Genomic DNA, 71857 nt, shown 5'->3' on the forward strand with positions numbered 1-71857 from the left:
TGGCACCCTTGAACAAAGAAGCCTGTGAAAATAAATCTGCACTGTTTATCATTTTGATCTTTTATTCAATAAATAAATAAATAAATCACAAAACACTAACCTTTCATTAAAGTAATTTTTCATTAAAGTATTTTTTTCTCTAATACACACTGGCAACAATTAATGGCACCCTTTTATTCAACACTTTTTGCATCATCCTTTTGCCAAGATAACAGCTCTGAGTTTTCTCCTGTAATGCCTGAAGAGTTTGGAGAAAACCTGACAAGAGATCAGAGACCATTCCTTCATCCAGATTCTCTTCAGACCCTTTAGATTCACAGCTCCATGATAAACTCTCTCCTCTTCAGTTTTCTGTAGGGTTCAGGTCAGAGGACTGGGATGGCCATGGCAGAGCCTTCGTTTTGTACCTTTCAGATCATTGTCGTGTTTGAAGATCCATCCACGGCCCTTTATAAGGCTTTCTGACCCCAAGACTCAACTGTTTTCTGCAGTTCTCCAGCTGTGATCCTTGGAGAGTGTTTGGTCACTCAAACTATCTTCCTCACGTTTCATTAAGACAATAGACACAGACAAAATACTGATGGCAACATTTGTAACATTTCCTGTTGATTGGAACTCATTAATTATTGTCCTAATGTTGGAAATGAAAATGCTCAATGATTTAGCTCTTTTCTTTTTACTTTCTTCTATGTTGGTGTCAGACGCAAATATTAGACATGTTTTTAAAAAATCTTCTATCTATGACTGGTTCTATCTCGCAGCTTCATAAAATTACGGTTGAACCGCTGAAGTCACATGGACTGTTTTAACGATATCCATACTGGGTTTCTGTGCCTTGATCGTGGCTGCTGTCTATGGAGGGTCAGAAAGCTCTCGGATCTCATCAAAAATATCTTAATTTGTGTTCTGAAGATGAACAAAGGTCTTATAGATTTGGAACGACATGAAGCTGAGTAATTAATGACTGAATTTTCATTTTTGGGAGAACTATCCCTTTAAGCATAATGTTATGACAATGAAATGCAGCCTAACTCTATTAATATAACACTATAAACTGTATTGTTATTAAAGATTATAAACAAACACACACATAAATACACAGAAAAACACTTCTGGAAGAGGGCTGGGAAAAGTGGGCGGATTTTACACAATAGTGAAAGTAAAACTAAACGCAGCATGATGGCAGGTGTTCACTGAGTTTTAGTTTATCTTTTTTTTTTCCTTTTTTTTTTCTCCAGCATCCAAAAGCAAACACCTTATACTATAATTCTCCCAAAGCCCAGTATATTAAGAAGTCTGAAGTAAACAGGTTATAAACTGTTATAAAGAAAGCAGGAACTGCATTGATCTCTCTATTTTAACTTTATAAAATACTTCTAATGATAATTGACATGAGCTGCCCAAATAAACATGCTTTATTGATATTTAAATGAAAACGATCTTTTTCCAATGCAATTTAAGTTTCATTTTGGCTGTAGAAGACCGTTTTCCTGTAAATGCCCCACCTAATCAGAAACTATTTATATAGCTATGACAGCAGATGTCTGAACAGCAAAGGTTAACGAACAATACAACTGCTCTGGTGCTCAGACAGATAAGATCAACACATGACTAAATGTATGCAGATCAAGTTATCCATTATTCAAGACTGACAGGGTAGGATGGAAACGGTTTGATATATAGCTTATGTTGGCTCGAATTTCTTTTGGAAACAAAAGATCCAAGCTTCAGTTTTGGAAAGGAGGTGGAGGAGAGGATCAGTGTGCAATATACATCAGTGTTTTCATTTACAGTCTAAAAAGCATAGACAAGTTTCATTTTATGTATTTCTTTAATAGAAAAAAACCTTCTGCTTGCTGACTGACTAAATCAGATATCAAAAGTTAATGCCATGTTCTCCTTAAATATTCCCTTTGTTTTATTTTGCTGGTTTATGATACATATTTATAGTCATTTATATTTATTAATTTATTAAATATAAAAATAATAGAAAACATAACTCAAAGATATGTCAGTGAAGTATGTTTAATTTATTCATGATTTATTTCATTGTATTACAATATGATGATCATTTCAAAGCACTTGAGTGGTTTATATTAAACAGCTGGTATAATTTCACACTTCATAGGAAAGCACACTTCAATAACGGCGGGCACTTTGAGCTCCTTGTGTTTTGGGGCATATTTCATCAATGACGGTGATTCGTTTTGGATCCCAGACACAGTCTTCTTCGAGGCCGCTTGGCACCATGCCACATCCTGGAGGGCACCAGGCAGTGTCGTACCCCTGATCATGCCAGGTTTTCTGCAGTGGATGATACTGACGGTCAATCTTCTTCACTTTCCCAACCTTGACCTTCACTCTCAGAACCACTCTCTGGTTCTCAGGTAGATCTAAAGGGTATCTGGAGGCCTTCTCTAGATCTCGGCTGAGGTAGACGCCACGTCCAAGCATGCCACCAGAAGACTGCTTGAAGCCAGAGACTTTGATTTGTTCAGCAGCCTCCCTGGTTGTGCCATGATACATTCTGTAGACTTGATCACATACTGGTTCTATGTAACTCTGAAGGCATGGAGGAGCACCTGGACCCAAGTCATCTTCAGCCCACATGTTTGCACCTGGATACATTTTTGAAAAATTTATAGAAACTTTAGAAGAATTTTACCCAATCACTAGCAAACTACTTACAACGAAAGACAATGAGAAACAAAATAGCATTAAAAGTCACTTATATTAGGATATATTAGGCTTTTTAAACACTATGACCAACAAACTATGACCCATTTGCACAAAAAGAAAGTGGTGTCTTACCTCTGATGTCGCTTCTAAAGCTGGTCACTTCCTCCTGAAAGCAGGTGTATAAATAGCAGATCTTTCAGGGTGTGTCCATGATGAAAGGCGTTCCATTGAGTTTTTATAATTTCGTTATAAACAAATTTCCAGCGTAATTTAAGTTTCATTAATAATTAAAAAGTACTTATGCAGCTATGACAGAAAAGTTACACATAAATAAAATAAGATAGATAGATAGATAGATAGATAGATAGATAGATAGCTGTCAGAGAAAACATCAATGTGACACAGCACTGATATCGTTATTATTATTATTTTATGTTATTAGTATAATTTGTGTATTTGGAGGCTTGAGGTATAAATATCACGTACGAGCATTACACAAGAAGACAGACGAAGCTCCCTCTTTTCTAAATTTATTTGCAATTTTCATGTAACTGAACCACAAAAACAGTAAGCAGGCTTTAGCATTTATAAAGTATGCTTGTGTGCTGCTTTTACCTTTCCAAGAACAAATGCAGACTGAACTGAAGTGAAAGGATTTTAATGTGACGTTTATCCTGAGGAAATTCCTAGTCCAGCCTGCTTTTGATTACAATGGAAATCAGTAGACCTTTAGCCATAAAACATTCAAATATAGTCTTAAAAAACTATAAGTTTTAAAAGTTAAAAATGACTAGCTGTGTTGGCTATATATCCATACACTGAATGATATGAGGGGACTAGGGGTGACCCCTAATATTCGACGATTCGATGCTTCGATTCAAGGAGCCCGATTTGACTCTCAATCTCACAGTCGAATATTCGCGGGGTGTTATGATCATGCCATTTTGGCTATATGGGGGTGCTCAAATGTCTGATTTCACATAAAACTACCGGTTTTCTCCCAATAAGTTAATATACAGCCTATTATGATAATGCTGTAAATAAGAATCTGAAATGAAAAAAAGCTTTAAATAAATATTTTAACGTGCGTGAATAAATCCAACCACCCCTAATTTAAGTTTCACTTTCCATAATCCGTGACCTACAGAGGAGCATCTTGGCGGCAAGGATTTAAAACATTAACAACACTCAAACTGACACAGGCAGAGTGAAAGACTGGATTTTTTTTCGATCAGGTAGGGTACAAGTGATTTCAAAACATTTCAACATTTCATTTATTTATATCGTGTATGTATCTCGTATAAGATGCATTTGGTTGAGTCGCAGCGGTAAAGCGCTTTATTGAACAGTGATTATCTCTTCAGTGCGCAGCGCCAGCAGGACAAACAACTATACAGAATATTAATAACTATGACTGGGACTGTCATATACACATAACATTATAATGAGAACACTATTATAATAAAACGCTGTGAATTTTTAGAGTTCAGTTCCCGTGTTTCTGCACGTTGTTGCGTCAAGAACGTGTCCACAAAAGGAGTTCAGAGCCGCGCAGACACGTTCATGCATCGGGCCGTTTTGTGCATATAGCCTATAAGTTGTTATATTAACATTATTATATAATTATGTTGTATAAATAATGAAGCGTATTTTATATGAGATAAATGAGTTAAATCCCATTGATTTAAAAACCTTCTATCAAATGCTTCATTCTACTTGTCATTCAGCGCGCGCAGCTCAAAACAGAAATGCAGAACATTAATAGCTGTCATATACATGTCATATACTTCGCTGCGCGTCGGGCAGTTCTTCGCCTCCACGTCGTGCATTCAAATCGTTTAATGCACAGCTAGCCGTTGATTATCCCATTTATGCCATGGTCATTTCCCAGCATTCACATATTAAAGATGTTAGCAATATTTGTGCTGCAATATTTGACCGGAACGATAAAAATGACGGTTATTTTCGTCTGTATTACTATTCAACTGTAACTATGTTACTATGGTTACCAATGTTTATAGGAAGCGCATTAATATAGGACGTGATTAAACTGACCTGGAACTACCTGTGCAGTTCAACGAATTTAATCAACACCTGCCAGCCAATCAGAATCCAGTATTCAGACAGACCATGGCATAAAACGTTATAATGAGAGCACTATTGTAAAAAATGTTGTGAATTCTGACGTTTAATGTTAACTATCTTTTAATCAAAACATAAAACATTATTCACTCCGTTTGTATCTGCGAGGCGTCCATTACACATTTTCCCTGTGTGTTAACGTCAGCATTTATGACTGTTGAATGTCTGACTTGACTCTTGGTAATGTATTTTGCCCCGCCCCCAAACATATGATTCGACTATCAGTCGACTATCGGCAAGATTCGAAAATTCCGATTCGACTATGAAAATCCTTAATCGGGGACACCCCTAGAGGGGACAAATGCTGGTACAAAAAATGGTAATATAAAACAATTTTTCAAACATATAAATTGAGCGATTTTATTCAAATCAAAATTATTGTTGCGTTTCACTGCAAAAATTATTTCTTACTCAGCATTTTTGACTTGTCCAATCATCTTAACATTCTTATTTTTGAAGAAAGAAAATTTGTTATATTAAGATTAAGATATTAAGTCTTGTGTTCAGAAACTTTGATCAAAATTAAATAAGTGTAAGACTTTAGCCAGCAATACTTCCTCCAACCACTAGGGGTCATACTTCTGCCATGATGAGCAGTATTGCTCCCAGCCACAAGGGGGCGCAGGATGTCTGTTGCCTGCAATCTTCCTCCCAGTTGCCAGGGGGCAACCATTAGCAAGAACTCTGTGCCTAGCAATTATTGTTGATGATACTCACCTGTGTAGGGCTCTATTTAAGTTGCCTTTAGCCATTGTTTTTTGTTCAATCTCGAGCCTACCTACCTATGTATCCTGTTGCAGACCGTGAGTCTTTGTAAGCAATTGTGCTTGTTTTGTTTTCCCTTTTTGTAACTATTGGAAGCTTTGCTTCTGGTTTTGTTTGTACTTTGTTTCTTGCCTTTTTTTGACCTTCTACAAGTAAAGCCACTTGAAGTTATACCTCTCGTCTCCCAATTGTGATTCCTCTGCACTTGGGTCTCAAAATCCTCAACTTAGGTTAGCTCCCTTAGGAAGAACACCAGCTCTGTGTCCAGAAGATATGGGTTCTAGTCCTGCTAAGGACAACCTTCAAGATTTCAGTTTATAGTCTGGCAGTTCCTGCTTCTGTATCATTACAGCAAGATTGAACCAAAAGATGGACCCAGCAGAGAGTCAAGGCCCTTCGTCAAATGTGGAGAGAATATTATCCGAGCTCACCAATCAAGCTACCGCTATTCAACATCATGAACAGATACTCACAGAAATACTTCAGCGTTTGAGCTCTCTGGCTTTACCCCAAAATCCTCCATCTCCGGAGGTTCTTGAGTTACCCACCTTTCCTCAACCTCAACCAATTCCAGCGGTTCCTCTTCTTGAGCCCAGGCTACCACCTCCTGAGAGATATGATGGAAATACCAGGGGCTGTCGAGGCTTTATCACCCAATGCTCTCTAGCCTTCCAACTTCAACCCAGTAGTTTTCCTACAGAGAGCAGTCGGGTGGCTTATATCATCACCTTATTGACTGGAAGAGCTTTGGAATGGGCTACGGCTCTCTTGGAACATTGTTCACCATTCACTTCTGGTTCTGAGCAATTCCTAGCAGAGATGAGGAGGGTCTTCCATCATCCAGGAGGAGGAGTAGGAAATGACCAACGATTACTTCAACTCACCCAAGGAGCACGCAGTGTAGCAGAAATGGCTATTGAGTTCCGTACTCTGGCAGCTGAGAGTGGCTGGAATGAACAGGCTCTTCAAGCAGCATTTCATCAGGCTCTTGCACCTGAGCTAAAAGATGAATTGGCTTTCCGAGATCCTGCGCCTAACTTGGATTCTCTTATTGATGTCGCCATTCGAGTGGATAACCGAATTAGGGATAGGAGGTCCGAGAAACAACAAGACCGACTCACAGCCCAAAGCTACATCAGTCCAGTTCAACCTGTTTTCCAGCCTCTTTCCACAGAAGAACCCATGCAGCTTGGGAAAAATCGCTTATCACAATCTGAACGGGACAAACGTATGCGGGAGCGGCGCTGTCTGTACTGTGGTGAAATAGGACATTTTCGAACTCATTGCCCTGAACTTGTGGGAAAAGAGATTTCGTCCAGAGAGAGGGGCTGAGACGAGAGAAATAACTGACCCCCGATCTTCAGCTGGATTTTCAACAGTGATGCATTTCTCCTGGGGCAGTGGTTGGCACAAGAGTTCTGCGTTTATTGACTCGGGCGCTGCTGGCAATTTCATGGACCATACTCTGGCCAAGAGCTGGAGGATACCACTAATAACTCTCCAGGATAAGTTCACTATAACATCTCTAGACAACAGACCTCTGGGGTCCGGCCAGGTAACACACCGTACCATTCCTATTTCAGTTGAAATAGACTCCCATCAAGAATCACTCTCTTTTCTCATTATAGACACCCGAGTTCCCAGTCATCCTCGGCTACCCTTGGCTTGTTTTTCACAATCCTCAAATTGACTGGCCAACTAGCCGTTTCACCAGATGGAGATGTGCATGTCCAATGGACGGAATTATTTCATCTCCTGAGTCTTTTTGGGGGCTTAAACGACAACTCTGGAACCAGCATGAGTCAAATACACCAAGAACTAAGGTACTAGCCGTTCCTCAAGTCAAACTAACACCTCCTGCTCTGATTGTTTCTTCTCCTGACCTATCTCGAGTCCCCCAGGAATATGTCGATCTCCAGGATGTGTTTAGTAAATCCCGGGCCGATACTCTTCCTCCTCACCGACCCTATGATTGCGCCATTGAGTTGCTGCCAGGAACTTGCCCTCCAAGAGGTAGACTGTTCTCGTTGTCTGCTCCAGAGAGGTCCGCAATGGACGATTACATTTGTAAGGCACTGGAGAATGGATTTATTCGGCCTTCCACTTCACCGGCAGGGGCGGGGTTTTTTTTCGTAGGTAAGAAGGACGGAGGTCTTCGCCCATGCATTGATTATCGTGGCCTAAATAACATCACAGTGAAGAATCGCTATCCACTACCACTTATGGCCACAGCCTTTGAACTTCTCCAGGCGCTACCATCTTCACTAAGTTAGACCTCCGGAATGCATACCACCTGGTGAGAATCCGGGAGGGGACGAATGGAAGACTGCTTTCAACACCTACAGGGCATTACGAGTATCAGGTGATGCCCTTCGGCTAGCTAATGCCCCGGCCGTCTTCCAAGCCCTTATCAATGATGTTCTAAGAGATGCTTAACAAATGTGTGTTTGTTTATCTCGATGATATTTTAATATTTTCCCAGAGTTACGAAGACCACGTTCAACATGTCCGCAGGTTCTCTCGTCTGCTCTTGAACAACCTCTTCGTCAAACTAGAGAAAAGTGAGTTCCACAGCACTACAGTTACTTTCTTGGGTTTCATCCTGTCATGTGGCAGTGTGCAGATGGATCCCAGCAAGGTTCGTGCAGTCCTGGAGTGGCCCCACCCTGATTCATTGAAACAAGTCCAACGCTTCCTGGGTTTCGCCAATTTTTATAGGAGGTTTATTCGAGGCTTCAGTTCCATTGCAGAACCTCTCACAGCTCTCACCAGGAGGTCTGGCACACCCTTCCAGTGGACGGAGAAGGCTAACCAAGCGTTCAAACGACTCAAACAGCTGTTTACTTCCACTCCCATACTGACACTACCAGATCCTGAGTTACCGTTTATTATCGAGGTGGACGCATCGGACGTGGGCGTGGGAGCAGTTTTGTCCCAGAGAGCGACTAAGGACAATAAACTCCATCCTTGTGCCTTTTCATGTTGACTGACAGCAGCAGAGAAGAACTATGATATTGGGAATCGGGAGTTGCTGGCCGTTAAGTTGGCATTGGAGGAATGGAGGCACTGGCTGGAGGGTGCTAAACACCCATTTGTGATCTGGACGGACCACAAGAACCTCACTTACATCCAGGGAGCCAAAAGGTTAAATCCTCGGCAAGCTCGGTGGGCCCTTTTCTTTAACCGTTTTGACTTTGTCCTCTCTTACAGACCTGGCTCCAAGAATATTAAGCCTGATGCTCTGTCAAGGCAGTTCGAGTCCCAGGAAGAGGAGGACAGGTCAGAGCCCATCATACCAAGGTACAGAGTGCTGGCAAGCATCCAGTGGGACTTGGAGACAGCAGTACGGAACGCCCAAATTCACCAACCTGACCCAGGTAATGGCCCATTGGGTCGCCTCTTTGTGCCTAACACCATCAGGTCTGAAGTACTGCAGTGGGGTCATGCCGCACCGTCATCTGGACATCCAGGGGTCCTAAGAACCCTGAGGCGGATCCAGTCTAAATTTTGGTGGCCCAACATGGGAACTGATGTCCGGAGAATGGTTGCTGCTTGTTCCACTTGCGCCCAAAATAAGGAACCTAGAGTCCTCCCTCAAGGTAAACTACATCCCTCCCTATCCCGAGGCGACCCTGGTCCCACATATCCATGGATTTTGTTAGTGGCCTACCCAACTCTCAAGGTAACACCGTGATACTTGTTGTAGTCGACAGATTTTCTAAGGCATGTCATCTCATTCCGCCCCTAAAATTCCTACAGCAGGCCAGGCGGCAGAACTTCTCATGCAACATGTCTTTAGGATTCATGGGTTTCCTCAGGATATGGTGTCTGATAGGGGTTCCCAGTTTACCTCAAGATTCTGGAAGGCTTTTGGACGTCTAATCGGTTCCACCATCAGTTTGTCCTCAGGGTTCCATCCCCAGTCCAATGGCCAGACAGAGAGAGTGAACCAGGAGATTGAAAAGACCCTCAGGTGTCTGGTCTCGAACAACCAGCGTATGTGGAGTTCCCAGCTGGTCTGGTCAGACTTTTGAACATGCGCAAAGTACGGGGAGGGGTCCAATATTTGGTTGACTGGCAAGGCTATGGTCCAGAAGAGCGCTCGTGGGTACCAGCCAGAGACATACTGGACCCAGAGCTCATCAGGGACTTCCAACGACAACAGTCAAACAGCACTAAAAGGAACGCCAGGAGCCGTTCATCAAGAGGGGCTCCTGTAAGACTTTAGCCAGCAATACTTCCTCCAACCACTAGGGGTCATACTTCTGCCATGATGAGCAGTATTGCTCCCAGCCACAAGGGGGCGCAGGATGTCTGTTGCCTGCAATCTTCCTCCCAGTTGCCAGGGGGCAACCATTAGCAAGAACTCTGTGCCTAGCAATTATTGTTGATGATACTCACCTGTGTAGGGCTCTATTTAAGTTGCCTTTAGCCATTGTTTTTTGTTCAATCTCGAGCCTACCTACCTATGTATCCTGTTGCAGACCGTGAGTCTTTGTAAGCCATTGTGCTTGTTTTGTTTTCCCTTTTTGTAACTATTGGAAGCTTTGCTTCTGGTTTTGTTTGTACTTTGTTTCTTGCCTTTTTTTGACCTTCTACAAGTAAAGCCACTTGAAGTTATACCTCTCGTCTCCCAATTGTGATTCCTCTGCACTTGGGTCTCAAAATCCTCAACTTAGGTTAGCTCGCTTAGGAAGAACACCAGCTCTGTGTCCAGAAGATATGGGTTCTAGTCCTGCTAAGGACAACCTTCAAGATTTCAGTTTATAGTCTGGCAGTTCCTGCTTCTGTATCATTACAAGAAGTTTATGCTTGAAGCAAGAAAATATCTACCAATGGGGTAAAAAAAAAATCGTATTTTTCCCTTTGAATTATTATTTATTTTTTTCCCTCACTGGCATATATATATATATATATATATATATATATTTTTTTTTTTTTTTTTTCTTGTTTTAAGCATAAATTCCCTTTGATCACATTTTCAGAAAACTAGACTTAAAATCTTAGGTCACTGTGCTTCTCATATATCTTGATTTAAAAATGTTAAGGTATTTGTATTGGAAATATAAAAAAAGTATATAAATAAAAATTGTGTTATTGAAAATTACTGATGCACAGTGTAGGATAATGACAATTACGGTAGTACAATAATGCATTTTTTTTTTTATCTGTAATGTAACTGAAAGATGACTGAAATATGTATATAATGTAACAAACATATTCATATCAATATTAATTAACATGTCTGTCATCAGAACATTACATAAAGCAACCATCATTTCACAGCACACTTTGTATTCAACAGCTTCTTGTGTACTTGGACAAAACAATCTACAAAACTGAAATAAAAGTTTATATATCAAATAATTATATTGGTTTAATCTATTCAACATTTTCAGATGATTCTACAAGAACTTTGCTCCTTTTTCATTGGAGAAATTAGATTATTTGATTGAATATATTTATGATCAAACACCATATACGTTTTAAAGTGGCTTGCCGCTGATGATGCTTGTAACACTGAATGCAGACCCTCTGAAAGCAAATTTATGAACTGTAAGGTAATTCAGTGTGTGTCTACAACAGAAATTATACTTTAGTAAAATAATGTTTCACTTTCCCGTTATCTTGATAAACTCTCATAGGAATGATTACATTTATATGTGGATTTTCTGCTATAAATTCTATAAGATTGTGTTGTTTCTTTGTATTCTTCAAAAGCAGAGACCCATATGATTATCCAAGCCCAATATATTGATTAGTCTGAAGTAAACAGGGTGTGATTTGTGTCATTGTTACAGGTTTAATTATTTTTTTATCAAACAGGAATCAAAACAAGCAGAAACTGCATTTATATGCTAATGTTTTTTTCTTTCTCTTTTATCATAATATTAAAATGTATAATATATTACATGTTTCATTCAAACTGTAAAAGACAAAATTATTAACTTTGTCTCCCAGTGTCACATTGTTGATGCCAGGGAAACGCGGAGACGTAGGAAATTCGGGACGAGAGACTTTATTTACAATAACCATCTTGACTTACACAATGACAACATATCAACATATGACGAAACAAGACAGAACACTGAGACTAGAAAACACAGGGCTTAAGAACACTGGAACGAGAACAGGAATTCCAAATAAGGTCACAAGAGGAGGGGAAACACAAGACGCTGAGACACAGGTCTGACACTACCCCCCCCTCCCAAAAGGCGCGTCCCGCACCGTACAACATCCGCTCTGGAGGCCTCAAGGGGCAGAGTACTAGGATTGACGGCCTCCATTGATCCGGGGACTCAAGAGGCCATGGTGGTTCAGGGGACTCAGGAGGCCATGGCGGGTCTGCCTCCGAGACCTCGGCCTCTATGGCAGGAGCTCTACCCCAAAAAAAAACATTTTCTTGGGGATTTTTGAGGTAGTTTTGGGCTGGCGATCAGGGGGAGGCGCCTTCGTGGCACAGGCACTGGGGAGCGCTCTGGAAGCGCAGACTCTTGGGGGCGCTCTGGAAGCGCTGAGATAGGGAGGCGCCTTCGTGGCGCAGGCACTGGGAGGCGCTCTGGAAGCGCGGACTCTTGGGGGCGCTCTGGAAGCGCGGAGCTGGACGGGACCAGCGGAGACGCAGGAGGGCTGGACGGGACCAGCGGAGACGCAGGAGGGCTGGACGGGACCAGCGGAGACGCAGGAGGGCTGGACGGGACCAGCGGAGACGCAGGAGGGCTGGACGGGACCAGCGGAGACACTGGGGGGCGCTTGCGAGGGGCAGGCACTGGCGGGCTTGCCATACTCTCTGGTGGCGGGCTTGCCATACTCTCTGACAACGGGCTTGGGCGGGCCGTGGACGGCGGCGTGCTTGCCATACTCACTGATGGCGGGCTTGACATTCTCTCTGTTAACAGGCTTGGGCGGGCCGCGGACGGCGTCGTGTGAGGGAGAGCCACGGGCGGCGGGCTTGCCATACTCACTGATGGCGGGCTTGCCATTCTCTCTGTCAACGGGTTTGGGTGGGCCGCGGACGGCGGCGTTTGAGGGAGAGCCGCGGGCGGCGTGCTGGTTCCGACTCGGGACCGGACACTTCCCAGACACCGGTAGACCCCTTCCCTCCAGCACAATCCTGTGGTGTCTGGGAGGTCCACGGCGCGGTGGTACGAGACCCCGAGCCGAAACAGGTGGAGGATGGCCGCGTTGTCCAACGCGACCCCCGCGGCCAATTTACAGAACTCCCCCTCGAACTCGTAAAAGGGGAGATCCAGGCGGGCAAGGGCAAGGATGGGAGCGGCGACTTCCATTTCGGTTTTGGTTCGGTCTTCTGTCATGAACTTCGGGACGAGAGACTTTAGTTACAATAACCATCTTGACTTACACAATGACAACATATGACGAAACAAGACCGAACATTGAGACTAGGAAACACAGGGCTTAAGAACACTGAAAAACGAGATAATTAATGACACAGGGCAGGGGACGAATTAACTAATGATGACATAACGAGAACAGGAATTCAAAATAAGGTCACAAGAGGAGGGGAAACACAAGACGCTGAGACACAGTCTGACACTCAGTTTATTCCATTTGAAGAAGAAAAAAAAAAAGTGTATCATTGGAAGTGTACCGTACAACAATTTTAAGTTTCAATTTTACTTTGCAGTTCTGTTTTCCTGTAAATGCTCCACCTAACTGGAAACTATTGACAGATGGAGTCTAAAGTGGTCACATTCATGCCCAAGTATTTGCATGACTGTGTGTTGAGTTAATCAGGCAAATACTAATCACTGTTTTAAAGACTATTTTCATCTTCATGCACACAGAGGAGGGCGATATTTCATAAGGAATCACAACTGACATAATTAAATACAAACAAACTCACAATAAATGATACTAAAAGTAACATTATCTATCTGATTTTGAATGTTTATTTTTACAGTCTAGTGATATGTAAGTGCCTAAAAGACTATTACATCAAACAAAAAAGAAAACATTAGTAAACTTGTACATGTATGTTTTTAACAGTGAATTAACAAATAGTGTCAGTATAAAAGGTATGTATATATAACACATAATTACAAGGCAACTAAAATGTGTTTACAGTAGGCCTGTTTTTAATTATTTTATTTCTCTAGCTTCAGCCTCAGAAATTGTTGCGAGACATCTGTTAATAAGTGAGTCATTGCGATTGAACCGAATCATTGGTTCAATCAAGGTTAGTTCATTCAACTTAAGCGCTGCAAGTCATGCAGACAGCGACAGACATGACAGGTTTTCTGGTAGAAACAAGTACTTTAAAGAAATACCTTCAGCTTATTACTGTTACTGTGGCAGCCAACAACAGCACAGTTTACCCCTTCGCGCATTTTTATATTTATTAATATTGAAAAAGTTTCAATCCAGTCTATCTTTTTTTACCCCGTTTTAACATGTGTTTCTATGAAGACCGGCCGAAGCTGTCGGACAAGCAGTGGCGGCGCATATCCGCGTTCTGATTGGTCAGATCGCCTGTCAATCAAGCTCTTGAACGGTCAATTGAAGCCGGAAGTGAGTCTGCTGACACGCGGATCGTAAAAAGGCCAATCAGCTGAGCGTGGGTTTGTTTGATAGAGCATGAGCTCATTGTGCTTCACATTCAGTTTTTCAAACTGATATTCTTATATTTGTCTTACCTGTCTGATTGAGGAAACCGTAGATAACGTAAGTAGGTTGTTTTGGCAACTGTTATCTATCTATGTTAACTGTAGATCTATCTATCTATCTATCGTATGTCAATCAATTAAAAATTACTAATGAATCACATATTTTTCTGAAATTAATCCCACCTAACATTAAAGTTTTTAAATATACTTTATAGATTTAATATTTGTTTAATGGCGTCTTTTTTATGACTGAAGGCGAGTATCACTGATACCAATGCTACTGATGTCTCTAGAAAATTGTTCTCATTTCCACTAAATTTTAACCATTGACTACAGAGCAGGGGTTACCAAACTTGGACACCGGCTCTCCAGGAATGCATTTGGTGTCCCTAGTCAATGCTCGTTTACCACCAGCAAAAAAATCCTGTCAATTTAAAAATAAACACCCTGTGCAGAAAAATTTCACATCACTGTATCCGTGCTAGGAGGCCAGAAATGAGATTCAAGAGATTCACATATATATAATGTATGTATATGTTTTAAATATGGAAATGTTGATATTTTGTTTTGTATACTACTTTGTTTGTTTGAATGTTATAACAATGTTCTGCAGGGGAAGACCATCATCTGTCCTTGCTCTTGTAGATGCACAGAATGGAGTCAGTGGTGAGAAAGATGATCTTTGCATTTTAAGTAGGCCGGCTCTTTCATAGATTTCTAACTTTTTTTTTTCTTACATTCAGAAGTGTGAAAGATGTCTGTGTGCTTGAAATGTAGTTTGCTTAATTGTGCTCCTTTATTATTTCTAATCAGAGCAACAAGGAAAACACTAAATCACACAAGAATCTTGTGAAAGTTCAAAAACCACCCTCTACTGTCTCTGCCATCCACAAACACAAACCTGGTATGTATAAGGGTCGTGTAGTACGGTCTAAAGTCGACTGTTTCAGAAAACCTAGGGCTGATGTGAAGACCACAGAAAAGAAAGTGATTTCAAAACCGGATGTGACCAGACCAAAACCTGAATGGCCTAAAGTTCGGTCCAAGTCTCTTTCTTCCCTGACAACATCCACTAAACCCAGAGTGTCATCTAGACCCAAATCTGTCTCTGATGTCCAGCTGAATGCCACTGAAAAACCAGTCCAGGTGTCCGTTTCCCATGAACGGATACCTCAGAACGTCCCATGCACTGTCACCCAAGCAGGTGCTTGTGCTGTACCCAGGTCAGCCCCTCTAGCTACAGGGCGCTCGGCCATCAGCAAACACCTCGCTCCAAAGAAGAAAGAGAAGACTGTGCAGGCGGAGAAACCCAAAACAGCCACCACTGAACAGAGAGTCTGCAGACCTGTCACTAGTATAGTCAGCCAGTACAGAGTGCAAATAAAGACCGCTGAAGAGAGAAGGTGAGTCGTATACATTACCATTGAATAGTTTGGGGTCAGTAAGATTATTTATATATTTTACTTATTTAATGCATGTTTTAATTTTTATTCAGCCAGGGTGGATTAAATTTATCAAAGACATTTACTATGTTCCAAAAAATGTGTCCAAGAAATATTTTCTTGAGCATCCATCCAGCATATTAGCATGATTTCTGAAGTCAAATCACGTGACACTGAAGATTGGAGTAATGCTGCTGAAAAATCAGCTTTGCAAACATGAGAATAAAGAGTACATTTTAAACTACATTAAAATAGAAAGGTTATTTTAAATTATTATGTGTCACAATATTACGGTTTTACTGTATTTTTGATCAAATAAATGCAGCCTTGTTGAGCATAAGACTTTTTTTTCCCAAAAACTTTAAAAATAAAAAAAATCTTATAGACCCCAAACTTTATAAATTTTTGTAATTTATAAACTTCAGCCAAGCATAATTTGATCAGTTTTAACTGGACAAGTGTGACAATCTGCTGAAAGAAGAGGATATATTGATGTGATTGCTCAGTGTTTTATTTATACTGTACTTTCAGAGCAAAGTTTGCCGAGTGGAAGGGAAAGACTCTGAAGAGGCCTCCAATCTTGGAAAAGTCTGCAACCTTTTCAAGAATTCCAAAACCAGCTCCGCGGCCTAAAACTGGACCCAAAGCAACAATTGGTGGCCAGTCTGAGCCTGTCGTCCAGTCTGAGGCTGTAAAACCAACCGCTGACAACCAAACTAATGATATTGAAGTCCCTGGCAATAAAACGGTGTGTTCTAGGAGATCAAGCAATATTATGAATATCACACTAGACTTGCTGGACCCCAGCGATGTGGATTTGCCAGTTGACCCAGAGATAAGGATGGAGTTGGTATGAAACATAAGAGTCTAATTTGTGAAACCGATAGACAGACAGACACATAAAAACTGATGTACACTAACAGTCAAAAGTTTTTGAACAATAAGATTTTTAATGTTTTTTTAAACGTCCCGCATGATCCTTCAGAAATCATTCTAATATGCTGATTTGCTGTTCAAGAAACTATTATTATTATTTGTATTATCATCATCATCATCATCAATATTTAAAAACGCTGAGTACATTTTTTTTCAGGATTCTTTGAATAGAAAGATACAAAGATCAGCATTTATCTGAAATAAGCTTTTGTAACATTATACACTATACTGTTCAAAAGCCTGGAGTCAGTATCATTTTTTTTTTTTTTTTTTTGGTTGGGGGACTTATATAGAAATTAATACTTTTGGTATGCTTTAAATTGATCATAAGTGATGATAAAGACAATGTTACAAATTATTTCTATTTCAGATAGAAACCTGAAAAAAAATTCTACTCTGCTGTTTTTAATAATTTGTATTTATTTATTTATTTTTGAGCGGCAAATCAGAATATTAGAATGATTTCTGAAGGATCATGTGACTGAAGTAATGATGCTGAATATTCAGCTTTGAAATAAATTGCATTTTAAAATATATTCAAATAGAAAACATCTTAAATAGTAAAAATATTTCTAAATTGTACTGTTTTTGCTGTACTTTGGATCAAAGAAATGCAGGCTTGGTGAGCAAAAGACTTTAATAAAAAAAAAAAAAAAAACATTACCAGTCAAAAGTTTTTGAACAGTAAGATTTTTTGTGTATATTGACTTTTTTTTATTGTAATTTCTGCTTCGCTTATATGCAATATGCAGTTGGTGTTGAACTTGTGTGATAAATTGGAGGCAATGGAGATGCCCTCATCATGTGAAGATGGTGAGTCTCATCCAGATTCTTCATGCAGGAATTGCAAATTAATACTAATATTACCAGAATAAACAAACTTATTCTCTTTTGGAGTCATGATATGATTTTTATAAATGGCTCATGTTTTTGGCCGTCCTCAACAGGTGTAAATGTTGACAAATCTGATGTGGTGGCAGATAAAAGAGTGGAAGTGCAAGCGGAGGAGCAGGGAACAGATGAAGTGTTTGAAATTCTTGAAGAAGAGGAACTGGGAGATGAGCAAGACTCAGAGAGCAACATTACAGAAGACACCGAGAAGGCTGTCATAAAGCATGATGATGATTATCAGGAACTGAAGGAGAAGCAGCCATCTGCGAGTGAAGATGATGACAGCGATGAGAAGATGAAGAGCACCACTCCAAAGATGGCAGGGGCATGCATTGTGAAATACAATGTGAAAACAACTCCATATTTGCAAAGGTGAGTTTCGGGTAATTTAACGGTATGCACAAATCACGTGTAAGAAGCTCAAGTATTCATTTGGTTTTCTCATCTTTTAGATTGAAAAAGATAATTGAATGTGAAACAGCACCAGACAGTGGCTCACGACGCAGAATCCTCATCAAAGACCTGAAGTTTCTGACACCTGTGCGACGATCGGCGCGAATCCAGCAGAAGTCCTCTAGTCTGCCTGGTATACTGAATGACCACGATACTTGCGTCTTCTCATTAGCTGAGTTGATGCAGAGGGAAGATGCAAATGCTAATGCTTACATCTACCGAAAAAATCCAGCACTACTGGAAGAAATGCCTGATCAGCCTGAAGACTCTGCACAAGTACACCGTTAAGCAGATGTTTATGTCGCTTTCAAATTGGACATTTATAGCAATTTTGTAACGCATACATTTTAAGTATTTTATGTGACACTATTAAAAAAAGAATTTATTTTAATATTTAAATGTTTGTTGCATTGGGCTGCTAAATGCAGTAATGTCTTAAGCTGTCAAGCCACGGCAGTTAAGGACAAATAAAGCTGCATGTGGTGAAGACGGGCCCAAGCCACGGCGCAGCCGCCACCCCGGCGGCATCAGGAAGAACAGAGCACAGCGGGCGCGTGCATTTACAGAAACCCTCTGGCAGTCTGGTTTTAAGGGTTACAGCAATTTAAAGGGTTAATCTGATAAATAACAGATTACAACAATAGAAGATTTGTCTCATTTTAAATGAATACTTAAAACAGATGAAAAATTCACTTTAGCCAGAAATGTACTTTTGCTATGGTAAAAGTAATGTTCAGCGACATCTTTAAGGGATTTTATTTTTGGCGCACTTCTCTATATGGTGTTGATAATAGATATGGCAACTAATAAATACCGTAAATTATGCTAGCATGTGGAAATATTTAAACCATGTGTGTTACAAGTAACTTTGCATTAGTTTGGGCCCCGCACACCCCTACTTATTGAAATTAAGAAGTTTCACCCGTGTTGAAATGACTATTTTACCTGCGAAATTTCACCAAACAACACGTCACTGCGCCTTTATACAGGACCGCGCAAAAACACAACCCACTTTATTTGTTTGTCACTTTATTAAAAATCTAATCACAAACATCAGTGTTAACATTGCTGAAATAGTTGGACAAAATACAGTTTGAGTTGCAGGAAACAGAGTTATGTGAACGTAACTTGAGTAAATATTCATCTGTATCGCACATTATCTATGGAACAGCTTCAGAAAACTTGAAATATAGTGCGCGAAAACTCTGTTTTATGTTTTTTTTGTGGCTTTCGTGGGGCTTAATAACAACAGTATACGCAGAATATCGGATTTGGATCATTCTCGTCTGACCGATAGCTGATACCGATACTGAATATCGGCTCAGCGCACCCCTGCAGGTAAACTTGGTGTGCTGTACAATTACAGAAAATAAAGTCTGAAAGGCATCAAAAATGCCATCGTGATTTTAGAGTATAAAAGATAAAATCAGTCTCAGAGGCTTAAGATCAGTGTTAATGGAGTTTTCATAAAAACTGCAGGTGAAGCCAAGCTCAAAAGACAGAAAGGGGGAAAAAAATTCATGAGAAACAGTAACATTATTATTTTAATTCAACAAAATCAAGATTTACATTCAGTAAAAAATTTTAATGTCCATCAGTCCATCTTTGATCTACAGAGTTGAGTGTGTCATGAGACGTTGGCGTTGGATTTAGAAACATTTGAGAGCTCCCGCTGTAAGCAAACACACAAATACATGAATTTGAAGTCATTACCATTAGACAGTCCACAACCCTTCGTTTATGCATCTTTTAGTTGTTTTAAAAGGATAGTTCACCCAAAAATTTAAATGCTGTCATCATTTACTCACCCTCAAGTTGTTCCAAACCCGTAAAGTTGCTTTCTTCAGTTGAAATATATTATTGAGACAAAATATTTTAAAGAATGTTTGTAACCAAACAGTTGCTGGTAGCCATTGACTTCCATAATACAGAAAAAAATACTATTCAAGTCAATGGCTACCAGAAACTGTTGAGTTACCAACAATCTTCAAAATATCTTGTGTGTGTTCAACAGAAAAAAGAAACTTAAATAGGTTTGGAGCAACTTGATTAAATGATGACAGAATTAAAATTGTGGGGTGAGCCATTCCTTTAAAACTACAAGGTTTATCTCTTCTGTTTAAATAGCTGAAGGAACATCAGTAATATTGTTTACAGCAGATAAATAATTCAACATTCTGCTCCGCAAATCTGGATCCAGGAAAGCAATACTGACAGAAAAGACTCATTTCATCTCATTAAAGACCCAATGAAATAATCGAACAGCTGTCAGATTGCCGTTTCACCATTTTTACTGTCACATCTCCAATTTTGATTTCATAGGGTCTTTAAAATCAGCAGATTGTATTTTAGTTGTGGTGTTGGTTTGTTCTCATTTCACTGTTAGAAGCTGAAAGCGCGTGCACACACACACACACCCTCCTCCGTTAGTCGGGTTAGACGAGAAGAGTGTTAGTGTGATGCACGGTGAATGTTTTTAGATGTACAGACCTGGACGCTGCAGTGGATTCAGAGTCCTATAACAGAAGGCAGAATAAGCACACAGAGGTCACTTGATTTCATCTGCTGCCCGTGTGTCTAGACGGCTAACTGCAGGATAATCAACTTACCGCAAATTCAGAGGAGGAGGAGGCCACGGATGTAATGGAGTGGTTTCTTTGAGGGCTGGCTCCGCTCAGATGGGAGGTATTCCCCTTATTTCTCTCCAGCCCACGAGGGCTTCGGCCACGGGCAGGTGTCCGCACACCCAACTAGCAGAGTAACAGTTTAACTGATTATACTACAAATAAATGCAAAATATCTAGTGCTTAAAGTATAAGTTCACTCAATTCTGTCTTAAACTACTCACCCTCATGCCGTTCCAAACCCGTAAGACCTTCGTTCTTCACAATAAAAATTCAGATATTTTTGATGGAATCATGCGCGCTTGTCTACTGATCATAAACAACGCTGATTATGTTCTGTGATATTCTCCAAAATGGCGGAAGATGGTAACTCAGGGAGTTACGGTTGAACCCCTGATGTCACATGGACTATTTTACCGATGGCCTTGCTATGTTTCTGTGCGTTGATCGTGTTAGTATCCTTGCTGTCTATGGAGGGTCAGAGAGCTCTCGGATTCCATCAAAAATATCTTAATTTGTGTTCTGAAGATGAACGATGGTACGGGTTTGGAACGACATGAGGGTGAGTAATTAATGAAAAAATAAATAAATTCATTTTTGGGTGAACTAACCCTTTAAAGCATAGCTCACCTTGCTGGAGGAAAGGGGCGGTCTCATAGAAGGGGAGGAGCTTGTGGAACGGAGTGTCGTGTTGTGGGTGGAGTTCAGCTTTAAAAAAAAACGTTTTTTTAATAATAAATATCAGCACATCTGATTGAGAGTTTGATCAATAGTTTTAGTTTTCCCGTTTTGTTTTAAATCTACTGACAATACATCATTTTCTGCTTTTAATAGTCATTATTAGTTAATTTTAATTTTTTTAATTAATATTTTTTTTAAAAATAAAAAAAATCATATTAGCCCTTATATTAAAATTGATATTTACATTTATAATGCATGTATAAAATTACATTGCATTAAATTATCCATTTAAAAAACATGTATATGCACATTTCGTAAACAAAATTTTTTTTTTTTTTAAAGTATACATACATATATATTTCTCTCTCTCAAGTGTTACAAAATGTGCATTATATTCAAGTAAAAAACTAACAAAGAATCTACATATGAAAACAATATTTGGAATGATTTTTTAATAGTATAAATATTCTATTTACTTAAGCAATTTTTGTGTATCATTATAAAATTATGCTGTAATATTAGATATTCATTTTATCTGTGATATCTGGTTTTAGCTTCCCTGGTATTAATATTGGCATCAGGGCATTGATAAATTCATATGGGCTGTTAATTAGTACACGTATGCGGTCGCTACCTTGCGTGTTTTTCCCGGCGTCGGGGTTCTGGCGAGTCTCCGCTTGGCTGGGGTTCTGATGATGGTGCCGTATAGTAGATCTTCCTCCGTCTGCTTCATTTTCTTCATTTGCTGCACAGTACAAACCTCATATCAGAAACTAATATTCCAAATAAAATGAATGTCAGAAGTAGTAATTTCAAGAAGAATGTGCTCGTACCCGTTCCTGTTTTTCTCTCTCTTTCTCCATGCGGTGTTGATTCCACTGGTCTTCCACATATTGCAGGAACGGCTGCCCGTTCACACGAAACTCTTTACAGTGCGCCGCTTCCCATTGGTCAATCTGAGCCTTCAGACTCTTCTCCAGCTGGCCAATCAGACAAAACAGACAAATTAGCATACAAGCCATTCCAGGCAATCAAACATCAGTTTTCCTGAAGAGCGGCTCTAACATTCGGCAAACTCTTCTGCAGGTCGACTCTCTGCTTCTCCTCCTTCAGCAGGTTTCCTCCTCTGTTGTTAAAGCGAGAGGGGTCTGTGGCTTTCTTCTGGAGAAAGTAGACCAACAGTAATTAGACTCAATTTCACAAACGCTTTAATGTTTCTTATGAAACTTTTCAGCTGATCTCCGATGATTTATCACCTCCAGTTCCTGATAGAGAGCCCAGTTGGTGCTCCAGGTGGAAACGGCGTCGTACAGCTCGCTGTGTTCGGCATAATCCTGCTTCAGTCGCTCCAACTCCAGTTTATGTTCACGCAACACCTTCTCATCCAGACCATCTAACAGCGCAAAATAACTAAATCAAACATCAACCAATCTCTGCATTTTTAAATACTATTGCTCAATCACAATTAACATAAAATCTTTAATCAATATGCCAGATTAAGATTAGGTCAGCATTACATCACTTGTTCATCAATGGATCCTCTTCAGTGAATGGGTGCCGTCAGAATGAGAATCCAAACAAATCCATCAAGACTCTGGAGCTTTTATCAGCTGTTTGGACTCTTATTCTGACGGCATCCATTCACTGCAGAGCATCCATTTGAATTTCTCTAAATGTGACCCTGGACCATGAAACCAGTCTTAAGTCGCTGGGGTATATTTGTAGTAATAGCCAAAAATACATTGTATGGGTCAAAATTATCCATTTTCCTTTTATGCCAAAAATCATTAGGATATTAAGTAAAGATCATGTTCCATGAAGATATTTTGTAAGTTTCCTACTGTAAATATACAAAACTTAATTTTTGATTATTAATATGCATTGCTAAGGCCTTCATGTGGACAACTTTAAAGGTGATTTTCTCAATATTTAGATATTTTTGCACCCTCAGATTCCAGATTTTCAAATAGTTGTATCTCAGCCAAATATTGTCCGATCCTAACAAAGCATACATCAATGGAAAGATCACGTATTGAATAAATCTCAGTTTAAGAAAATTGACCATTATGACTGGTTTTGTGCTCCAGGGTCACAAATATGTTCCGATGAAGAAAAACTCATCTACATCTTGGTTGGCCTGAGGGCGAGTAGATTTTTAGCAAATGTTAATTTTTGGGTGAACAATTCTTTTAATACCCTCAAAAACTATTTTTGTACTCTGAAGAATGCAAATTGGGATTTTGCCAAGAAGCTAGCTGTTGGCGTACGGCTGTGGTAGGGAGTGAAGGCTCGTCTCTGCTCCGCGCTGTAGTAACATTTCTCCCAAAACTTGACCATCTCTGATCGGATTGTGTGAATGACACACTCGATGTTTTTCTTTGTCAGTTCCTCCAATCGCTGAAGCTCGGCCTGCAGCTGTGACACGGTGAGAAAGACAGCATGAGGGACGGTATATAATTCCAGCAGAAGCTCAAGATGACCTGGTTTAGTGTACTTACTGCATTTAGTCTGCTCTTTGTGCTAGTGTGGGTGTTTCGCATGAGACGCTCTCTTTCTTCCTCAGGAACCGGTAAGATCTCCCACAGCTCCTCGATACGACCACGGATGGACACACACAGCGCTTCACTTTCAGCTTCACGGCTCTCCAGCTGAAATACAACATTAACCATTTCACCTACAGAAAGACAAAACGCTGACATCAAAAATGACTGTCGGTATGATGATACAGTTTTCAGCATCATTCCTCCAGTCTTCAGTGTCACATGATCCTTCAGAAATCAATATAATATACTGATTTGATGCTAAAGCAACATTTCTTCTTATCAATTTTTAAAACAATTGCGCTGCTTATTTTTGGAAATCATGATGCATTATTTTTAGTGCTGTCAAACAATTAATCGCATCCAAATAAAAGTTTTAGTTTACACAATATGTGTGTGTACTGTGTATATTATGTACATATAAATACACACACATGCATGCATATATTTAGGAAAAATGTTATATTTATATATTAAACATTTGTATATAAAATTTAAATATAAACATGTATTTAAATATTTCCAAAAATATATTCTGTATGTGTGTCTCTACATATGCATAATAAATATACAGGGTACACACACATATATTGTGTAAACAAAAACTTATTTTGGATGCGATTAATCTTTGACAGCACTAATAATTTTAGGATTGAACAAAAACAACAGCATTTATTTTAATTAGTTTTTTTGTAACATTAAAAATGGCTTTGTTACTTTTAATCAGTTGAATGCATCCTTGCTTAATAAATATGCAAGTAAATAAATCATACTTTGAAAGGGTTCATCATTTCCATTTAATGGCTTACGGCAGCCAAGAATCGCCTGCTTTGTTTCTCATTTTAGCTGACAGCGTTTGGGTTACACCCAGAAATAAAAAGGAACCGCTCAAAGGAACTGTGTGAAGTGTGTGTACCTGGTGCAGTAACACTTTGAGCGAGCTGAGGTTTTCCACGGAGAGACAGAAGGCGTCTTCATCGTCACACACAGCGTCTTTCTCAAAGGAGGTGTCAGGATGCTGTTCCAGATCCTCCATCAACGCTGTGATCCGACGCTTCATTTCCACCGACTCAGCATGACGGCGCTCCTGTAAACACACACTTCCTGTAACCATACTGATATACTTTCATATTCAGAGACGCAAACTACCTTACTATTCACTTAAGAATGCAGGATATCTTTCACAATTCCGGAATAATTAGGATTGTCTCACCCTCGGAAAGGCTGCATTTATTTGATCAAAACTACAGTAAAGTAGTAAAAATTGTGAAATATTATTACAATTTAAAAATAACTGTTTTATATTTTAATATATTGTAAACTGTAATTTATTTCTGTGATGCGCAGCTGAATTTTCAGCATCATTACTCCAGTCTTCAGTGTCACATGATCTTCAGAAATCATTCTAATAATCTGATTTGCTGCTCAATTATTGGTGCTCAGTTATAATTAACAGTTTTTAACTGTAAACTGATTTCTTTTTTTTTTGATGAATAGAAAGCTCAATAAACAGCATTTATTTGAAATTCTTCGTTAACATCATAAATGTCTATCGTCGGTCACTTTTGATGAATGTGCATCCTTGCTGAATTAAAGTATTTCTTCCTTTGATTTTTTTTTTTTTCCATCTTAATTTACCCAAACATTTGAATTGTAATGAATCAAGTTTTCTACAAAAATATTAAGTAGCACAACGCTTTTCAACATTGGGAATAATCATAAATGTTTCTTGAGCAGCAAATCAGTATATTAGAATGATTTCTGAAGGATCATGTGACACTGGACTTAAGTATTGACAAAATTACAACAGAAAACCGCTATTTTAAATTGTAATGATATTGCACCATTTTATATTACACACATACATATGTGATCCTGGACCACAAAACCAGTCTTAAGTGTAAATTTTTCAAAATTGAGATTTATACATCATCTGAAAGCTGTACAAATAAGCTTTCCATTGATGTATGGTTTGTTAGGATCGGACAATATTTGTCTGAGATACAACTATTTGAAAATCTGGAATCTGAGGGTGCAAAAAAAAAAAAAAATCAAAATATTGAGAAAATCACCTTTAAAGTTGTTCAAATGAAGTTCTTAGTAATGCATATTACTAATCAAAAATGAAGTTTTGATATATTTATGGTAAGAAATTTACAAAATATGTTCATGGAACATGATCTTTACTTAATATCCTAATGATTTTTGGTATAAAAGAAAAATGGATAATTTTGACCCATTCAATGTATTTTTGGCTATTGCTACAAATATACCCCAGCGACTGAAGACACACACACACACACACACACACACACACACACACACAGTGTGTTAGTGTGTGTTTTACCCTCTCCTGGTTGCGGGTGTTGATGTGTTCTCTGTAGTTCTGCAGCTGCTGGTGTGACGGCACGTGTTCAGGACGGATGGGGAAGAGGTCATCACGCAGGATGTCACACAGATCTTGATCCTGCTGAATCAGAGACTTCAGCTCACTCTGACGAGCACTTTTCTCTTTCAGCATCATCTTGACCTGTGTACGGAGATCCTTCTCCAGCTGCAGCATCGTAAGACCAGCCTCCTCCTGCCAAATGCACAAAATCTCCAATCCGATTGGCCGGCTTGACAAAACATCCAGAAGTAAGAGGGCACAGGTTGTTATTATGCCGTTATCCAAAAATCTTGGTATCAGAGCGACTCACCTGATACTCCTGCACCTGAAGCTCACTACACAGGCTGGTCACCTCCTTTCTGCACACTTTGATACTGCTCAGCAAGCGCTTCTTCAAGCTTACCTCCTCTCCGATCATCATATCGAGCAGATTCTGCAATCACAAAGATTTCACAGTGAATCGGTGTCGCAGTTCTCCAGTCAATGAGAACCGCAGATGACCTGAACTGACTTTGATGTGCGTGTACACGGCGTCCGTTCGCTGCAGCCTCTGGTCTTCTGGGATCCCGATCTCCTCCCAGATGTCCTTCAGCTCACCGAGAGCGTTGTTCAAACATGCTACAGACTGTGCAGCGTGGATTTCACTGAAACCACACACATTCAGATTTAATAAACATGCTGGTTGTCAGACTGTGTCATAAATTAAACATTATAGTAAAACGAGCTAATGTTTTTCAATACTTTTCTTATGAATTAATAATTTTGCATTAATTATAGCATTATTGACAAATATACTTAAAATATGCATTACAAATATATCAGCAAAACTGGAAAATGGTTTGTTAAAAATGGCTGTTTATATCAGTACTTACTTAAGTCAAGTCACCTTTATTTATATAGCGCTTTTAACAATACAGATTGTGTCAAAGCACTTAACAGTATCAAATTGAAAGATAGAGTGTCAGTAATGTATAATGATAAGATTAAACACTCAATTTTCAGTTAAAGGCATTTCATTATTGAATTCAGAGATGTCATTGTCTAGCTCGGTTTAGTTTAAATAGTATCTGTGCAATCAAATCGGCGATAATCGCTAGAAATTAAGTGCTAATGCTAAATTAAAAACAAATCACGAAAACATAGACCATTTTTAACCTAAACACCATTTTCACTACACAACCCAGACAGCAACATAGTGTCGGCCCAGATCCGAGGCCGAGGCCGACACTGCAAATATACACCTTAAACTCTCTCTTACCTCTTCCTCATCCTGTCCTTCCGCCGCAGGATGAGATTTAAGTGCGATTTTAACACTTACTTTATTGAATGCTTTATCTGAAAAACTTCAAACGCCGCGCCGAAACGCCTCTGCGCTCTTCTTGAACTTTTATTGGAGCTTGACCTCTGGTCTCTGATTGGCCGAGACGACGCGGGATTAAATTCCCGAATAAAACGCATAGGGGTGGTAACGTAACGCGCTCCTTTGGAGCAAAGTGTGGATGTGCTGTTCTTGCCATTCCACTCGTTTTGTTTATATTTTGCTTAGCCTATAATTTTAAATGACAGATGTCATATTTATTCATTTATTTTTCTCTGCAACACTTTTCCTAACGTTACTGCGTTAACAAAATGTTAAACGAATTTAGTATTTTGACAAGAGGAATAAAATAGCTAATAGGCTATTTTTGTATAACCTACTTTTTTTTTCTCTGCAACACTTTTTCTTATTGTGTTGTAAATGTTAAACGAATTGTATCCTGACAAGACGGATAAAAATAAGAAATATTTTTTGTACATGTTTATTTTTTCTGTGAAACTTTTTTTCCCTACTGTCTTGGCATCAAAATATTAAACGAATTTTGTGTCTTAAAACATTTTGCTCTCAATAAATTCAAGACTCTTAAGACGAATAAAATAACAAATACAATTTTGTGCAGACTACACTATTATTTGTTTATCTCTCTCTTTTTTAGTAGCGGACATTTAATGTGAGATTGTGGAAACCAGATCTAAATTTAGCGGGAACGGTCGGGTCGGGAAGAAATGGTTCTAAGCGGACAGCGGGTGAACAAAGAGTTAATATCGCGGAACAGTCCCGGTCAGACCTCTTGCTCCAACCCTGATCAAACACAACTGAAATTAATTAGACTAATTAGATCAGAGCACTTGATAATTACAGACAGGTGTGTTTGATCAGGGTTGGAACTGAACTCTGCGAGGCTGAAAAACAATAGACGAAGAGAAGTAGCATCTAATGTTTATAAACAAAATAGAAACAAGGATTATAATTTTGGATCAAGTGTTTTTTGCAGTGCGATCATACGGGCTAAAGAGGTATCGATTTAAAATGCATTACGCTGCTGTTTAAATTAGCTAGGTTGGCTGAGAATTCGTAATGAAGTCAGAAATAAATTCACTTTTAATTATTTGCATGTTATTTTGTGTAATTGTAATATTCTTAAGGCATAAATGTAACAACCGAAATGTAATCTCAATTGTTTTATTATATTGAAGCGTGTTCATCCGGCTGTGTTTGGACTGAGATCGGAATAAAGATTTAGTTTATAACAGCCAAATTAGATTAAAAGTGTTTATATGTGACTAAAGAAAACCGGTAGAAAAACAATGCGCTTGAAAGTGTTTTAGTCATATATGGTTAGTATGCAGTAATCTACCTGCATCATAAATCAGTGAAATGATTTCCTTTGTCTTGTTGAAAAAAAAAAACAATAGACACCATCACAAAATTGGTAATGGTTTTACTGGTTATAATGGGACTTGTATTGGTTTTAATGGTAACTGTAATGGACCCTGTTGGTCTCTAATTGGCTGCCTTGTATTGGTGGCTTGTTAAAACCAATAAATCCTAATGGAATAGGTCCCAAAACACACTACAGAGAACCCTTTTTTTTAACAGTTAAAATTTGGTTTGTAATGGAATTTCTAGTGGAAACCATTAGAATTTTCTGTGATGGTTCTATTATTTTTTTTATACACATACATGGGCCATATATATGTAATGTGTATATATTATTACTAAAAAATATTACAAATGCAATTTAACTGTAAAATATGAAATTAGTTTATGAATTTATTTTACAGTACAAATGTAAGATTACAATATTAATATTCATGGCTTAATTCTCAAACGTGAAACATCAAACTTTTGTTGCTTATGAACTTAAAGCATCTCTTGACTCCCAGGACATGCAAACTCAAATTGGCAGATTCTTTTTTTTTTCTTCTTTTTTCATACAATGATGTACTGTAGTATAAGATGTCATTGTCTCTCTGTAGTATCTCCAAGGGAAAACACAGCAACCTCCGTCGTTCCTCAGTTCAGATGACCCTGAATGCCATCTCTGAACTCGTTACGCCACACGTTCCAAACGACAGCTCTGAGAGAATGATGGAGAAACCTTCTCGCTGCACACGCCGCAAGCAAACCACTGCCCCGGCTGACACCAAACCTGTCAAGCGCAGCACCCGTAACAAAGGTGGCGCCAAAGCTAAGGAGGTGGAAGAAGTGTCTGAGAGCATTCCAGATGTGAATGAAGCCAATGAGGTGCAGGATCAGATCCTGGTGTCTGAAGCCGTGGTGAAAATTCCCTCCTCGGAGCGTCTGAGAGCAGATTCGCTGCTGAAGGCTGGTGTGTCTCCGGGCCGATCTGCTAATAAAATCCCTATTGCTGCATCTGGTTCGCAGACTAAACTTCAGGGCTCATCTCAGAAGTCAGCCCGGCGCTCGCTGGTGGTGCGTCGTTCCCTGGTGGGCCTCAGGCATAGCGTGACCCAGGAAGCTGTTCGCAGGGCATCCCGGCGCTCTTTCCTGAAGAAGAAAGCCAGACTAGGAAACTCGACCTGCGGCAGCTCTATCAGCGGTGAGACTTACACATGAACAGTCACAGCAACAAAACTAAACTCCGTTTAAAATCGTTTCGGGTCACCAACTCTAATTGTAACAATGGTTTGAGGTCGGTTCGAATGCCTTAGCACAAATGATAAAGTTATAAATCCTGTTGTTTAAAGTGATTAAGTTTCTTTGTTAACTTTGATGTCACTTATATCTTCATTGCTCTTTCCAGTCTTAAGTGTCAATTTTTCGAAATTGAGATTTATACATCACCTGAATAAATAAGCTTTCCATTGATGTATGGTTTGTTAGAATCGGACAATATTTGTCTGAGATACAACTATTTGAAAATCTGGAATCTGAGGGTGCAAAAAAATCTAAACATTGAGAAAATCACCTTTAAAGTTGTCCAAATGAAGTTCTTAGCAATGCATATCACTAATCAAAAAATAAGTTTTGATATTTACAGTAAGAAATTTAATAAATATCTTCATGGAACATGATCTTTACTTAATGTCCTAATGATTTTTGGCATAAAAGACAAATGGATAATTTTGACCCATATATATATATATATATGCACATGCATACATACCCCACACACACAATAATATAACTTGATTACTGAATTAACAGACAGTGTGTTAGTGTGTGTTTTACCCTCTCCTGGTTGCGGGTGTTGATGTGTTCTCTGTAGTTCTGCAGCTGCTGGTGTGACGGCACGTGTTCAGGACGGATGGGGAAGAGGTCATCACGCAGGATGTCACACAGATCTTGATCCTGCTGAATCAGAGACTTCAGCTCACTCTGACGAGCACTTTTCTCTTTCAGCATCATCTTGACCTGTGTACGGAGATCCTTCTCCAGCTGCAGCATCGTAAGACCAGCCTCCTCCTGCCAAACGCACAAAGTCTCCAATCAGATTGGCCGGCTTGACAAAACATCCAGAAGTAAGAGGGCACAGGTTGTTATTATGCCGTTATCCAAAAACCTTGGTATCAGAGCGACTCACCTGATACTCCTGCACCTGAAGCTCACTACACAGGCTGGTCACCTCCTTCCTGCACATTTTGATACTGCTCAGCAAGCGCTTCTTCAAGCTTACCTCCTCTCCGATCATCATATCGAGCAGATTCTGCGATCACAAAGATTTCACAGTGAATCGGTGTCGCCATTCTCCAGTCAATGAGAACCGCAGATGACCTGAACTGACTTTGATGTGCGTGTACACTGCGTCCGTTCGCTGCAGCTTCTGGTCTTCTGGGATCCCGATGTCCTTCAGCTCACCGAGAGCGTTGTTCAAACATGCTACAGACTGTGAGGCATGGATTTCACTGAAACGACACATTCAGATTTAATAAACATGCTGGTTGTCAGACTGTGTCATAAATTAAACATTATAGTAAAACGAGCTAATGTGTTTCAATACTTTTCTTATGAATTAATAATCCAGTAAACAGCATTATTGACAATTATACTTAAAATATGCATTGTTTTCCTGTGGCTCAGTGGTAGAGTATTGTGTTAACAGCGCAAAAGGTCGTGGGTTCAATTCCCAGGGAACACGCATACTGATTAAAAAAAAAATAAATGTATAGCCTGATTGCACTGTCAGGCTAAAAGCATCTGCTAAATGTAAATATATCAGCAAAACTGAAAAATGGTTTGTTAAAAATGGCCGTTCATATCAGTACTTAAGTTCTAATGCTAAATTTAAAACAAATCACGAAAACATCGACCATTTTTAACCTAAACACAATTTTTCACTACACAATACATGTGCTAATCTACACACAAACACAAACATACACTTTAAACTCTGTTTCTGTTACCTCTTCCTCATCCTGTCCTTCCGCCGCAGATCTCCGATCTTCCGATGAGATTTAAGGAATATTTTAACACTTACTTTATTGAATGCTTTATCTGAAAAACTTCAAACGCCGCACTGAAACGCCTCTGCGCTCTTCTTGAACTTTTATTGGCGCTTGACCTCTGGTCTCTGATTGGCCGAGACTATGCGGGATTAAATTCCCGAATAAAACGCGGTAGGGTTGGTAACGCACCCGTTTGGAGCAAAGTGTGGATGTGCTGTTCTTACCATTCCACTCGGTTTATCCTGACAAGACGGATAAAAATAAGAAATATAATATTTGTACAACATGTTTATTCTTTCTGTGAATTTTTTTTTTCCTACTGTGTTTGCAGCAAAATGTTAAATGAATTTTGTGTCTTAGACATTTTTCTGTCAATAAATTCAAGACTCTTACAAGACGAATAAAATAACAAATACAATTTTGTGTAGACTACACTATTATTTGTTAGCTTATATCTCTTTCTTTTAGTAGCGGAAATTTAAATATGAGATTGTGGAAACCAGATCTAAATTTAGCGGGAACGGTCGGGTCGGGAAGAAATGGTTCTAAGCGGACAGCGGGTGAACAAAGAGTTAATATCGCGGAAACAGTCCCGGTCAGACCTCTTGCTCCAACCCTGATCAAACACAACTGAAATTAATTAGACTAATTAGATCAGAGCACTTGATAATTACAGACAGGTGTGTTTGATCAGGGTTGAACTCTGCGAGGCTGAAAAACAATAGACGAAGAGAAGTAGCATCTAATGTTTATAAACAAAATAGAAACAAGGATTATAATTTTGGATCAAGTGTTTTTTGCAGTGCGATCATACGGGCTAAAGAGGTATCGATTTAAAATGCATTATGCTGCTGTTTAAATTAGCTAGGTTGGCTGAGAATTCGTAATGAAGTCAGAAATAAATTCACATGTTTTAATTATTTGCATGTTATTTTGTGTAATTGTAATATTCTTAAGGCATAAATGTAACAACCGAAATGTAATCTCAATTGGTTTATTATATTGAAGCGTGTTCATCCGCGGCTGTGTTTGGACTGAGATCGGAATAAAGATTTAGTTTATAACAGCCAAATTAGATTAAAAGTGTTTATATGTGACTATGTTTTAGTCATGGTTAGTATGCAGTAATCTACCTGCATCATAAATCAGTGAAATGATTTTCTTTGTTTTGCTGAAAAAAACAATAGACACCATCACAAAATTAGTAATGGTTTTACTGGTTATAACGGGACCTGTTAATTGTAATTGGTCACTTTCTATTGGTGGCTTGTTAAAACCAATAAATCCTGATGGAATAGGTCCCAAAATACACTACAGAAAACCATTTATTTTAATAGTTAAAATTTGGTTTGTAATGGTATTTCTAGTGGAAACCATTATAATTTTCTGTGACAGTTCTATTATTTTTTTATATACACACACATGGGCCCTATATATATATATATTATACATAGGCCCTATACAGTAGTCAACATTTGAAGTGGATCAAAACCTTTCATCAAAGTTGTCCTAAACCCTAAAACCAAAATGCATTCTTGTCCTTGGACAACTTTGAACTCTTTTGATTCACTTCAAATGTTGACTACTTGTATATGTTATTACTAAATAAAAATGCTAAACAAATATTACAAATGCAATTTAACTGTAAAATGAAAAATTAGTATAATTTATTTTACAGTACAAATGTAAGATTACAATATTAATATTCATGGCTTAATTCTCAAACGTGAAACATCAAACTTTTGTTTCTTATGAACTTAAAGCTTCTCTTTACAAAACTATTTAACTCTACAAATCTATCTAAATTTTCTTATTAGTCATGCAGCCATACGTTACTGTAGCTCAAACAGTAAAGCATAGTGCCAGCAACGCCAAGGTCATGGGTTTGACTCCCAGGACATGCAAACTCAAATTGGAAGATTCTTTCTTTTTTTTTTCTTCTTTTTTCATACAATGATGTACTGTAGTATAAGATGTCATTGTCTCTCTGTACTTTCTCCAAGGGAAAACACAGCAACCTCCGTCGTTCCTCAGTTCAGATGACCCTGAACGCCATCTCTGAACTCGTTACGCCACACGTTCCAAACGACAGCTCTGAGAGAATGATGGAGAAACCTTCTCGCTGCACACGCCGCAAGCAAACCACTGCCCCGGCTGACACCAAACCTGTCAAGCGCAGCACCCGTAACAAAGGTGGCGCCAAAGCTAAGGAGGTGGAAGAAGTGTCTGAGAGCATTCCAGATGTGAATGAAGCCAATGAGGTGCAGGATCAGATCCTGGTGTCTGAAGCCGTGGTGAAAATTCCCTCCTCGGAGCGTCTGAGTGCAGATTCGCTGCTGAAGGCTGGTGTGTCTCCGGGCCGATCCGCTAATAAAATCCCTATTGCTGCATCTGGTTCGCAGACTAAACTTCAGGGCTCATCTCAGAAGTCAGCCCGGCGCTCGCTGGTGGTGCGTCGTTCCCTGGTGGGCCTCAGGCATAGCGTGACCCAGGAAGCTGTTCGCAGGGCATCCCGGCGCTCTTTCCTGAAGAAGAAAGCCAGACTGGGAAACTCGACCTGCGGCAGCTCTATCAGCGGTGAGACTTACACATGAACAGTCACAGCAACAAAACTAAACTCCGTTTAAAATCGTTTCGGGTCACCAACTCTAATTGTAACAATGGTTTGAGGTCGGTTCGAATGCCTTAGCACAAATGATAAAGTTATAAATCCTGTTGTTTAAAGTGATTAAGTTTCTTTGTTAACTTTGATGTCACTTATATCTTCATTGCTCTTTCCAGTCTTAAGTGTCAATTTTTCGAAATTGAGATTTATACATCACCTGAATAAATAAGCTTTCCATTGATGTATGGTTTGTTAGAATCGGACAATATTTGTCTGAGATACAACTATTTGAAAATCTGGAATCTGAGGGTGCAACTCCGGGTCGCCAACTCTAATTGTAACATAATGGTTTGAGGTCGGTTCGAATGCCTTAATAGGATTTATAACTTTATCATTTGTGCTGTTTAAAGTGATTAAGTTTCTTTGTTAACTCTGATGTCACTTATATCTTTATTGCTCTTTCCAGATGACATCTTTATAGATGTTGAAACTGAGGAAGTGGAGAACAAAGAACACTGAGTGCTTTTACTTTCTATTTCAGTTTTTGAATGCACTGTAAAAAAAAATTACGTAAAATTTACGGTAAAAAACCGGCAGCTGTGGTTGCCGGAATTCTACTGTAAAAAATACGGTAACAACATTTTAGGTTTTACGGTTTTAACTTAAATTTACAGTTAAATGCCATAATTTCATTAACTGATATAATGATAATATACCAACCTATAAAAGTGCTGAAATCTGTTTTGTACCTTTTGAAATACACTGATAACCACCAAATGCAGGTGGTGATGAGTCACATGATGAACCAAAGCCCATCACAAGCAGATTTTAAATAATAACATATATAGAAGGTGCACAGTGTCATTCTCACAAACGCTAAACACCATCATGGTGAGACTCATTAAACTGAAATATGCAATAAACATTAATTTAACAACATTAGATGTAACATACAACCCTAATAAACATGATAAGAAAAAAGTTATTTCAAAGAAAAAACATAAAATTCAAACAAAATTTGAAGTGCAACGCAGGGAATTCTGGGAATGTCAGTTTACTTTTCTTTTCTTTTTTTGTTTCCCCCCTTATAAATTTTACAGGAACTTACCGTTAACCATTTAACAGGTTTTTACTGTAGCATTTTCAGTTTTTTTTACCGTTAAAAATCACAGTAATTTTTTACAGTGTGGTTTCTTCTGGGATTCAAACCCGCAACCTTTTCAATTATCAATTGAGCTCTTTTAAACACTGTTTCACGATTCTATTTTAGGGTTGATGCACCACAAATAGTCACTGAACCAGCTACCACCGAGAACCATCGCGTCACACGATCCATGGCCCGTACTTCAGAAAGCGGTGCATGTCTAACAGATCTGCTGATATTAAATACAGAGCATGTAATTAGGTTGACGAGTATTCTTTGAATAGAAAGTTTAAAAGAACAGCATTTATTTGAAATAGAAATGTTACTAGGTTTAAAAGTTTTACTGTCACTTTGGATCAATTTAGTGCGTGCATGCATAAAAGTGAAATTTAAAAAAAAATATTTGTACTAATCCCAAACTTGTATAATTTATTTAATTTTTTTGTAGCTAATTATAGTTAGCCATTTATATACTTGTCTTTTTCTTCAGGAGGAAGAGGAGCGGCGACACCAGGAGCTGCTGGCCAAACGTAAGGCTGACGAGGAGCGAGAGAAGGCCCACAAACTGGCCAAAGCCGCTCGCGCTCTGGAGCTGAAGAAGGAACAAGAGCTGAAGAAAGAGGAGCGCAAACAAGAGCGGGAGCGAGAAAGACAGGCTGCAGCTGAGAATTTGGTGTTCATTTTTTCATGCACTTGTTTCAAATGAATTCAGAGACACTAAATACACGTTTGTGTCTTTGCAGAGAAAGACTAGAGAAAGAGAAGGCTATTGCTCTTCAGAAGGAACTGGAGAGAGCAGCCAGAGAGAAAGAGAACATGAGGAAGATGGTAAGGATTTTGTTGTTTGTTGTCCTAATGACTCTTCTTTATTGTTTTGTCATAATCAGAATGCAACGAGATGTTTTGATGGTTGGATTTTCTATTTCTATCATGTGGAACACCACTAGTCCAAAATCAAGTTTTGCATAACATCTGATCCCCGCAGTTTCACACGGCTTGCGTGTTGTGTGTGTGGTAGTGATGGGAGAAACGAACCTTTTCGAAGCTTCGAATCAATTGAACCAATTGCTTTGCAAAATGATTCAGTGATTCGAAGTGCTCGAAACACCACACGCTGGTGACGCCTGCTGGTCAAAAGTGTGTAAATGCAACACAATCTCAGGCTAAAACATGTATAAAAACAGATTTTAAAACCCCATGGCAAATGTTTTATTGAATGTATAATACATTAAATGCCATAAAAATGATAAAATGCCAATAAATATGAAGCGCATGTATAATATTTGGCTTTTAAAATATTTTATATTAATTTGCAGGGCTTGTTTTGTTTTATGGAGAGCTTGTGTGTGTGTGTGTGTGTGTGTGTGTATATATAGGCAAGAAAGAGATATTAACTACTTCTCATCCTTTCATTTATAGAAATATCTTGTTAAAAATTGATGAAACTAATCCGAGATCAGGTAAAAACCATAGACGCTGGTTCAATGTTTCGCCAATGGGGGGGCGATCTCAATGAACTCGCATGATTCACTGGTTCACAGAGATGCCCCCAATGGAAAATCATTGAAATTTTAAACGTTTCAAAACAGTTATGACGTAATGAAGCCTCGTTTACTGAAATCACGTGACTTTGGCAGTTTGATACGTGTTCCGAGCTAATGTTTCGAAACAAATGATTCGCAAAAGTTTTGAAGCTTCGCAAAGCAGTGCTCCGAAAGCGCCCATCCAACGTGGATATCTGTCTGCATTTGTCAGACAGATGATTTATATCATGTCCTTATCAGAAAACCACATTATACTGCACTCTGCCTTTACTTTCATTCAGGGTTGTATGACTCTCTATTGCTAGTTTTATGTGATTTGAGTCGTCCACTCAACCATCATGCACTTTCTCTGAGTTAGAGCTCCTCTCGTTGAGGCATCGAGTGGCTTCACTCTTTAACTCCACTCTGCAGTTTTGATACATGGTTCGACCCACTTGGACCTTTCTGTCACACTGCCCTTATGGTTGAACCAGTGAATCACCCCTCTGTGGAGTGGACTTGACTACACTGCTTTCCCTGAGGTATGAGTGAGATGTGTTTCTGCAGAAACCCTTCTCAATGCATCGGCTTTAAAGAGCAGTATCTCTGTATGCGCATGAATGGTTTTTGGGTCCCACTGTCAAGATGGAGTATGCCACTCCCAGATTGAGCGTCTGAGTCCCCCTTCTGTTTTTGAAGTTGGGCCTCCGCTCTTTTGAGCTAACCCAAAGCGCCCTCTAGAGGATGCAGTTTGAAGTTCCCTCGGAAGGGAACATCTCAGGTTACGAATGTAACCATGGTTCCCTGAGAAGGGAACGAGACGCTGCGTCCTAGTTCCCTTGCCATGCTTCGGACGCAAGCTTCAGATGAAGAAGCGGATGACGTGTTTTCCCGGCGCCCTTTTGTACTTGGTCACGCCGGGTAATGACGTCATAGGCTGTCGCTGGCCAATGTTATTGTCGTGTTTAGATGTATGCTTCAGACACTGGTCACGCTGAAGGCGTTCCTCAAAGCAATCTCTAGAGGACGCAGTGTCCACAGGGAACAGTCTCGGGGAACCATGGTTACAAACGTAACCTGAGACGTTTTTTAGTATTATTTATTATATCCTCCTATAGTATTTAATCATTTTGAATTAGCTTTTACATATACATTAATTTATTTTATATTAATTTGTCCTTTTATTAGTTAAAATATACATGTGTAATGTTTATATCTTTATTTAACTTTTTTAATTTTAATTTAACTTATTTTAATGTAGTAATTTTACCACTTTAACTTAATTCAGTGAGTTGCTGACTCAACATTTCTCATTTTACTTTGTTATTCATCTAATACTTATATTTTGTTTATATTATAGCCAACAATATCAACACTGGCCTTGTAGGCAGCGTTTTGTGGAAAAATAAAACTAAAGTGTGTGTATATGTGTATACACACACATGCACACACACCCTCTCAATAAGGATGTCAAACATGTTTGTTTGTGTGTGTATATATTATGAATTGTTTTTGCGTTTTTTTTTGTTGTTTTTGTGGGGGTTAATTATTATTATTCATGAATGCGCTTTATTTATAATTTATATTTGGTACTTTCCAAATACATTTTAAAATGTGTTTTTGCAGCAAAGACCTGTTAATTTTACAAAAACAAGCAGCTAACATGCTCAACACCACTATAACTAAGAGTTCAGCTCTAAACAAGACTGTAGATCTTGCTTTATTTTTGTTCATTTTTGTTGTACTAAATGCTAAGCATTAAATAAATATACGTCTAATAAATATTAACTAAAGGTCTTATTCCCTCTCCACAGAGCTCTGTTTTAGATTCTCCAGTTGGGGAAGGAGCTGTGCACAATAAGACCATAGATCACGGACCTGGACTCAACGTGACTGTGGACATTGAGGTGAGGTCAAGGCAACGATTATGTGTCTTTTTCTCCTGCTGAAGGAGGGAATGTGTCAAATAACATTACTAAGCACAGAATAGTTCCCAGAGAAGCAAAGCGACAAAGACTTAAAGTGGAAGTGAAGCAGTCAGTCAAGTTTACATTTTAGTAAATTGATTTCCACTTTAATAAGTACCACTGCGTGTGACGTCACGGGGTTGGTTCGCTCTGCTGGCCAGTGAAGTAATATAAGCATTTCTTTACTTTTTGAACACGCACGTCATGTTTTAGTTTTCACCATAATTTGGATGAATATTCAACACATACAATATCTATATTAATATCACCTCATCACAAAGTTTTGATCATTTTATCCCAAACATGGTTTTCATAATGCGAGGCGCAACTTGATGTAAACAAACAACGCTTCATACAGTATCGTTCATGCGGCATCTTATGTCAGACCTTTCAGACATATTTGCATCACACTGGCTCGTTCACCAGTAGTGGTATGTAACACATTTTATGATAATCTGCGAATTTACTTGCTGTTAAGAGAATGCAGTTTAACTAAACACCTAATTGAATGATTGGGCAAGTGCTGCTTTATCATTCTCACATGCTTTACGCCTTCTCAGTCTAAACATTAAAGGGGTCATCGGATGCCCATTTTGCACAAGTTGATATGATTCTCTACGGTCTTAATTAAGTCTATAACATACTTTGGTTAAAATTTCTCAATGGTAGTGTAAAAAACACCTTTACCCTGTCAAAATCAGCTCTGTTTTCAGCAAGACATTTTTTAGTCCATGTTGCTTTAAATGCTAATGAGCTCTTCCGTGGGGTGATGAGCAGTACTGTTTACTTTAGCCGTGAAACTGGCTAACTAGTACATTATTAGGAAAGGCGATTTGCAAAGATTCATTAAAAAAAAAAAAAACCCTTATACTCACTTCTTCTGTAGATGAAGCTGGATCACGAATGATTCGCGCGAACAGACGCATTTAGGCAGATTGGGGATCGGTGCATTCCCTTCAAAGCGAAAGTAATGTTAATCCTCTGTGTCTTCAGCGGCTCAGATGTAGGGAGTAAATGACGACTGCTATGTTCATTAATACATCCAACAACAAAGCACCTCAATCACTTAATCGGAGACATTCTTGTCTTCCCTTGAACCGGAGTCGACACAATGGCAGACTGGTGACAGCTCACTCAGGGCGGGTCTAAGGTAAGACAGTCAATCAACTATTGTGGGAGGGGCCTGTACAGAACGACGTCATTCTGACAGGACTCTCAGAACAGCCTGATTTGAGAGAGGGGATTTTAAAGTAGGGTTTTAAAAAAAAATCACTAAGTGTTTTTTTTATAATTATAGGATGGATGTGTACACATACTTCCAACACACAATTATGTTCAAACAACTTGAAAAATGAATTTTGCATCCGATGACCCCTTTAAAGCGTTTTAAGCCATTCAAAAGCGCATCAGCACCAAAAAGATTTCAATGCGGTACTCGCGCCCTGACAGATTTTCTCCGCGTACACACATACACGCAAAAAGCGCTCAGCTCGGACTGCACGCGAGTACCAAATTGAGTCCTCTTTCTAGTCTGCTTGAGCAAATGCTCAGAATATTATGTTCAAGGCTATTTTGATGAGTATCAATGTAAACGTGATTTGTTTCCGACCCGCTCTTCACCCCAGACCAGAGCAGGTTCATGACTTCTTCCTCCTGTAACGGCAGTACTGCTCGGTCCCCACGCCGTATCGGCTCAAATGCATTATTAGCAATTGCACTTATTATGGGCTCAACAGTCCTTTCAAGTTCATCTTCCTCAATTTCAACAAGCATGTGTACATAATGTAAAGTTACACTTGTAGAGGTACTGGCCAACGGAGCTGTAAAGGATTAGCTCTTCATTTAAGCTTTTATTTTGAATTTTAGCTTTAGGAAATCGAATCGTAGAGATTCGATATTGATATGATTAATTGATATTAATCAAAGTATAATTTATACTTTACTAACGACTGGTCCAGCGAGCATTCAACCAGTATATCTTATGCCGAGTTCACACTGCACGATTTTCAAACTCGTCGGATCGCTGTTGTTTTCACACTGCGTGACTATCTGGGGTAGCATTCAGTCGCTGTTCTGTTCACACTGCACGATGGATCGGCGACAGGGGCTTTCACATTGCACGATTTCACAATAGGAAGAATCGCCGACAACTCTGTCTGATCTGCAAACTACGTTTCACAACAAAACACACGCGAGAAGTGATAAGGAAATAACGCGAGAATCCGCATGCGTCAGCCCGTTGTTCTCGAGCTAGACTGGAAGTATTTAAAAAAAATATAGCCTGCAAATTGTCTATGTGCTGATTTCCAGCTACAAAAAGAAAAACAGATTATGCAGGAGGGAGATGCAGGGATTGTGTTCTGCAAAGAGTGATAAATAATAATTTGCAGTAACTGTTATGCTGATGTCGCGGCTGGTCAAGCCTTTGTGCTCGTTTCTGTGTGATATAATTGTACATATTAAAATACTGATATGGTCTATAACTCCTCACCGAACTTCCCTCTGCTCTGTATCTTTGTCTCTCATTGGCTGAAGGTCATCGTGATGTAGTTTTCAGTCAGAAATCATTGCACACAGCGTGATTGTGAATCGCCGACAGCTCCAGATATTTAGCATGCCAAATATTTCACAGGCGTCAGCGACATGTCGGCGATTCCCTCAGATCGCATCTGTGATAATTCACACTGCGCGATTGTCACTCGCGTGAACGAGCTCCGATTTGCCTCCGATGTCGGGCATTTGTCGGCGATTTATCAAAACCTGTCGGCGAGTGAAAAATCGGGCTAAAATCGTGCAGTGTGAACTCGGCATTAGCAATTCTGTTTATTTCGTTTCCACGATAATACAGAATTGGTTGGGTAAATTGAGCAACAGGTAACACTATCTTTGGCAAATAGTTTCAAACTTAAATCACAGCACCAGACCATTCTTTATAAATGAAACAAGAGTTTATTTGCTATTCTACTAACCTAGGATACATGAACTAAACTAGATAACACAAGACAAAATACACACACACATTCGGGCAATGTTATTGCAATTTGAATGAAGTTTCCCAAAGTTCTAATGCTCGTTTCCAAGAATTCTGTAAATTCAGCCTGAGGAAGTCATAAGCAGAGAACTTTACTATCTTTACCTTTTAAAGATTAATTAAAATAAGCTCAGCAAGACATGGAGATTGTTTGTTTGTTTACTTGCTTTAAGTTGAGTTGAAGGCTGGCTTGTTCCCTGGATGGTTGCTTGAGGGAACCCCGAAGGCTAATTGGCTGCTGATGTGTCGTTGTCGTGTGACGTCACTGGGGAAGCCCGTCTGTAAGTGGTTGGCTTCCTGGCAATGCACGAGTGGCAATGCTTTGAAGTTCTTGCATGGCTTCAGGCTTTGAAAGTTTCTTTGGTCAGAAGTTTGACAGAGTGTTGAAGTCTTGGATGATCGACCTGATGTCAAGTCTGTAGGCGCTTCACAGTGGAAGCAAAGCCAAAGTTTTCAAGCAGCGAGCAGCAAGCAAAAGCCGGGCATTGAGTTTTAAGTGGGACTACTAAGTCCGCCCCTGGAGCGATTGTCCCAATTGGCTTGTTGCTGCAGGGCGGAGCCACGCCCCATATGGTTCCTTGTCCGTGCATACATTAGATGCCAGTAAATCTGTCACATGAAGAGAATATCCTAGCAGATTTCTATAATGTGTTGTAATCATGCATATGATGCTACAGGTTAACTTTTTATCCACACCAAATTCTTGCTTCCAAAATTAGCTTTCGTTCAACATCAGACATCGAGTATTTGGCATACAAAAAGGTACATATACTAATTTTATCTACTAAATGGGTTAAAGGCATAGATTAAAATATCCTAAATCCTAATAACCACAGCAAGCTTATAAAAGACATAAAATACAACATTATATATATATATATATTGTCTCTTGAGTATATTGCTTTAATAGCAGCAGTAAGTATTGATTGTCTTTGGCCGAGTCCATAAAAGTTTGTGTGTTCTTGGTCTGCACTTAGAAGAGACAAGACACGTTTCCTTTGGAATGCAGTAAAGAAATAGGAGATGTCCGAGGGGGTCAGGAGAGTGTCACGTTGTGTAGATCTGGTGATTTTCTTAGCTCAGACGGAGCTATAAGTCAATCGTTTGTGTTTATCAGATGCATAGTTTATGGTAAACGGGGTCGCAGTATCGCAAGCGATCTGTTTCTGGAACCTCTCCAAATAAGCAGTTCTTTGTTCTTAAATCTGTGCAGATGTAAGAACAAAGAATCTGTCACATTTTATATGCATTTGTCCTTTTATTAGTTAAAATATACATAATAATGTGGTTTGGGTTGAATTGATCACTGTGGCAAGTCTGGTCAAAACGCAACGAAGATGCTTCTGAGATCATCGTTGTTTATGAGTCTCCTGAGATAAGGAGAGCATGGAAGGAAGCTGGTCGGACACTTGGGCGTGGTGCTGATCATTTATTAATTTTACAACTTTCAGATGGTGGAGGGGGAAACTCCTCGGAATGTGCTTAGTTGAGATTATATTTGTGTGTCCTTTTCGACAAGGTTCTACAGAGCGAATCAACCCCGTGACGTCACACGCGGTGGGACTGCAAGATTTCCGCGCCCTTGCTCCAAAAGCTATAACAAAACATTATTTCTTTAAAACGGTTACTTTTTTTTTTTTTTTAAAGTGTAAATTGCTTTACTAAATCTAAACTTGACTGACTGTCTATATCCCCGTTTCCACAGCAGGAATTTTACCCAGGAACTAGGGACTTTAGTCCAGCACTTTGTGTGTTTACACCGCAGGAACCAGGATCTAAATAAAGTTCCGGGTAAAAATGTGCCCCTCAAAGTCTCTGCTCGCGTGGTAGTACTTTTTTCAAAGGAAACGCACAGAGTACTGGCCCAAAGTCCCTAGTTCCTGGGTAAAGTTCCTGCGGTGGAAACGGGGCTTCAGGGAACCATGGTTACATACGAACCTGAGACATTTTTTAGTATTATTTATTATATACTCCTATAGTATTTAGTCATTTTGAATTAGCTTTTACATGTACATTTTTTATTTTATATGCATTTGTCCTTTTATTAGTTAAAATATACATAATAATGTGGTTTGGGTTGAATTGATCACTGTGGCAAGTCTGGTCAAAACGCAACGAAGATGCTTCTTGCGTCACAGTAGATTTATTTCCATTAGCATATGCAAACATGGGTGTATGTGTGGTTCTACAAGACAAGTAGAAACAATAGTATATATCAGTACTTAATATTCACCATAGCATAACAATACAACAAGATGATATGCGGATTATATCTTCACTGGCGATCGCTGGACTCATCGTATCGATGGCTTCGACCTGTTGTCCCTGGCCCTGTCTCTCTGCGCTGCTTCCTTCCGCGTGTTCGTCGTGGTGGAGTAAATACTTCCAACCTTCGACTGATCCGGAGATCTATGCAACCCCAGGAAGAGGTGTCACCATTTCACGTGGCTCTGATCAACGCACGTTCTCTGGTAAATAAGAAATTTATATTAAATGACTTTTTTTTTTTTTCCTGGACGCCCTATGTATCACTGAAACTTGGATTAAACCCGGAGACTTAAGCCCATTCACTGAGCTGGTGCCTCAGGGCTGTAGCTTTTTAAATTCCCCTCGGTTATCTGGCCGAGGTGGGGGCTTGGCAGCAGTGTTTAAAGGCTTGTATCTCTGTCGCAGTCTATCAACTGGGACTCATAGTTGTTTCGAGGCTCTGCTGTTTCAACTTTCACTAGTCAACCCTGTGGTTTTTGCAGTCATATACCGACCACCTAACGTAAATAAGGAATTTTTAAATGAATTTGCTCAATTTATGAGTGAAATCGTCACCAGTTATGACAGGATTTTAATACTGGGAGACTTTAACGTTCATGTGTGTTGTGATTCCAAACCACTATCCAAAGACTTTCTTAGATTACTTGATTCTTTTGACTTTTGACATTGTGCAATGGGTATCTGGACCTACTCATGCTCAAGGACATACTTTGGACTTGATTTTATCCCGTGGTGTGTCAGTGCTGGATATAAAAATTGAGGACGCTGGCATATCTGATCATCTACCCATATTGTTCTCTGTGTCTCTTGATGGAAATACTCCAAGTCAATCATCATTGCCACACTGGACTCGTATATTTACAGATTGCTCAAGTAAAGAATTTTCTTCCAAGTATGAATTATTAGGTGCAACTCAGGATATAAATACTCTTACCGGTCACCTGGATATTAACGAGCATCTTAGTGTTTTCAACAATAATTGCTCCAATATCTTAAACACTATTGCTCCGTTAAAGATGAAAAAACACAAACATTAATTCAATACCTTGGCATAATGATACCACTCGTTCCCTTAGGCAGACTTGTAGAAGGGCGGAACGTAAATGGAAAAAAGACAGGCTTCAAGTCTCATATGAAATCTTACGGGACTCTCTCTCTGCATTTCAGCGAGCTGCCAAGGCTGCAAAGTGTAGATACTTTTCAGAGATAATCACACAAAACAGCCATAAGCCAAATATTTTATTCTCCACTATTAAATCTGCACTCCAACCAGCTGTCAACATTTTTTCTGAGGTATCTGTCTCTCTGTGTGAGAAGTTTGCTAATCATTTTAATGACAGGATCTCTCGAATCGTGTCTGCTGTATCAATGTCGTCATATGAATTGGTTGATGTCCTATACTCTGGTTCCACCTGGTCTCTCTTCGAGTCTGTTAACCTGAACACCTTAATCAAAACCCCGTCTAGCCTGAAACCCACAATGTGTCCTCAGGACGTTATTCCAACACGTTTTCTTAGACAGATCATTGACACCGTCAGTCCTGATTTGTTGTCTATTATCAATAAATGTCTCCGAACTGGGACTGTCCCCCACGACTTCAAACTTGCCACAGTGCGACCACATCTTAAAAACCAAATTTGGACTCGACATTGCTGGTTAATTTTCGTCCGATTTCAAATTTGCCTTTTTTATCAAAAATATTTGAGAAAATTGTCTCAAATCAACTTCAATCTTATTTGTCCAACAATTCTATTTATTAAAAATTTCAGTCTGGTTTTAAATCCTGCCACAGCACTTAGTCTGCCCTCTTAAGAGTTTTAAATTATGTCATGTTGACTACGGATTCTGGCCAGTTTACAGCTCTGGTTTTGTTAGACCTCAGCCCTGCCTTTGATCTGGTCAACCATGATATTCTTATATCTCGTCTTGAGGCATGTGTTGGTTTACGGGGCACAGTATTACAGTGGTTTAGGTCATATCTTACCAATAGGAGATATGTCGTCAACATTGGGCATCATTTCTCCTCTGAGATGCATTTAAAATCTGGTGTACCTCAAGGATCGATCCTTGGTCCAGTATTGTTCTCACTTTATATGCTTCCTTTAGGGCTTATTTTTAACAAGCATGGGGTCTCTTTCCATCTATATGCAGATGACACCCAAATCTACATCCCCTTAAAGCGTGGCAATAAACATGCCATTAAGCCCATTTTGGATTGCCTGGAAGAACTGAAACTTTGGCTTGCAACAAATTTTTTTATGCCTCAATGAGAGTAAAACTGAATTCATTATGTTTGGTCCCAATGATAAAAGTGTATATGATCGCGAAACTACTTCTCTGTCACCTTACAGTACTACTTGTGTCAGAAACTTGGGTGTTTGGTTTGACAATAACCTCAAATTTGATAAGCAGATAAGTTCTGTTGTTAAGTCCTGTTTTTATCATATCCGGCTTCTCTCCAAAGTGAAATCGTTTCTATCATCACGGATGTTTGAAATCACAATGCACGTATTTGTTACATCTAGGCTTGACTACTGTAATTCTCTGTACATTGGTGTTCCTCAGTCCTGTGTCTCGCCTGCAGTTAGTCCAGAATGCAGCAGCTCGGCTTCTTACTGGAAAGCGCAAATTCGATAGTATTACACCGGTTTTAATTTCACTTCATTGGCTTCCAGTAAAGTACAGAATTGATTTTAAAATTCTATTGTTCGATTTTAAATCTCTTCACAATCTGACCCCACTGTACTTGAGTTGTTGTACACTGAGTTGTTACAGCCTCATACTTTGTCGAGATCGCTCAGATCCACTGATTCTGACCTATTGCATGTTCCTAGGACAAGACTAAAAACAAGAGGTGACCGTGTCTTTTCTGTTGTCGGCCCAAAACTTTGGAATAGTCTCCCCTCTCATATCAGAACTGCTCCAACCTTGTCGGTTTTTAAATCCTCATTAAAGACCTATTTCTTCTCGTTGGCGTTTGATACTCCATGATAAATTGTCTCTGTCCTTGTGTTTGGAGTGCCACACATTCTTATAGCCTGTGTATACTTTGTGAATATCTGAGTTTTATAGCTGTATTTAATTTGCCTATGGTCTGTATAATGTTGTAAAGCACTTTGGTCAACTTCGGTTGTTTTTAAACTGTGCTATATAAATAAAATTTGTATTGTACAACAAACAATAGCAAAAGTTAATAATTAGAAAGACATTATAACATGCGGAAATATAGTCTTCACTTTCAACACCTTATTTATAAGTTACTCAACTTTGGTCAGACCGGGAATCGATCCCACAGCTAATTAATGACGTCACACAGAATAGCTTGTGCATAACAGAATGACTAGGCATTTCTTAGCGCGTATGTATATATGTGTGTGTGTGTGTATATATATATATATATATATATATATATATATATATGCGCTAAGCATTTAATAAATATACATTTAATAAATATTAACTAAAGGTCTTATTCCATTTCCACAGAACTGTTTTCGATTCTCCAATTGGGGAAGGAGCTGGACTCAACGTGACTGTGGACATTGAGGTGAGGTCAAGGCAACGATTATGGGTCTTCCATAATCCCATCCAGCCACAATTAATCACGACAATGTATATACAATTACAAATTATTATAAATCAACAGTTTGTTGTTTTACACACATGCACACAGACATTATTTTATACACCGCATAGTCGTGAGATGCAAGTAATCTTTGGATGCACCCATAACAACAAAAGACCACACTTAATTGAACCTTTTCTGATAAGAAGTGTGCGCTGCAAACGCGAGCATTTTTGACGATCGTTTCTGTCCAGTCCGCTCGTTTTATTGCGTTTAGCTGTCATCGGTTTTTTGTCTAGCAGTGGCAGCAGGTATGTGATTTTTAAAATTTCTAATTTGAGGCTGTATTACATCGATTCTGGCACCCAACATCACAAGATGATGATATTTTAAGCTCCTTGTGTAGCCGAATTTTGAATGGTTTGAATGGGCCGCCTCCAGTTTTCCCTTTGTTTTGCCTCCAGCTAGTGCTGTGACATCGGTCCTACATGATCCTAGTTACCTGTGTTTGGCCTAGCCGTGCGTCACTCAGAAAACAACAGGCCAATCAGAAGAGAGGTTCATGAATATTAATTAGACAGGCCAAAATCTACCTGTTTTTAGCAGAGCTCCTGAAAGGGGAGCTGTAAAAATATATTGAGATGGTTTTTGGTACTTATACCGCAAATATATGTTCTTAAGGACATCAAAACCTAAAATAAAACTCCAGAAATGTGTACAATATGGGGGGACCTTTAAGTACTTAATTTGTTTCAAAATAAATATTTTAAACACTAAGACAAAAAGGAAAGAATAATAAATTGGCCTTGTAATAAATAAATTGGTATATATAGCCCTATAACGTTCACGCAAGAACTGTCATTCTGACTGACAACCGGAGAACAACAGATATTAAATAGCCTACTCTTAGAGTTTTATAATGTAGTCTTGTGTTTTATTCAAATTGATTATAATTTATCTCAAAAGGATATGCACTCGCAGACCGGACTGCAATATTTTCATAAAATGTAATAACTTGCCATTTCGGTTTGTTTCTCACCACAGTATACCTTCAGAACGCCTGGAATATGCACTACGAGATGCATAGGATTTTTTTACAACAGCTATGAATCTGCTTAAAAAAATAAATAAAAACATTCTCTGCCATAAACTTGGCAAGTCACCAGTGTATTTGGCTATTTTTTTATGGTACTTTAGACTGCGATGGAAACTCGGGACAGCAACCGGTCTGAGGGAAAAAATTGTTCCAGGTAATTTTGGTGGAAAAGCAGCTTCACACAGGTACTGGGTTACTCCGCAGCGGTACCTACCTCCCAGCAGGCACACAACATCATAAGACGTTGATATTTGGTTAAATTTCGGTTGCAACGTCTGGTGACCAAAATTGAATGTAAATTCAACGTCTAATGTCAATGTTAAATTGATGTCCAATATTGAGGTCAGCTGACATTGAGAGTTTGTTGTTTTTAGGTTGTGTAACCAAAATCCAACGTTAAGTCAACGGCAAATTGACGTCAACCCGATTTTCATTTTCAACCAAAATGTAACGGCTGTCCGACGTCAAGTCCATCGTCAACCTAACGTAACATAGACATCTGGTGCATGCTGGGCTGAACCAATCTAAAACAGGCCGAATAAACACTTTATTATAGGTGTACCGTTGTTATTCAGGACGAGCTAAAAACACTATTTGGAAAATGGATTCATGGTGTACTCACTATTATTATTATTATTATTATTATTATTATTATTATTAATTTTGAACACAAAAAAAAGTTACGGACTGCAGCTTTAAATTTCCAGTTGGATTTGTTTCTCTTCTAATATAAGCCAATGAGTTCTTCTAACTTGAGTCTTCTTTTTTTTTTTTTTTTTTTTTTTTGTTTGCTTCGGAACACATAAACCAACTCGGATGTCTGGAACAGATGATTTCTGACCCCATCTCTTGTTTTATACTTCACAGCAATCTCCACAGTCATACCAGATCACCCCAAAAGGCCAGAAAGTGAATCCTAAAGATTTTGGCATGGACCAGAACAGCGATTACTCAACAGATGATGAATCTGCACCCGTAAAAGCCATCCCATCCTGGGCTGAGGGTATATTTATGTGTAGTTACAGTTTACGCTATGTTCCATCTGTGCACTGTAGGGGTGTGCAAGGGTCCAAATGGTTTTCACCGAATTCTGATTTGATAATTTTTGGATATACCGTCATACAGTAACTCTCAGTTCATAGGTTTATTTTAAAGTATGTATTGTATTCTCCTAATGTGATGTGTTTTGTGCAGGTATGCAGGTGAAGCAAGCTATTACGGAGCAATATCACAATCCACTGGATCTCGATTCATATTTCGGAGAGCCTGAACCTCCCAAACTGGAGGAGATCTTCAGGTGGACCAAATCTTGCTTTTTTAAATGCACTAGCTCTGCCATCTGGCATTCTTCACCATGTTCGGGAAATTTGGGCAATTAATCAGCAGATGTACTTTTTTTCCTATTTTTGTTCTGTCGTCTTTTTATGTTGTTGTCTTCTATACTTTGAGCTTACATTTATATGTAAGTAGGTTAGACTGGGGAAAAAGAGTAGGATGTGTAATTTGTGTACTTTCATGAAGAGTGTCAGATTTACTCTGGACTGTTAATAAAATGTATCATTTCTAAATGTGTAATGTCTCTTATTTTTAGTAGTTTGTCATCATGGATATGATTTGAAAAGTCAGGAAACTAAATCTGGGTGCATCCGTTACTAAAAAAAACACTTGAGGAAAATTGAATGTCATAAATTGAAATGGCAGCATGTTTTAATTTCTTTGGTCATTCGTGTCACCGTTCCAACTTCCATTTGAGTTTCCTGTAATTTAGGGAAGTATTTTTCTAGTATAGTGAGTTTCTTAAACTTTAAGGAATGTGCTCTTGTCAAACTTTTCCACAACTTTGTTTCTAACTTGATTTACACAATGGCAGGAAATAATAACCGGATGAAAATAAAGAGCCACTTAGCCTTTTTGAGATGGACTGTTAGCTTGCATTATAAAATCAACTTTTACGTAGGCCTATATTTTCAAATATTGAACCGATTTCTGTGATTTTTATGTAACAGGATAGAATGGAGTGAGACAGACAACATTATACCACATTAAAAATATGAAACCCTTTAAATATTTCTAATTAAGCTGGTTCATTTTATAGACAAAGCTGAATTTGTCACATTCTCTCAAACTGGATTATTACTTAAAAATCGCTTGATGATAAACTCATTTTCTATCTTGAAACATGTGAACTAACCCTAAAAGGGGCGACGTATCCTGGGGGATACAAACATGGGAGAAGCAGTGAAAGTGTAGATCTTATTTCTTGGTTTCATTTTGAAAGGGGGGTGTTTGTGAATCTTTGAGGTGACTTTTGTTTCTACATTCTTTGTTTAGCTCACAGGCAGCATTTAAATCTGCATGGCCGCCTGTAGTGGGAAATCTACTCACCCTCCGATAAAAGTTGATCTAGTTCACATACTGTATTTACACGTTAGAGGGGACTTAACTGTTTAAAAAGCTGTTGTTCAGCATTAGCTTATTAGGTTTACATTGAAATGTTATAAATTAAATGCTTTGCTTTTAAATTTGCTCTAAAATATTTGTATCTCAGCGAATATGTTGCCCTTTTAGGGGTATAAATAAAGATATGAAAACATATTGGTGCAGTCGTGGCCTAATGGATAGGGAGTCGGACTTGTAACACAAAGGTTACCGAACCTTGCAGAGCACTAGTTAACCCCTCTGCAATTAACCCATCCAAAGTGCACACACGGAGCAGTGGGCAGCCATTTTTTTTATGCTGCATCACCCAGGGAGCAATTGGGGTTCAGTGCCTTGCTCAGGGGCACCTCAGTCGTGATATTGAGAGAGTGCTGTACAGTCACTCCCCCCACCTACAATTCCTGCTGCCCCGAGACTCAAACTCACAACCTTTGGATTACAAGTCCAACTCTCTAACCATTAGGCCATGACTGCCCCATATATAGGTAGTTGACAAATAAAAATTGTTGGACTGTGTCCTATGGTGTGACATAGCAAAAATGTAGATAAAAAAACTTAACATACAAATAGCATGAGAGGGGTTTTTCTTCAATGTTAGAGTTGTTGTTTTTTTTACATTTTTCCGTCAACTACCCATTTATATATACAGGTGCATCTCAATAAATTAGAATGTCGTGGAAAAGTTTACTGTATATGTACTCAATACTTGGTAGGGGCTCCTTTTGCTTTAATTACTGCCTCAATGCGGCGTGGCATGGAGGTGATCAGTTTGTGTCACTGCTGAGGTGGTCTGGAAGCCCAGGTTGCTTTGATAGCGGCCTTCAGGTCATCTGCATTGTTGGGTCTGGTGGCTCTCATCTTCCTCTTGACAATACCCCATAGATTCTCTATGGGGTTCAGGTCAGGCGAGTTTGCTGGCCAATCAAGCGCAGTAACACTATGGTCATTGAACCAGCTTTTGGTACCTTTGGCAGTGTGGGCAGGTGCCAAGTCCTGCTGGAAAATGAAATCAGCATCTCCATAAAGCTTGTCAGCAGAAGGAAGCATGAAGTGCTCTAAAATTTCCTGGTAGATGGCTGCGTTGACTGTGGACTTCAGAAAACACAGTGGACCAACACCAGCAGATGACATGGCAGCCCAAATCATCACAGACTGTGGAAACTTAACACTGGACTTCAAGAAACATGGATTCTGTGCCTCTCCACTCTTCCTCCAGACTCTGGGACCTTGATTTCTAAATGAAATGCAAACTTTACTTTCATCTGAAAAGAGGACTTTGGACCACTGAGCAACAGTCCAGTTCTTTTTCTCCACAGCCCAGTTAAGACGCTTCTGATGTTGTCCCTGGTTCAGAAGTGGCTTTGTAGCCCTTTTTCTGAAGACGTCTGAGCGTGGTGACTCTTGATGCACTGACTCCAGCATCAGTCCACTCCTTGTGAAGCTCTCACAAGTCTTTGAATCAGCTTTGCTTGACAGTATTCTCAAGCTTGCAGTCATCCCTGCTGCTTGTGCACCTTTTCCTACCCAAATTCTTCCTTCCAGTCAACTTTGCATTTAATATGCTTTGATACAGCACTCTGTAAACAGCCACACCTTTCAGTAATGACCCTCTGTGACTTACCCTCTTTGTGGAGGGTGTCAATGTTCCTCTTCTGGATCATTGCCAAGCCAGCAGTCTTCTCCATTATTGTGGTTTCAAAGAACAAGAGATGCCCGGAATTTATTCTGTAGGGATGGTAATTAATTGAAACTCAAATGTAAATATTCTAATATTTTGAGATACTGTTTTTTGACTTTCATGAGCTGTAAGCTCTAATCATCAAAATAAAAAATAAAAAAACTTTTGAAATATTTTACTTTACATGCAATGAATCTAACATATATGAAAGTTTCACTTTTTGAAATAACTTACAAGAAAAACGTAACTTTTTTAGGACATTCTAATTTATTGAGATGCACCTGTATATACTAGGGCTGGGCATGCTAACGCATTATCGTGTTAACGCATTAATTGATTAATGCCGACAATTATTTTGTTGCGCATTAACGCAGTTTTTTATTATTATGAAAGTCCATTGCCCACTGGCTCTGAATCCCTATGCTCTGAATACACATACAGACAAACCATGGGTCACAGAAGGGGTGGGATGTTGATCAGTACTGGCTTGGGATGGGCATCATCATGTGTCTCAATCAATGAGAGCATTTGGGGTGGACCTAAGACTGCAGCAGCTCTCACATGAAGTGCTCACGACTTCATAAGTGGGAAATAGGAAGTTTCCGAAGACAGCAGAGAAGCATTCCCGCTCAGCACAGTGGAGCGCGTCGTTTTGTTAACTTTGTGGTTTAGCTATTATCTTGAGTTGTTTGGGACGTGGTAAAGCCCTAAACACACTGCACGATTTTCGGCTGTCCCAGACGAAAGATTGGCATCGTGAAACAATCGTGGCCAATCAGAAGTAATGATAATAAATATATATATGGGTCAGTATCACCATAGAGTGCCTTTCAACCCACTCAGTACTCAAAAATTTGGGTTTTAATTTCCCTTTTGCTTTATGTCATGTTATAAATAGTAGACACTCAAGTACTATAGAAACATATTAGCTGAGCTCCCACACATTTTTTAGTTAATTATGGGCCATTATTCAAAGCATAAACCATAAGATATGTCCACCCTGTCATGGACATATATATTACTGTTAAATACGTTTTCATTGCAAAATTAAGATTCAGATTATTTTTTCCGAAAGGTATGATGTACTGTATTCGAATCACTTCTGTCATATTTTATGCCGACAGGGTGGACATGTTAAGCCAGGGGTCACCACACTTGGTTCTGGAGGGCCGGTGTCCTGCATAGTTTAGCTTCAACTTGCCTCAACACACCTGCCTTGAAGTTTCAAGACCTTGATTAGCTGGTTAAGGTGTGTTTGATTAGGGTTGGAGCTAAACTCTGCAGGACATCAATACGCTCAAATTGAGTAATCTCTTATTTAACAAAATATTAATAGGAGAATTTTTTTATTTTTTTATTTCATGATTTGACAATATTCTACTATCATTCAAATTTAATGGGACATAGCAAAATAACACGCATCCTCTTACAAAAAACTTAAAAACAAATCTAGAAAAATGTATCTAAAGAGCCAAGTAAGGCTTTTGTTATATAAAAACTTAATATAACATACCCTTTCATAGTAATTTTTATGTTAAGTTATCATGGCAAATGAGTTATGTACAGGACACCAAAAGGCACCCTAAAGTGATATTGACCCACACATATATATAGAGAGAGAGAGAGAGAGATTCTGTGATTTCGTGACTTGTGTTTTAGAAAATCAATCGTTGGAAAGGTTTGACAGTCAAGGTTCCATATTTGGTAGCTGTTTTGTAATAGAAGTGATGTGACAGAAAATGATTGATTTTTGACAGAAAAATGCATCCAAAAAATAAAATACAATAAAAAATTCTATAGAGTATGGGTGTAACCCAGTTGTTATTTTTGGTATAGTGCCAAAAAACGCTTGTTTTGTTTACTGTGTTGAGACGTGCTGAAGTTGCGTTTGGCCTCATACTCTGTCGCATACCTTGTCAGTGTTGTGCGCTTGCTTAGCCCTTTGTTGTGAGAAACAGTAAAGTGTGTTCAGCTGAATTCAATCTCCGTTTTTATCAATAGGGTATAAAAAAGGTTAGTATACCGTGGCAGCCCTTGTGTGAAGAGAGAAGAGGCTAAAGACCATCGACTCTACCGTGCGACTCCACGCATCACACACTATAGGCAGCGCAATCCTAACAACCTGCGCACTTTGCCTGTGTCTACTAAAACACAAATTTCTTTTTCTATTGGTCTCTGGAATTGTCAGTCTGCAGTAAACAAAGCAGATTTCATTACATCTGTTACTAGTCATTCAAGACTAAACCTCATGGCCCTGACAGAGACCTGGATCAAACCAGAGGACACTGCAACTCCTGCAGCACTCTCCAATAATTTATCTTTTTCCCACACTTCCCGTCTGACTGGAAAAGGTGGAGGTACTGGTCTGCTTATCTCTAATGATTGGAAATGTATTCCTTTACCTTCTCTGGGTATTCAGTCACTATTACCCACCCTTTTAAAATCCATTTTAGTTGTTTATCGACCCCCAGGACCACAAGGCAAATTGTTGGATGAATTAGATGTGCTGCTCTCAACCTTTCCTGGGGATGGTACTCCCCTAGTTATGCTTGGAGACTTCAACATCCACATAGATAAACCTCAGGCTGCAGACTTCAACACTCTGCTTGCCTCTTTTGATCTCAAGAGAATGTTAACTATGGCTACTCACAAATCAGGCAACCAACTGAACCTTATTTACACACGACACTGATCCACTGATCATGTACTGGTTACTCCACTGTACACCTCGGATCACTTCCTCCTCACTCTTAACCTCAACATGGTTCCTGACACAACACATACCCCCCCACATGTCATCTTTCGACGTAACCTACGCTCACTCTCACCCTCCCGGCTATCTGCTATGGTTTCATCTTCGCTTCCTCCCTTTGCACAGTTAGCATCTCTTGATGCCAACAGTGCTACTGATACTTTCTGCTCCAGAAAGTGGTTTAGACACTGTCTTCTAGGCCAGCCCGTACCACCCCTTCTGCCCATAGGCTGTCTGATGTCATTAATACATTAATACATCCAATTCAGACCGGTGTTTTTCCCTCAGCATTTAGACAGGCTCGTATAACCCCACTACTTAAGAAACCCACTCTTAATCCATCTCTTTTAGAGAACTACAGACCGGTTTCCCTTCTTCCTTTCATTGCAAAAACACTTGAACAAGCTGTGTTCAACCAAGTCTCTGCCTTTCTCACACAGAACAACCTCCTCGACAGCAACCAGTCTGGTTTCAGAAGTGAACATTCAACCGAGACTGCCTTGCTCTCAGATGTTGAAGCCCAAAGACTAGCAAGAGCGGATTCCAAATCTTCAATACTTAACTTGCTGGATCCGTCCACTGCTTTTGACACTGTTAACCACCAGATCCTCCTGTCAACACTATTGGCAAAGGGCATCTCAGGAACTGCACTCCAATGGTTTGAGTCTTACCTCTCAGATAGGTCCTTCAAGGTATCTTGGAGAGGTGAGGTGTCCAAGTCGCATCATCTAACTACTGGGGTGCCTCAGGGCTCAGTTCTTGGACCATTTTCTTCTCTGTCTACATGGCATCACTGAGCTCTGTCATTCAGAAACATGGCTTTTCACTGCTATGCTGATGACACTCAACTCTACCTCTCATTCCATCCTGATGATCTGAAAATAGCTGCTCGCATCTCAGCTTGTCTAACAGACATTTCTTGCTGGATGAAGGACCATCACCTTCAACTCAACCTTGCCAAGACAGAACTGCTTGTGATTCCTCTAAACCCATCGTTTCATCACAATGTCACCATCCAGTTAGGCCCATCAACCATAACTCCTTCAAAAACAGCCAGAAACCTTGGAGTTATGATTGATGATCAGCTGACTTTCTCAGACCACATTGCTAAAACTGCCCGGTCCTGCAGATTTGCTTTATACAACATCAAGAAGATCAGGCCCTTTCTTTCAGAACATGCTTCACAACTCCTTGTTCAAGCTCTTGTTCTGTCCAGGCTGGACTATTGCAATGCTCTCTTGGCAGGTCTTCCTGCCAGTTCTATCAAACCTTTACAATTAATGCAAAACACGGCAACAATATTCATTTTTAATGAGCCAAAAAGAATGCACATAACACCTCTGTTTATCAATTTTCACTGACTACTAATAGCTGCTCGCATAAAATTCAAAGCATTAATGTTTGCCTACAAAACCACCACTGGATCTGCACCCCTTTACCTAAATTCATTACTTCAGACTTATGTGCCATCTATAAACTTGTGTTCTGCAAATGAACGTCGCTTTATTGTGCCATCCCAAAGAGTGACAAAATCACTTTCACAGACTTTTAAATTAAATGTTTCCTCCTGGTGGAATGACCTGCTCAACTCAATCTGAGCAGCTGAATCCTTAGCCATCTTCAAGAATCGGCTGAAAACATATCACTTCCATCTAACTCTAGCCATCTCTATTCTAATTCTATTCTTTAAAAAAAAGACTTGCACTCCCTTTTAGACTTGCACTCTATTAATTTACTAACTGCTTGTTTTCTTTAAAAAAAACTTAACATTAGCTTCTCTATTCTTTTTCTATTCTATCTATTCCTTTTCTTTTTATTTATTATACACTTAACAAAAACAAAAAAGGCCTCTAACACTAGCTTGATCTATTGTTTTTATATTCTATTTGTTTTCTTTTTATTTATTATATCATTTAAAAAAAAAAAAAACTTGCTACATGTACTAAGTTAAGCTAACTGAGACTTGTTATAGCAGTTGCTTATCATTGCTCTTTTGTTGATTTTGATTGCTTCCATTGTCCTCATTTGTAAGTCACTTTGGATAAAAGCATCTGCTAAATGAGTAAATGTAATGTAAAATGTAATGTAACTCCAGAAAACAATCTACATAGATACATACCACTGCCATCCACTGGGCCCTATACACTCTGTCACCCTTTTCCCCCCACTAGCGACGCCCCTGCTCCCACTTATACATGTCCTGGGACGTAACACCCCCAACACAAATTTACAAACTAAAAAAAAAAATTATATACAGTAACCACCACATTGATACACTTAGCTTTCCACCGGCTTTTTTGAACCCTAGACAGGGTATTGGCCACAACTTCTCTGAGCCTTTTCTTATGGCGAATATGGTATTCTTGAGTCTCGATTGCTCCTGTCTGTCTCGATTGCCCCTGTCTGCCGTTCTGCTGAGAGGTTTGTGATTGTAGCTCCGTGTAGCTTCGCTTTTCTGCTGAAACTCTATCTTTCTATCACTCTCTGTTGTTTAAAGTGATAAAATATAACTTAATTCCCTCCATATTTCTGATATTATCTATCAAACTAATCTGAATAATTTGACCATTCGCTTTAAAAAAAAAAAACGTGAGTGCAACGCGTGCACCACGCGTTAGCATTCATTAGCCGGTTATATTAGCGTTTCTATTCACGCCTATTATTCTAGGGGTGTCAACGTTAACGCGTTAATCGCTTTTTAATATTTTTTTTACGCAGATTAATCGTTTGATAAGGTTTGACCCCAACTTCTTCTCACCATCGCAGCGGAAGGTTATCTATCACTGTGTGATGAGGGTGCAGTGAACCAGTGTTGCCAGGATAACGGCACAAGTGGGCTATTTTGAAAATACAGTCGCGGGAAAAAATTACAGAGCCGTGGGTTGCGGTTTTTTGGGCTACTTTTATAATGTACAGCAGCCGCTCAAAGTGTAGACAAATAAAAATTTAAATAGATCCTTTTACTAATGTGTATTAAACTTGGAATGTATCCCTGGCAACTTAAGAACGGAGAGGCGGTTGTATCACAAACAACGTGAGTTTCAGCAGAGCAGCAGAAATAAACATGACAACAGCCACTATAGATTATATAAGATAATAAACACACGATTACGATAGATATGGTCTGTATGTGATTTTCTTGAGATGAATGTGAACATCTGAAAAGCTAATTTGTGCAGCGATATAAAAGGTTATAAATAGCATATTTTAACAACAGTAAACGACCAAATTCCACATGTGATCGTAAAAGGAAGTTATTACAAACACTCGATGGTGGTTTGAAGTGAGATCTGAGTTAAAAGTGTACTATTAATCTCATAAATTGTCTTATGAAGCATGATGCTAATATTAGCTCTAATGCACCTGCAGAACAGGTCCAATTCTTCTTCATAATGCATTTTGTCATAATACTTCATGTAAGGTCGCAAGAAATGTTTTGTTGTATTTATTTAGAAATACTTTTGATAATAGTTGGGTAAATGTATACTGGGATTGAAGCGATGTGGCTTGGTAAACGTTTTATTGCCAGTTTAAAGGCTGATAATGGCTGAATAAAAACAAAAGAATAATAAGGATGTCTCATACCTGGCGGAGGTGTGAAAGGTTCTGTATACTTAAACTAGTTTCATGCATTTCTTTTTCAACACATTTACAGGTAAATCCTAGTATTTTAAATTTGCGATTAATCATGATTAATCACAGCCCGTGACTGTGGTTAACGCGATTAAATTTTTTAATCGATTGACAGCACTAGTTTTCTTTTTCTCGCTCCATTTTATCTCTCTCTCTCACTCCGTTTGAATTCACGAGTTCATCAAACAACAGTGGTAAGTGAATCATTCATCTATCACGGTGAGTAATGGCTTCTCCTTCTCTTGTTATTTGCACTTCATGTCACATGTACAGTTTATCTCTCTCTGTCGGCGATAGAGTTAGGCTGACAGAGAAGATTTTAGAACTAGAGACACACATCCAAACTTTAACTGAGGACAGTAAGAATGTGAGGGCTGTAGATACGGCTTTGGATGCAACTAGTTCAGCAAGTCCTGTACATTGTTCGGTTCCAGTTGAGCCCATGCAGCAGGGTAACTGGGTGACTGTGAGGCAGCCTAGTCGCGGGTCAAAACACCACTCTTCCGTTCTGATCAAAACATCAAACAGGTTCTCCCCACTCAGTGACGCACCCACTGAGAAACCTGATGAAAGTGCTCTAGTTATTGGCGATTCTATTGTACGTAACGTGAAAATAGAGACACCAGCCACCATAGTCCATTGTTTACCAGGAGCCAGAGCGCCTGACATCTTGGCAAATTTAACCCTCTGGGGTCGACAAACGCCGATACGCGTTTTGAGGCGAAATGAACTTGAATTACTCTGCCATTTTTGATCGTACTGATAAGAGCAATACACCAACCTGTAAGGGGTCTACTTTTATTTGTATACACTCATAATAACAACTAAACTTTGTGCTTTTAAAGAATAAAGAAAACAAACAGGGTGCGCTCTCTGTATTCTCCGTCTCCGCGAACTGCTTTTTGAACGTTACTAAAATGAACTGTAACTCAGCAAATACTTCACACAGAGACATGAGAAATATATCTATAGAAAGCTTGACATGTCTACTGTTAAACGAAGTAAGTCTTACCGAAAACAAATATTCTGTGATAAAGTAATCTGTATGAAACCAACGGCAGGTCCAGTTTTTCCATCTGGTCTCATTATCTCTAATTAGGTCACACCCACGCGCTGCTCGCGCTATTGTTATTACAAATCTCCACGCGAGCCACGCGGCATGTAAACGCCCACACCACCATAAACAAAGCAGCAACGCATTCATCTCGGATACTTTTCAGTTTTGGAAGAACACGCTGTGAGGAAAAAGCCTTGTATTTATCCCCAGAAGACGCGCTGATAGCTTTGTTTACCTCACAAACAGAGCGCGAGCGCAGCTGGAGCCGGCGGAGGAGGAGATATTCTATACCGAGTAAGTAATGTTTCTTATTGGCGTTCGATAATGTGTTGTTGTGACAAAGTTGAATGCATTTACGAGTTGAACTTTTCCCAAACTATAACTCCAGAATAAAATGTGTGAAATGAGTGCAACATTTTGAAATATGATAGGCAACCTTTCATTACATTTAAATGTTGCACGACGTGAGGATAGTTATGTTCTATAAACAATGATATAAAAATAATATCTAAGAAAGTTTAGACCAATCTTTACTGTGAAGTAGCCTACTCTGTTTGCAAATACCTGCTCAAACATGTTTATAATAAGCTTAACAATAATAATTTAGTTATAAAATGTTGTTTTTGTATTGTATGATAATACATGCAAAGCATGTGTGCATCTATGTTATAAAATCACGTGGGCAATATTGGTGATTGCTAATGTAATAATATAGTTGCTCCTGATAAGCCTATCAACATGCTCACTAATGTATTTATTAATTTTAGTGTGTGTGTGTGTGGGGGTGCTTTATTTATTTTGAATAGTAACAATATGTAGGCCTATATATTATAATAAATCTAATGTACTGTTTTTGCTGTACTTTGGATCAAATAAATGCAGGCTTGGTGAGCTGAAGACACTTCTTATAAAAAAAAACATTACAAATCTTACTGTTTAAATAATTTGACTGGTAGTGTATGTATTGTCACCATGTTTGCTTTGTCTTTGTCCGTTCATTGTGTTGCTCACGTCTGTTTTGTGTTTTCTCATGCAGTTTCTGCTGTCTCCTGTTTTCCTGGGTTCCAGTTTCCTGCCACTGTTTTGGATATTTTGGATATTGCACCCACAATGTCTTGACTCTTCTGTTGTTTATTTGTTTGTTTGTTCCTAATAAACTGTTTAACTGCACTTGCAAGTGGTTAATAAACAATCAAAATAATTAACAATAATAATGAAATACAACACAAGACATTAGAATTTACTAAACTGATACATGTGGTGCATAGAATGAGCACTTCCTCAGACAATGATCCGCATTTGCAAACAAATGTACGAAACAAAAGTACAAATGTACAAAATCTCCAGCTCCTTTAAGTAACTAACATTAACATGCCAAGCATGTTATAAATCCAGAATGCCCGTGCATCATTTGATCATCAGTATACCGAACTACTGCATCAACACAGAAACATTCATGCTGTGAATAAACATGCATTGAATGCAATTATTAGTATTTAAAATCTACATTTATGCACATACACATAGAGGCGGTTTCCCGGACAGAGATTAAAATGGCCCTTGAAACCAGATGAACAGAAATCTGCTTTCTTTGTCATGGTTTTAAATAGTCTTAGACTTAGTCTAATACAGAATTTAATAGGCTGATTTCCTGGAGGAAGACTAGAGCTACTTCAGGACTAAATTGAGGCTTAAATTAAACCTACCAGGAAGCTTTAACTTCAGATTAACGTTGTGTTTCCAGTCTTTATATATCAAAATTATTGGCACCCTTGAACAAAGAAGCCTGTGAAAATAAATCTGCAATGTTAATCATTTTGATCTTTTATTAAATAAATAAATCACAAAACACTATTAAAGTATTTTTTCATTAAAGTAATTTTTTCTCTAATACACACTGGCAACAATTAATGGCAACCTTTTATTCAATACTTTTTGCATCATCCTTTTGCCAAGATAACAGCTGTAATGCCTGTAATGCCTGAAGCATTAGGTTAAATAAGAGATCAGAGACCAATCCTTCATCCAGATTCACTTCAGACCCTTCAGATTCACAGCTCCATGATAAACTCTCTCCTCTTCAGTTTTCTGTAGGGTTCAGGTCAGAGGACTGGGATGCTCATGGCAGAACCTTTGTTTTTTGCTCAGTGACCCATTTTTGTGGTCCTTTTGGATTATTGTTCTGTTGGAAGATCCATCCACGGCCCTTTATAAGGCTTTCTGACCCCAAGACTCAACTGTTTTCTGCAATTCTCCAGCTGTGATCCTTGGAGAGTCTTTGGTCACTCAAACTATCTTCCTCAGGTTTCATTAAGACAATAGACACAGACAAAATACTGATGGAAGATTTGTAACATTTGCTGTTGATTGGAACTCATTAATTATTGTCCTAATGTTGGAAATGAAAATGTTCAATGCTTTAGCTCTTTTGTTACTTTTTATTTTTTATTTTTACTTTCTTCTATTTTGGTGACAGTCGCAAACATTAGACATGTTTTTAAAAAAATCTTCTATGACTGGTTCTATCTCGTAGCTTCATAAAATTACGGTTGAACCACTGATGTAAGACACTGATGTGTTTTAACGATATCCGTACTGCGTTTCTGTGCCTTGATCGTGGCTGCTGTCTGTGGAGGGTCAGAAAGCTCTCGGATCTCATCAAAAATATCTTAATTTGTGTTCTGAAGATGAACGAAGGTCTTATGGATTTGGAACGACATGAAGCTGAGTAATTAATAACTGAATTATCATTTTTGGGAGAACTATCCCTTTAAGCATAATGTTATGACAATAACTCTATTAATATAACACTATAAACTGTATTTTTATTAAAAAATTATAAACAAACACACACATAGCCTCTACATAAATACACAGAAAAACACTTCTGGAAGAGGGCTGGGAAAAGTGGGCGGATTTTACACAATAGTGAAAGTGAAACTAAACGCAGCATGATCTTCCACTGAGTTTTAGTTTATCTTCATCTTTGTAAACATTATTGGATTTTTTAAATTTATTTAGCTTATAGCTTATGTTGGCCTGAATTTCTTTTGGAAACAAAAAGATCCAAGCTTCAGTTTTGGAAAGGAGGTGGAGGAGAGGATCAGTGTGCAATATACATCGGTCTAAAAAGCATAGGCGAGTTTCATTTTATGTATTTCTTTAATAGAAAAAAACCTTCTGCTTGCTGACTGACTAAATCAGATATCAAAAGTTAATGCCATGTTCTCCTTAAATATTCCCTTTGTTTTATTTTGCTGGTTTATGATACATATTTATAGTCATTTATATTTATTAATTTATTAAATATAAAAACATAATAGAAAACATAACTCAAAGATATGTCAATTAAGTATGTTTAATTTATTCATGATTTATTTCATTGTATTACAATATGATGATCATTTCAAAGCACTTGAGTGACAAGACAAGACAAGAGTTACTTGAGTGGTTTATATTAAACAGCTGGTATAACACACACACACACAAAAAAACATTTCAGAACTATTAACCTCGCACTTCATAGTAAAGCACACTTCAATAACGGCGGGCACTTTGAGCTCTTTGTGTTTTGGGGCGTATTTCATCAATGACTGTGATTCGTTTTGGATCCCAGACACAGTCTTCTTCGAGGCCGCTTGGCACCATGCCACATCCTGGAGGGCACCAGGCAGTGTCGTACCCCTTATCATGCCAGGTTTTCTGCATTGGATGACCTTGACGGTCAATCTTCTTCACTTTCCCAACACTGACCTTCACTCTCAGAACCACTCTCTGGTTCTCAGGTAGATCTAAAGGGTATCTGGAGGCCTTCTGTAGATCTCGGCTGAGGTAGACGCCACGTCCAAGCATGCCACCAGAAGACTGCTTGAAGCCAGACCGTTTGATTTTTCCAGCAGCCTCCCTGGTTGTGCCATGATACATTGTGTAGACTTGATCACATACTGGTTCTCTGTAACTCTCAATGCATGGAGGAGCACCTGGACCCAAGTCATCTTCCGCCCACATGTTTGCACCTGGATACATTTTTGAAAAATTTATAGAAACTTTAGAAGAATTTTTACCCAATCACTAGCAAAATGACTTATTAAGAAATACATAATGAGAAACAAAATAGCATTAAAAGTCGCTTATATTAGGATATATTAGGCTTTTTAAACACTATGACCAACAAACTATGACCCATTTGCACAAAAAGAAAGTGGTGTCTTACCTCTGATGTCGCTTCTAAAGCTGATCGCTTCCTCCTGAAAGCAGGAATATAAATGGCAGATTTTTCAGGGTGTGATCACTGTTTCATTGTTCCAAGGACAAATGCAGACTGAATTAAAGTAAAGGATGTTAATGTGACGTTTTTCCTGAGGAAATTCCTAGTCCAGCCTGCTTTTGATTACAATGGAAATCACCAGACCTTTAGCCATAAAAAACATTCAAATATAGGCTTAACAAACTAGAAGTTTTAGAAGTTAAAAATGAATAGTTGTGTTGGCTATATATCCATACACTGAATGATATGAGGGGACAAATGCTGGCACAAAAATGGTAATATAAAACAGTTTTTCAAGTTGTAGCAAACATATAAATTGAGCTAATTTATTCAAATCAAAATGATTGTTGTGTTTCACTGCAAAAATGATTTCTTACTCAACATTTTTGACTTGTCCAATCATCTTAACGTTCTTATTTTTGGAAAAAGTTTGTTATATTAAGATTAAGATATTAAGTCTTGTGTTCGGAAGTTTTGATCAAAATTAAATAAGTTTATGCTTGAAGCAAGAAAATATCTACCAATGGGGTAAAAAAAAAAAAGTCTTATTTTCCCGTTGAATTATTATTATTTATTTATTTTTTCCCTCACATGCAGATATATATTTTTTTCTTGTTTTAAGCATAAATTCCCTTTGATCACATTTTCAGAAATCTAGACATAAAATCTTAGGTCACTGTGCTTCTCATATATCTTGATTTAAGAATGTTTAGGTATTTGTGTTGGAAATTAAAAATTATGTTATTAAAATTTACTGATGCACAGTGTAGGATAATAACAAACTTACTGTAGTACAATAATGCATTTTTTTATATATATCTGTAATGTGACTGAAAGATGACTGAAATATGTATATAATGTAACAAACATATTCATATCAATATTAATTAACATGTCCGTCTTTAGCATCAGAACATTACATAAAGCAACCATCATTTCACAGCACACTTTGTATTCAACAGCTTCTTGTGTACTTGGACAAAACAATCTACAAAACTGAAATAAAAGTTTATGTATCAAAGAATTATATTGGTTTAATCTATTCAACATTTTCAGATGATTCTACAAGAACTTTGCTCCTTTTTCATTGGAGAAATTAGATTATTTGATTGAATATATATTTGATTGAATAGAGGATCTATGATCAAGCACCATATATATTTTGACAAAAATAAAGTGGCTTGCCGCTGATGATGCTTGTAACACTGAATGCAGACCCTCTGAAAGCAGATTTATGAACTGTAAGCTAATTCAGGGTGTGTCCACAACGGAAATTATACTTTAGCAAAAGAATAAGGTTTCACTTCCCCGTTATCTTCATAAACTCTAATATGAATGATTACATTTATATGTGGACTTTCTGCTATAAATTCTATAAGATTGTGTTGTTTCTTTGTATTCTTCAAAGCAGAGACCCATATGATTCTCCAAGCCCAATATATTGATAAGTCTGAAGTAAACAGGGTGTGATTTGTGTCATTGTTACAGGTTTAATTATTTTTATCAAACTGGTATCAAAACAAGCAGAAACTGCATTTATATGCTAATGTTTTTTCTTTCTCTCTGCAAAATATTTATCATAATATTAAAATGTATAATATATTACGTTTCATTCAAATTCAAACTGTAAAAGACAAAAGTATTAACTTTCTCTGCCAGTTTATTCCATTTGAAAAAAAAAGAAAGAAAAATAAATCAAATGGACCGTACAACAATTTTAAGTTTCAGTTTTACTTTGCAGGTCTGTTTGTGTGTTGAGTTAATCAGGCAAATACTAATCACTGTTTTAAAGACTATTTTCATCTTCATGCACACAGAGGAGGGCGATCTTTCATGAGGGATCACAACTGACATAATTAAATACAAACAAACTCACAATAAACAATACTAAAAGAACTGGAAAATAATGTAAAATTATCTATCTGATTTTGAATGTTTATTTTTACAGTCTAGTGATATATAAGTGCCTAAAAGGCTATTAAATCAAAACAGAAAGCATTAGTAAACTTGTACATGTATGTTTTTAACAGTGAATTCACAAATAGTGTCAGTATAAAATGTATATACAGGTGCATCTCAATAAATTAGAATGTCGTGCAGAGTTCATTTATTTCAGTAATTCAACTTAAATTGTGAAACTCGTGTATTAAATAAATTCAATGCACACAGACTGAAGTAGTTTAAGGGTGAATCCCATTTCTCTGTCTTACCCCTTCCCTTTCCCCTACCCCTTCGTCTTACCCCTAGCCCTTGTCCCTCGAAACCGAGTGGTAAGCGCTAGGGGTGAACACATACCACTATGAAATGAGACACCACTTGGTTACGGTTACGTCATCATACACCGTCGCTAGCTGGCTGCTACGTCACCAGAGCCGACAAGTGTTGATCACAAACTTTGGATCGTTTTACAAACTTGTTAAAACTGTAGACATGCATGGAGTCCATTCAAGGCTAGTCTGCGGGACCGTTGTGCAAATCAGCAATGTAACGTTAGTGTAGCAAACTAGCGATTTTTTAAAACGTTTCAATTAAGAACATGGTTGCAAATATATATATGTACAGGACTGTCTAGAGCACAAAACAAGACTTTCGTCATTTTTAAATGAATTATTTAAGCCGAAAATACTTTAATACTTGATGATCTGGCCGCCATTGTTGCCGGTTGCGCAGTGTGTTCTGGGTACCCCTTGGTTTCAAGTAAGCTCGCGAAAATGCTTGGTTTTAAGGGGTATCTACCACTTCCCCTTAGCCCTACCCCTCGATCAAAACAAGAATTGGGATAGCCCTTACTCTCACGTGAACACGCAAAACTAAGGGGAAGGGGTAAGACAGAGAAATGGGATTTTCAGAGAAAAGTCTTTGGTTCTTTTAAATGTGATGATTTTGGCTCGCATTTAACAAAAACCCACCAATTCACTATCTCAACCAATTAGAATACGTCATAAGACCAATAAAAAAAAATTTTTTTAATGAATTGTTGGCCTTCTGGAAAAAATGTTGGGTGTACTCAATACTCCTTTTGCTTTAATTACTGCCTCAATTCAGCGTGGCATGGAGGTGATCAGTTTGTGGCACTGCTGAGGTGGTATGGAAGCCCAGGTTTCTTTGAGAGTGGCCTTCAGCTCATCTGCATTTTTTGGTCTCTTGTTTCTCATTTTCCTCTTGACAATACTCCATAGATTCTCTGTGGGGTTCAGGTCTGGTGATGTTCCTTTAAGGGGATACGACCAAGCGCCTAGGATAACTAGGTCTTGGCCTGTCACCCAGGGGCTACTGCTTGCTCTGCATGAGCTCGCTGAAGGAATTGCCTCAACAGATCCTTGGTAGCAACACCCTGTTCAAGTCAGTATCACTGGGGATACATAGGTAGAGTGGGGCCCAAGGTGAAAACCGGGACCTGACCAACTCAAGAAAAGGGCACGAAGCCGCAGCGTGTAACCCATACCATACAGGATTTTAGAAAGATCGCAAAACAATTGGTGTACGATCTTACCACAATGTGGCTTTCAGAAAGTGCACAGACTAGCGTGCGCACTTACCATAACATGGATTTGAAACACCGTTCTGAAGAGCGGAGAACCCAACTCTCAGCATGAGAGGGATCTCAGACGCTCAGAAGGGAGCGGCATGCTCATAGGTGACCCTCAATGGTGAGGGGAGCAATGCTAGCTCGACCAACAGACATAGCTCTGGAGAGCGGAGAACCCAACTCTCAGCATGAGAGGGAACTCAGACGCTCAGAAGGGAGCGGCATGCTCATAGGTGACCCTCATGGTGAGGGGAGCAACGCCAGCTCGACCAACAAGGAGAGCATAGGGTCAGGGTCACAGAGCTCTGAGGGAGCGGAGAACCCAACTCTCAGCATGAGAGGGACCTGAGATGCTCAGAAGGGAACTGCATGCTCATAGGTGACCCTGTATGGCAAGGGGAGCACTGCTAGCTCGACCAACAGACATAGCTCTGGAGAGCGGAGAACTCAACTCTCAGCATGAGAGGGATCTCAGACACTCAGATGGGAGTGGCATGCTCATAGGTGACCCTCAATAGTGAGGGGAGCGATGCTAGCTCGACCAACAACATAGCTCTTGATAGCGGAGAACTTAACTCTCAGCACGAGAGGACTCCCAGACGCTCAGATGGGAGCGGCATGCTCATAGGTGACCCTCAATAGTGAGGGGAGCAACGCCAGCTCGACCAACAAGGACAGCATAGGGCTGAATGACAGAACTCCGGAGAGCGGAGAGAAACCAACTCTCAGTACGAGAGGGAACTCAGATGCTCGGAAGGGAGCGGCATGCTCATAGGTGACCCTCAATGGTGACGGGAGCAATGCTAGCTCGACCAACAAACATGGCTCTGGAGAGCGGAGAACCCAACTCTCAGCATGAGAGGGACCTGAGATGCTCAGAAGGGAACTGCATGCTCATAGGTGACCCTCTATGGTGAGGGGAGCGATGCTAGATCGACCGCTGACTCACAGAACTCTGGGAAGCGGAGAGCTCAGCTCTCAGAATGAGAGGGAACTCAGACACTCAGAAGGGAGCGGCATGCTCAAAGGTGACCCTCTATGGTGACGGGAGCAATGCTAGCTCGACCAACAAACATGGCTCTGGAGAGCGGAGAACCCAACTATCAGTATGAGAGGGAACTCAGACACTCAGAAGGGAGCTGCATGCTCATAGGTGACCCTCTATGATGAGGGGAGCAATGCTAACTCTACCAACAAGGAGAGCAACCCAACAGGGAGGCATAGAGAGGCCTAACAACCTGAGGCTGCTGATGACAGAGCTCTGGAGAGCGGAGAACTCAACTCTCAGCATGAGGGGGATCTCATACACTCAAATGGGAGCGGCATGCTCATAGGTGACCCTCAATAGTGAGGGGAGCAATGCCAGCTCGACCAACAAGGAGAGCAAAGGGCTGAATGACAGAACTCTGGAAAGCGACCACTGGCCTAAAAACCGGTAAGCCCTCCAGAGAAGCTGCCACACAAACTTCTGGGCTCTATACTTAAACCATAGCAGGGGAGACGCACACTCTAGGCAAGGGCTCAGGGAGATTGCTACTTAAAAACCCTCGGAAGGGGAGCAGTCCCTAAGCTAGCACACAGATATCCTCAGATAGCCCAGATAGAGGGGAAGATAAGGGCAGATGACAGGCCCCCCGAGGAAAGGGAGTAGATGTTCAATTCTTACTCTGGTCCGGACGAGAGCGTTGAGAACGCTTCGTCTGGATCACCTCCCTCAGGTCTTGCCTACCTCTCCTTGACCCGCGCCTCCCTCTAGCCCTACCCGCAGGTGGGGGAGGGGTCCGAGTCGCGACACTAGCCTTCTGTGCCCATCTCTGATCCCCAGATGGAAATGAGCCAGGAGCCCTGCGTTGTTCGGGCTCAGACCTGGACCTTCTTGGAATGAAGGTTTTGAAGGCCGCTGCGCGCGCCTTCGCCTCCCTAAATTTCTCGACCACCGTCTTGACGGAGGTACCGAAAAGCTCGAAAGGCGAGACTGGAGCATCGAGAAGAAAGCCCTTCTCTTTCTTCCCAACATCTGCCAGATTCACCCACAGATGTCTCTCCGTTACCACCATGGCCGCCATAGACCTGCCCATAGCAGTGGCGGCCTGCTTAGTGGCACAGAGAGCCAAATCCGTGGTGCGGCGCAGCTCAGCTACTTCATCAGGTGACAAGCCCTGACCCTTATCCAGGTCCTTCAGCAGATCAGCCTGGTATGCCTGAAGCACCGCCATCGTGAGCAACGAAGCGACAGCCTGACCTGCTGCTGCGTATGCCCTGCCATTTAAGCGAGATGTTTCCTGAAGGGGCTTAGATGGCAAGGAGGGAGCCTTGAGAGAGGATGTCTCGCCCACAGAGAGATAGCTGGCCAGCGTCTCTTCCACAGGGGGCATCCCCTCATAGCCGTTTTCACGCATCCCCTCAATGTTAGCATAACTGGTATGCTGAAACCTATGAATGCGAGAGGAAAATGACTTTTTCCATCCCCTCTCAACCTCCGCATGGAGATCAGGAAGAAATGGAAGGCTCACTCGAGCTGGGGGGCTATGGCCAGAAAGATAACGCTCATCGAGACGACCCCGCGGCGCCACCATCTTGGCCCGCTTCCACGGCAAGTCAAGCCTCGCCGTGGCACGTTCCATAACCTCCAACAGTTCGTCATACGCAGGGCAGGAGGATTGAGAGGGCTCAGTCTCAACTTCTTCGCCCTCAGACATCTCCTGCTCTTCCTGGGCATAACCCAGCAGAGCACTAGCTGCTGGATCAGATGATGTCAGAGAGATCGCATCATCGTCATCCCGCGACTCACTCTCGTTCGCGGCCAACGAGCGCGAGAGGGAAAGCCCCCTCTCTAACTCACGAGCCAGCTCCGCCTGCGAGCTCCATGAGCTCACTGTCCTCCGTGCCTCAGAAGCAGTGGGTCTCGAGCCGCGGGAAGCAGACGGCTGTCCCTCCTTCCTCGAAAAGAGAGACAGACGAGAGCGGAGCTTTCTCATAGAAAAAACCTCACAGTGCACGCAGATTGCCCGCTCGAGCACATCGCGTGCGTGCTCCTCGCCCAAACAAAAGACGCAAAGATCGTGTGTGTCATCGGGTGTCAAATAACGAGGACACGGATGCACACATCTCTTAAACGCCTTGCTAGTGCTCGCCATAGTAGGAAATCATTTCTTACCTGTAGAATACACGCTTCAAACAAAACAGTCACTGAAGATGAAGAAGTGAATGACGTATTTTCCCGGCGCCCCTTTATACTGTGGTTGTGCCGGTAGTGACGTCATAGGCTGTCGCCAGCCAACATGTGGTGTTTTTGTATATATGCTTCAGACACGGGTCACGCCGACGGCGTTCCCCATAGCGACCCCTAGAGGACGCAGTTCGAAGTTCCCTCGAACAGGGTAATGGCTTGGTCAATGTCGTGGTAG

The 71857-nt window shown here is 39.5% G+C and overlaps 4 protein-coding genes across 12 annotated transcripts; 2 read left to right on the forward strand and 2 right to left on the reverse strand.

Annotated features, from left to right (window-relative positions):
* Positions 1–14013: 14013 nt before the first annotated feature.
* Positions 14014–18661, forward strand: LOC131534465 (cytoskeleton-associated protein 2-like). Of its 8 annotated transcripts, none has more exons than XM_058767345.1 (8): positions 14014–14271; positions 14550–14739; positions 14827–14886; positions 15025–15616; positions 16187–16505; positions 17344–17404; positions 17539–17854; positions 17935–18661. In XM_058767345.1, the coding sequence occupies exons 3-8, from the start codon at positions 14859–14861 to the stop codon at positions 18221–18223; spliced, it is 1605 nt and encodes a 534-aa protein (XP_058623328.1). In that variant the 5' UTR covers positions 14014–14271; positions 14550–14739; positions 14827–14858; the 3' UTR covers positions 18224–18661. The 8 variants fall into 8 exon arrangements, with proteins under 8 accessions (XP_058623328.1, XP_058623331.1, XP_058623330.1 ...); XM_058767348.1 differs by having other exon boundaries at positions 14555–14739; XM_058767351.1 differs by having other exon boundaries at positions 14015–14271; positions 16187–16403.
* Positions 18662–19013: 352 nt separating this feature from the next.
* On the reverse strand, positions 19014–27570 carry LOC131534464 (protein regulator of cytokinesis 1-like). Of its 2 annotated transcripts, none has more exons than XM_058767344.1 (15): positions 27428–27570; positions 26681–26813; positions 26480–26602; positions 26128–26361; positions 24697–24867; positions 23739–23888; positions 23508–23655; positions 22497–22633; positions 22306–22398; positions 22074–22220; positions 21875–21985; positions 21190–21267; positions 20545–20685; positions 20426–20451; positions 19014–19607 (listed from the first exon to the last, which is right to left on the reverse strand). In XM_058767344.1, the coding sequence occupies exons 1-15, from the start codon at positions 27436–27438 to the stop codon at positions 19520–19522; spliced, it is 1791 nt and encodes a 596-aa protein (XP_058623327.1). In that variant the 5' UTR covers positions 27439–27570; the 3' UTR covers positions 19014–19519. The 2 variants fall into 2 exon arrangements, with proteins under 2 accessions (XP_058623327.1, XP_058623326.1); XM_058767343.1 differs by having other exon boundaries at positions 19016–19607; positions 22306–22401.
* A 134-nt stretch (positions 27571–27704) lies between these two features.
* LOC131534975 (inner centromere protein-like) lies at positions 27705–50588 on the forward strand. Its single transcript, XM_058768124.1, has 11 exons — positions 27705–28503; positions 29467–30050; positions 30720–30733; positions 33900–34473; positions 34968–34999; positions 36136–36320; positions 36389–36473; positions 38983–39080; positions 47921–47981; positions 49963–50098; positions 50290–50588. Exons 1-11 carry the CDS (start codon positions 28424–28426, stop codon positions 50472–50474), a joined length of 2034 nt encoding a protein of 677 aa, XP_058624107.1. The 5' UTR covers positions 27705–28423; the 3' UTR covers positions 50475–50588.
* LOC131534467 (protein regulator of cytokinesis 1-like) lies at positions 30688–32117 on the reverse strand. The gene is made up of 2 exons (XM_058767354.1): positions 31236–32117; positions 30688–31157 (listed from the first exon to the last, which is right to left on the reverse strand). The coding sequence occupies exons 1-2, from the start codon at positions 31368–31370 to the stop codon at positions 31002–31004; spliced, it is 291 nt and encodes a 96-aa protein (XP_058623337.1). The 5' UTR covers positions 31371–32117; the 3' UTR covers positions 30688–31001.
* Positions 50589–71857: the final 21269 nt, after the last annotated feature.

This window comes from Onychostoma macrolepis, chromosome 25 (assembly GCF_012432095.1).
Source record: "Onychostoma macrolepis isolate SWU-2019 chromosome 25, ASM1243209v1, whole genome shotgun sequence".
Lineage (NCBI taxonomy): Eukaryota > Metazoa > Chordata > Actinopteri > Cypriniformes > Cyprinidae > Onychostoma > Onychostoma macrolepis.

Excerpts from the sequence above, each read along its gene's own strand:
- LOC131534465 (XM_058767345.1), top strand. The coding sequence starts at position 14,859 with ATGCACAGAATGGAGTCAGTGGTGAGAA. Across the intron at positions 16,506-17,343 it reads CAGAGATAAGGATGGAGTTG|TTGGTGTTGAACTTGTGTGA; the intron begins GTATGAAACATA and ends TGCAATATGCAG. Across the intron at positions 17,405-17,538 it reads GCCCTCATCATGTGAAGATG|GTGTAAATGTTGACAAATCT; the intron begins GTGAGTCTCATC and ends CGTCCTCAACAG.
- LOC131534464 (XM_058767343.1), bottom strand. Across the intron at positions 24,868-26,127 it reads ACACCCGCAACCAGGAGAGG|GAGCGCCGTCATGCTGAGTC; the intron begins GTAAAACACACA and ends GTGTGTTTACAG. Across the intron at positions 19,608-20,425 it reads GAATCCACTGCAGCGTCCAG|CGGGAGCTCTCAAATGTTTC; the intron begins GTCTGTACATCT and ends GTTTGCTTACAG.
- LOC131534975 (XM_058768124.1), top strand. The coding sequence starts at position 28,424 with ATGTTTATAAACAAAATAGAAACAAGGATTATAATTTTGGATCAAGTG. Across the intron at positions 28,504-29,466 it reads CGATCATACGGGCTAAAGAG|TATCTCCAAGGGAAAACACA; the intron begins GTATCGATTTAA and ends GTCTCTCTGTAG. Across the intron at positions 34,474-34,967 it reads CTGCGGCAGCTCTATCAGCG|ATGACATCTTTATAGATGTT; the intron begins GTGAGACTTACA and ends TGCTCTTTCCAG.
- LOC131534467 (XM_058767354.1), bottom strand. The coding sequence starts at position 31,370 with ATGTGTCGTTTCAGTGAAATCCATGCCTCACAGTCTGTAGCATGTTTG. Across the intron at positions 31,158-31,235 it reads CAGTGTACACGCACATCAAA|AATCTGCTCGATATGATGAT; the intron begins GTCAGTTCAGGT and ends TTGTGATCGCAG.